General features: G+C 38.6%; 3 protein-coding genes across 3 annotated transcripts in view; 2 read left to right on the top strand and 1 right to left on the bottom strand.

Moving 5' to 3' along the window:
• The window catches only part of VWC2 (von Willebrand factor C domain containing 2), a 47,759-nt gene extending 40,991 nt beyond the window's left edge, over positions 1 to 6,768 (top strand). Inside the window, exon 3 of the mRNA XM_026038371.1 lies at positions 6,277 to 6,768. Coding sequence (XP_025894156.1) covers positions 6,277 to 6,428 — 152 coding nt within the window. The 3' untranslated portion in view covers positions 6,429 to 6,768. The remainder of the gene's footprint in view (positions 1 to 6,276) is intronic.
• Positions 6,769 to 13,384: 6,616 nt separating this feature from the next.
• On the bottom strand, positions 13,385 to 37,889 carry ZPBP (zona pellucida binding protein). The gene is made up of 8 exons (XM_026038379.1): positions 37,772 to 37,889; positions 32,843 to 32,923; positions 30,197 to 30,322; positions 25,438 to 25,587; positions 23,680 to 23,898; positions 21,209 to 21,285; positions 18,646 to 18,823; positions 13,385 to 13,517 (listed from the first exon to the last, which is right to left on the bottom strand). The coding sequence occupies exons 1-8, from the start codon at positions 37,887 to 37,889 to the stop codon at positions 13,417 to 13,419; spliced, it is 1,050 nt and encodes a 349-aa protein (XP_025894164.1). The 3' UTR covers positions 13,385 to 13,416.
• A 752-nt stretch (positions 37,890 to 38,641) lies between these two features.
• Positions 38,642 to 64,513, top strand: SPATA48 (spermatogenesis associated 48). Its single transcript, XM_026038368.1, has 10 exons — positions 38,642 to 38,670; positions 39,045 to 39,559; positions 45,589 to 45,671; positions 46,659 to 46,732; positions 47,385 to 47,523; positions 48,019 to 48,086; positions 49,016 to 49,057; positions 49,468 to 49,575; positions 61,170 to 61,277; positions 64,390 to 64,513. Exons 1-10 carry the CDS (start codon positions 38,642 to 38,644, stop codon positions 64,511 to 64,513), a joined length of 1,290 nt encoding a protein of 429 aa, XP_025894153.1.
• Positions 64,514 to 72,089: the final 7,576 nt, after the last annotated feature.

Here is a 72,089-nt window from a genome sequence, read left to right as displayed (position 1 = left end):
CGGGCAATTACAGGCCGGTCAGCCTCACCTCTGTCCCTGGAAAGGTGATGGAGCGGTTCATCCTAGAGAGAATCTCCGGGCACATGGCGGAGAAGAAGCTGCTGAGGAGCAGTCAGCATGGATTCACCAAGGGGAAGTCATGTCTGACGAACCTCATAGCCTTCTATGATGGGGTGACAGGCTGGCTGGATGAGGGGAGAGCCGTGGATGTTGTCTACCTTGACTTCAGCAAGGCTTTTGACACTGTCTCCCATAACATCCTCATACGGAAGCTCCAGGACAGTGGACTAGACGAATGCACGGTGCGGTGGATCGAGGGCTGGCTGGATGGCAGAGCTCAGAGGGTGGTCATAAATGGGGCCGAGTCCAGCTGGAGGCCTGTGGCCAGTGGTGTCCCCCAGGGGTCAGTACTGGGCCCAGTGCTGTTCAACTTGTTTATCAATGACCTGGACGAGGGCACGGAATGCACCCTGAGCAAGTTTGTGGATGACACCAAGCTGGGTGGAGTGGCCGACACTCCGGAGGGCTGTGCTGCCATCCAGAGGGACCTGGACAGGCTGGAGAGTTGGGCAGAGAGGAACCTCATGAGGTTCAATAAGGACAAGTGCAGGGTCCTGCACCTGGGGAGGAATAACCCCAGGCATCAGTACAGATTAGGGGTGGACCTGCTGGAAAGCACCTCCATGGAGAGGGACCTGGGAGTCCTGGTTGACACTAAGTTAACCATGAGTGAGCAGTGTGCCCTCGTGGCCAAGAAGGCCAATGGGATCCTGGCCTGCATCAGGAGGAGCGTTGCCAGCAGGTCAAGGGAGGTGATTCTGCCCCTCTCCTCAGCTCTGGTGAGGCCGCACCTGGAGTACTGTGTTCAGTTCTGGGCACCCCAGTATAGGAAGGACGTGGAGCTTCTGGAGAGGGTCCAGAGAAGGGCAACCAGGATGATTAAGGGAATGGAACATCTCTCGTATGAAGAGAGGCTGAGTGAGCTGGGCCTCTTTTCTCTGGAGAAGAGAAGGCTCAGAGGGGATATGATTAATATGTATAAGTTCAGGAAGGGAGAATGCAGGGAGGAAGGGGACAGGCTGTTCTCACTGGTGGCCAGCGATAGGACGAGGGGAAATGGCCACAAGCTGAAGCACAAGAAGTTCCGTCTCCAGGTGAGGAGGAACTTCTTTACTGTTAGGGTGACAGAGCAGTGGAACAGGCTGCCCAGGGAGGTTGTGGAGTCTCCTACTCTGGAGGTCTTCAAAACCCGCCTGGATGCCGCCCTGTGCCACATGCTGTAGGTGTGCCTGCTTGAGCAGGAAGGTTGGACTAGATGATCTCTAGAGGTCCCTCCCAACCTTAAATATTCTGAAATATTCTGAAATATATGGCATGCCAGGCTAGTCTTCAGACCCTAAAAAGGATTTGGGAGAAAAGGAAGGCATGTGAAGAGGACAGCAAGGATAAAGGTACACACCTGGACTCTTCAGGCTGCAGAAAAAGTGATGAGAGGGAGGGTTGCTATGATAAACATCTAGAAATTAGCCTGTTATTGCCTCTTCCAGGACAGCAGTTTGAAGAAAGCAAATATAATTAACCATTAGAAGGAGCCAGGCAAACAAAAGCAAACTATTGTACACTGTGCTTGAGCTGTGGTCCTCCTTACCACTGCATCTAGTAGAAATTTGCCTGGGTTCAGGAACCTGTTGGAGAGTTTAATGAAGAAGAAATCATTTAAAGAGCCACTTCTGAATTCCCTGGTTCAGAAAACACTGGAAGCTGGGTGTGCATTTTAGGAACCAATGCTTGTGGCCATGCACTTCCCTGTGCATCTCCTTTTGTGGCCATGCACTTCCCTGTGCATCTCCTTCCCTGTGCATCTCCTCAGATGCCGCTGCACCTCTGGTCTGACCTAGCGTGGTTATTTCTTATATAACATCATGACCTCAGGATGAAGTCTAGGATTCATTTTTTTTATGTGCAAGGACTGGAAATTTCTCCATTGAATTAGGAGCGAGTATAAAGGGGATAAGCTAAACGTTGAGGTTCTGTCATTTGCAAATACCGTAGCGATGACTATAGCACAAGTACGCAGCAGATAGGTGTGCTGTCAGTGACTGTAAGAGTTATCTGCTTGACTGTTGCAAAGAGCTATTAGAAGGGCAGCCATTAGGAAGTTTAATTTAAAGCCAAAGCCCAAAGAAGCCTTGCATAAAAGCACTGTATCACAGGGCTTGTCCCTCTGGTTCTAACTGGCAAAAATCTGCCCTGACCTACTCTCCGGGCAAGCATGTTGACTCGCAGTTGAGCAGCTTGTCCATAACGTGGTTCCATGCCTGACAAAAACAGCCAGCTGGCGTGTGGTTTATCGAGTTGCTTGTGTGCACCTTGTGTATGGGAGCTGCTGGCAGCACGTGCCCGGGCAGACACAGGGCCCCCGGAGCCGGTGAGGGCTGCACGGGCGGCCGCGGCTCCGCGCCAGGAGAGGCCTGGGTGCTCCCGGGCCCACCGGCAGGGTTGCCAAGGTTACCGGTGCTCTCCTGCCTCCGGAGGTGAGCAGCTTGGGCATTCGCTGTTGATAATTGGGATCGGCTGTTTTCTTGGGAGATAGCAGAATTTGCATTTTAATTAAATTGTTGCATTTATCAATGCTGAAGCATAAAATGTAACTCACTGGGTGCTTTTCACGCTACCAGCATGAGGACTTGGGAGGAAAAAGAAGGCGGCAAAAAGCCATGGTGACATTTCCCCCAATAACGGTGTTAACTTCTTAAGCTTTTTAAGTCTTTAAGCATTTAAGGAGGGAGAACCCAGTTATGAAGTCTGAATGAATCAACCACCAAATATGCTCTGCTGATTGCTGAGGTGCCAATATCGCTGCTGTTTTGGAAGCTAGAACTCATTAGTTCAGTCATGGGAAAACCCAGTCCTTTGCTCAGGGTGGGAAATGAGGATGTTCACAGATCTCTGTGTTGACACCAGTGTGACTGGGCTCAAGCAGAGTCTGACAGTGCCAGGGGAAACTTTGGGAAAAGCAAATGCTGTCATGGTGAGCTTCACACTGCACTTGGAATTGGTACAATATGTCATATTGAATTTTCTGCCAGGTTTAAGAGTGAGATGGTGACATCTTCATCTGTGTGAAGATGCACAGCACCGCTACCTTCTTCCAAGACCAGACGCGGATCAAATGGGGTCAAACTGAATCAGTAGCAGATGCTGAAGTCAAGCAGAACAGTGATGATAACAGCAAGCTCAAAAATGACGACAACCTGCTTTGCAAACCAGGGATCTGAGTTTCACTTTCCTGTGTTCCCTACTATTGGTGTTCAATACTCTTGCATCCAAAATATTTACTGGGAGAATCAAGCAGCACTTTGGATTAGAAGAGCCCTGGTTTATCTTGAGATGCTTGTCATGTCCTAAGGCAGATAATTTGCAAACTTTTTTAAAACTTGGGAAATACCTTGCCTTTTGAGACAAGAAGTTGCAAAACTTACTGCATCCATATGAATGGCCTGGGTTAAAGTAAGGCTGCAGGTTCGGCAAATGCCATCAGGACACCTTATGCAGGCTGATTCTGGAGGAGAGCGCTCTCTCTCTCTCCCCCTCTGAGGAGAGTGGGAAAAATGACCGTGTTGAGTTCAAAGTGGCCTATGGAGAACTTGCTCTTCTTCTTCTTGCAGGGTCTGCTTCACATCCTTTCATTACCAGGCTCCCTCCTGGAGGGAGGTAGCATGGGGCTTTGTTAGGTGGTTCACCAGCATCGTCTGCCCAAGTGGCAGCTTTCACTGGGTCCTGCTGCCCTCTCTTAGGCAGGTCTGTGAGGTGGCTGCTGGAGTCCCATAGGTGTCTGAGAGCCACCTGCAGTCTGGGCTCTCCTTTGGCACCTGCAACTGGGTAAGGCCAATTTTTGTGGGGGAAAAGGGAGTGGTAAGCAGCAGCTTGGGCTGCAGAGGAACCCCAAGCCCAAAGCTGGTGAGGTTCAAAACTCAGGCTTGAGGCTGAACGTCAGGTTTCTCCCTAAAAAAAGATGTCTTAGGAATCAGAGAAATGATGAAAGGAAGGCTGAAGAACTGTTTTCTGTGTTCAGGCACAGAACACTGTATTTTATGGGCATTTATGGGCCTTTATGTGCATGGAAGCATTGCTGTAATATAGCTAGCCCAGCCTTTTCATTGATGACCTTTTCTGTAACATTAACCACAATACTAAATTCACAAAACTTCCTTAAATTTAGCTTCTAAGAGCACAAAGGAAAATATAAGGTAAGGATGCCTTGCATTCAAATAATAACTTGACTACTGCCATCCTGAATAATATCTAGGATGTGCAGTTACAATAATGATGCGTGTAAATGTAGATCCCCAAAAAGGTAATTTTCTGCAGAACAGCCATATACAAAAAAAAAATCTAGCTTGCTCAATACCTGATCATGTTGTTGCTGCTTATTTTTGTAGCGTTCCCTTTCTAGTTATTTTCTTTCTGTACCTTTTTAACAACACTATTATTTTACCTATATTAAAATGGTTTAAGAATTTAGAGCTAACTTGCACTGTCTTTGCATTAAATACTTTTCTGATTTAAGAAAGAAAGTTACACTTGGCATTAAAATACTTCTAAGTGAGAGTAGAGCATTTAGGGTTAGAATCCCAAGAAATTACATTTGCTGCACTAACTTTGCTTCATTCTTTGTGTTTTATTTCTTATACCAAAAACATCATTTATGTTGCTCTTCTGCCTTTTAAATAGTGTTTTATATAAATCTCAAGTGTTCTTTAGGTCTGAAATCATCCATGGAAAACAAATTCCACTTTTAATACTTTGTTAACATTTCTTATCACAGCTTTTTAAACCAAGTGGCTATTACAGGCCAGTATGCAAAATATCAGGGCCTCTCTTTCTTCTGAGGGGATCAACCCATCTTGGTGTGATGGAAAAATGTATATTGGTATAGAGTGTATATTGTACATTGGAAAAATGTATATACAGAATACTGTATTTAACTGAAAAATATCGAGAACTCTATAAATTGAAATAGAAATCTTTCAAAGTGCTAATGAGATGAGCGGAGTTAGGGAGTCTACAGTATTGCTGCTGGAAGATGGTGAACCAAGTATGAGAGAAGTAACGTGGTGACCCAACTTCTGCAAGTCCTGTGGGTGCTTTCAAGAGGGATGACTCTCCAGTGGAAAGGACCTTTGTCACTGTCAGCATGGCATGTACTTCTCAGGCTGCTGTGTCAGTGCAGAAAATGCATGATCTGAGAACTGTTAAAATTGATTTCTGAGCCATTTGGTTTGTACTTTTTTACAAAGTGCAGCTTGTGTCTGCCTTTGGCTTTCAGGGAGGGCACTTTAAAAAAAAAAATTAAATTGCTTTAGAAGAAGAAGCCATAACGTTTGCCTTAGTTCTTACACTTGATGACTGGCAGTGGGAGATTGAGCCTCGTCTGTGATTTATTTCTCTGCTTGGCAAAGGGGTTGATAAGCTTTTGTGCACCGCTCTTCTGTCACGAGTTTCAGCTTTCTCTGTTCAATGCCTGCTAGTCGGTGCCGTGTGTCCTGCTCTGAGAGATGCTCGGTGCTGTTAAATAGACAAGCTCCACTGGAGGAGCTGATCTCTGTTTTTCCTCAAGGCAAGTGCCATGTTCCTGGGAGGAGATGGCAATATATACATCTGGAAGGTATAGGGCTTAGTGCTGTTGGTGCCTGTGTATTTTAAAGGTATTTTGTTGGCTTTTCAAGGATTTTCTTTAACATGGAGCTAGAGCTGATACAGCACTTGCAGCCTTCTGCTGCAGAAAGATGTGAGGCTGTCATCTTCAGAAAGGATCGCGTTTGTCTTGTGATTGTGCTGCTGTGGGTTTGTTCTGCCTGATCCTTGGAAATGAATTTGTTACGGTGTGCTGTGAAAGAAAGAGTTTGTATGTCTGCTAACTTATATAAAATGGAGTATTTCATTTTGTATATGAAAAGTGTTATCATACAGACAAGGCTGTAGATATTCAGTTCTAATGGAAGCAGAATATTTTCTCATAAAATGGAAAATAAACTACTCTGATACTTTGAATATTACACAGAATATGACACTTCCAAAATGAGGGAAAGTAATAACCTTTATAGCCACCTCTTCAACAGCCTACAGTGCTTGCAGGTGCGATGCTCGCGTTCGTTTCACATGCCCAGTGTTGCTTACTTTGCATTAGCTTTTCCATGCTTGAGACTACAGCTGGACTACACGGGGTGCGAGTATGCGATAGGCGTCACATAATAAAATCTTTCCTTTTTTTAGGCCCGAACTGCTTTGCAGAAACCCTTGTCATTCCAGCAGGCCGAGAGGTGAAAACTGATGAATGCACTATATGTCACTGCACTTATGAAGAAGGCACGTGGAGAATTGAGCGGCAAGCTATGTGCACTAGACATGAATGCAAACAAATATAAGCAATCTACAAATCAAAGTACTTTGGGATTCTTTTTATAAAGTATTTCACAGCGGTGAGCACCCTTGATGGCCCAGGGAAATCTGAACATGAAGATTTTGGTGAGGAGCAGAGAATAATATATTGGTATTTTGCTTTTCATAGTAACATAATACTGCAAAGCAAAGACATGCATATATTTAAAAAAGTTTGGACATAAAGAATACCTGTCTTAATAAATGTGTTTTATTTTCACAGTGAGTACACTAAATGCACTCTATCAAATATTCTATGTATTTCTATAATACCATTATAGAGCTTAAAAATAAATGTTTTATATGGACAATACAGATTAAATTATGGTTGCCTGTCCTGTTATAAACATGTACCATAACTAAAACATTACATTTTTGTTCTAGTTTCATCATATGAGGGTTTTTGGGTTTGTTTGCTTATTTTTGGTTTAGGGGTCCATGAAAGGAACAGCATATGACAAAACTTTGAAGCTCTCTCTCACAAACATGCAGGATATGCTCTCAGAGAGTATCTGCTCATTTATTAATATTGCTGTAATGTAAAAGTGGGTCAGCTGCTTTTCTGAGTTCTACTGGTGCATATCTCCTGATCCCAGCTGAGATAACTCGAAGCAATGGGTAATGTGAAGGTGATCTCGTGTAATCATTGTGATATAAATGTAATTTGACCAAATCAATTCCTGATACAGAGTTCGGATGTAACACATTGCAGTGGGACAAATTCCTTATGATGTGACCAAAACAGTGCTGCATGGCTGGTTGAAATGACGGTAAGTAACCAAACAGCATCATTAATGTAACATGCAATGGATGTGAAGAAGTGAAACTCAGAAGGGCTGAAGTGGCCAAACAAGCATCCGCAGATGTGGTTCCTATATACAACCCTTTGGCAGCAAAGCTGGTTCATAGCTGCACAGCTGTTGAAAGGTTTTCTCTTTGGATCCACCAAAGGACTTGAAGCATGCAAGTTGACCCTGAAGACACCTAAGGTAAAGCTACTTTGTTGGCCTTTATCAAGTTTTGTTTTAATTTTGCCACCAACTCCTAAAATGCTTTGAATTCACATTGAAGAAAACATTTAAACGTAAGCTTCCCTGTAAGCTTTCACTACAGATAAGATTTAAAGAATCAAGGCCTGAAACAAGAATAGTGTTACCTGTGTTCTCATTTTCCTTTTGCTGCATACTTCCATGATGTGACCTGATTTCTAGGTTTCCATCCATAGCAAGTGTGAAATTCCGGACTGCTGAAGACCATTGGAATTTTGTCACCGACTTGAATGGATCCCGGTTTTCACCTCAAGTCTGCATTTGGAGTATGTTTGTACCTGCTGATGGGCATAGTTTTCCACACTAGTGGAAAACATGTGGGTAATTTGGGAGGGAAAACGGGGCAACAGAATCACAGATCAAGAAACTGTAACATGTGCAGACACATCTGTGGCAAAGACAGTCCGTCCTTAGTAAGGAGAAAGGGAGAGGAGTAGATATTTGATTTCAGTTAGCTTTAAACCATAAAAAAAAAAATCAGGTAATTTTCCTTAGGTTCTTGTGTAGGGAATTAAATATTGTACTGAAAAAGCAATTCTCCAGCAACTGCAATTGCTAGCAGTGAGAGAGGAAATATTTTCACCCTGGAGTCACTCAGCTGGCAGCAGAGAATGGAGATGCAGAATGCAGATTTTATTTTCTTGGAAGTAGAGAGAAAGAAGCATTTCATACCTTACTTGTATCTAGACCATAAGTATACCTGCAGGTATAAGCATAAATGCTTAATTTTGCCATTTTGTAACTTATTCTTTCAATTCCTTTCACTCATTCAAAGAGTGAGATTCTACGTAGTGAGAGTAATGGAGGAAGGATTTGGCTAACAAAAAAATGCATTATTTTAAGTCTATCTGTTCATTGATGTACTTGGATAGGTTTCATTGCTCATATAACATAAGTAGAAAGCTTGTTTCTAAATCAGCAGTACCATGCTTCAAAGATATGTAGGTCCTTACTTGGTGAAACGAAATGTCTCCACAGCCCTCAGAAGTGCCAATATCCTTCCATGAATATCATCCTGAAGGAAGTGGAAGTACCAATGTCAGAAGGGCTGCACGATGCAAGAGCAGCAAACTCGCTTGCAACTTGGAATGAGATTGGTGTTGCCAGTGTGTTGGTTAGTGCCTCTTTAGGACACTGTTTTCAGTGCAAATATATGACTTGCAGAATTGTCAGTCTTTAAATATATGGCCATGTTTATCTGGGAAATGTTCGTTGGTTACATTTTGTTTCTCCTTCACTGAATGCTCTTGGTTAGCTTATGCTGCTTCCCTGGGCTTGAATGTTTGTTCTTTTAGCATGATTTGTCTTTACCAAAGTATTGAGTATTTAAGTTATTGAAGTATTTAGGTTAAATTGAGACTAAATGCTATTTTTTGTATGTGTTTTTTAAGTGCAGCTTTTATAAACACTCCATATTGCACATTTTTCTAGTGTTTTTTTGCCCCTTTCTCTCCTGGTACCAATGTATTCTTGTCATCATTCTGTAGTAATAGGTTGGTCCATTCTAATTTTATCTGGAATTTCCTGGACCAATTCCTGTAGACCATTTTATGGTCACCCAACCTTGAAGGGGGTTTCTTGAAGACAACATATTTTGCTAGTCTTTTTAGTTGCAGATTTTTTTTCAGATGTAATGTTGCCTAACTAGAGAAGTCATGATGAACTATGAACCTTCTTTGTGTGAAGGTCACTGGACCACATCTGGCCTTGGCCTGTAGCATTTTCATGTGAGAGCTCTTTGGCCATCCCTAAGATGTGGGTATAGGCTGATTCAGCTTTCTTGGAGAGATTTCACCAGCCTTTCCCATCCACCACAACTGGTGCATGGTAATGCTGCCAGCAGCCCCAGCCCAAAGGCAAAGTGCTATTGTATAACCTTAAAAAAATAGAAAATCTATCTGCGTCATTTGTAATGAACCAAACTCCAGGGTATAATGACTGTCATATGACAGTCATTGTTTATGACATGATATGACATGAAAGTCAATATTTATTTGAGAGCAGAACAAAGTTAAAAAAATAAAAATGAAAATAAGCTCTTAATGTGTCTCTAACAGCCAATTTACCTGTTTTATGGTTAGTTGGTTGTTGGACATTATTTCCTTTTTTTCATTTTAAATAAAAACGTAGTTATACATAAATAATTGATATAAAATAATGCTGCGTAATAGTGGTTTTTGGCTGTTGGGTATATTTTCCAAAAGGGGACATACTTGATGCCTAGATACTCAGCTGGTTCCATGCAGACAGCATCATGTATCGTGTATGTGAGAAATTCAACTTTGCATGTATGTAGTCTCTATAAAATCTCAATTTCAAGGAATGCTGATAGCTCACAAATAATTTTGGAAAATGAATATTCTTCTCAAATGTTCTTGTGTAGCTTCATTGGCATGAATATATTTCTGCTTTGACTTCACTTGTTTCTGCTTATTTCCCATCTGAAATCACAGCAAGGTTAACTGTTGGTGTGGTCTTCTCCATTTTTGAAGGATTACACGATACATGAGTTTGGCTTTGAATGTGTAATTAGGAGCTTCAGGAGATCATATTCTAGATGGTTTCAGATAATTAGAAAATTGCTCCATAACTGTTTGATAGGAACATTTAATCCCTAACACAAGCACATTTAAAGCACGAAAATGGAGCTGCCAATATTTTCTGTAATATTTGTGTAAAATACCAAAACAGATTATGATATTCAAGGCCTTTAATACCTTAGTAATAGTAAGAAAGAAAATGATATGAAAAAAAGGTTTCCTGAGTTTGGAAAACTCTCTTCTGTTCTCATACAGTGCAATAATAAGAAGATATATTGTGCAATAAGATATATTGTCATGATTGTAAGCCAGGATGCCCCTACAATATGTTGGATGCTTTGAGAAATATGTATTTTTTAATAATCCAACATAATCTACATAAATACTCTATTTATTTCCTATACCTGATAATTTTCTTCTCAGTTTGTATTACCATGAGTCTTTTGTCTACAAAAATATATGCTCTGCCATGTTGTGTTTAAAAACAGAAGGAAACACAAGGTGGGGAGACAGCACTGGTCTGCTATTCAGTACTGGTCTTACTATTCAGGTAAGAAATTTATAATTCATTTCAGTTCTTGGAACATAGCCACTTTTTCCCAGAGTCCCTTTTCCTCTCAAAAATTATTCTTTTCCATAGGAAAAACATATTTTTTTTGTCCTTTGAAACAACACTTATAGCAGAGAAAAATAAATACAGTCTACATTATCTTTCCAATTAATCATTTATGTCTTTTTAAAAATAAATATTGCTAAAGTCCAAACTTATATGCCAATTATCAGTTGCAGATGAGTCAAACATTTTTTACTGTTTATCTAATAGGAGATGCATTGACATAATTAGCTACATGAACACTGATTGAAATACTGATGAATACTTTAAAAACTCTGAACTTAGCAGAAATTACTTGTTACATTGTTTGTATTACATTTGTTTGGGGCCACTAGTTAATAGCAATGTCATTTCTGTTATTCTTAACAGTTTCCTGTCTTAAAAAAAAAAAAATCAGTTTTTAGGAAGTAGCATAGAAGAGCCAGTGTTGCTAAGAACAGACAATATAGTAATGGAATAGCAGGTTAGTCTTGCTGATTTATAATATTTCTATACTTAATTATGAGTTTGCCACTCAATCGGTCAATAATCTTGATTTCACTACTTCAGTTAAAGTCAAGAATTTAGCCCACCTCATTTTTATTCGGGAGAAAAAAAAAGGAAAAATATCATATAGAAACATTAAGCATCCCAGTTCCAGAGGCCTATGTCAAATTCAAGTTCAATATCAATGTCTCTTGTACAAATATTTAGGAACACAAATACATTGATAATTTTTTTTTTCATAAACCAGCATAAATCAAGAGTAAATTAGAAACTTGGTTTAACACTGATAACCAGAGGTGAGAATTTCTTTCAAGAATTCCTATGAAATAAAATACTTGTATTTGACTGCAGTCAATGAACAGCAGAGAAAACACAAATATTTAACTTAAGTGCTGTTTTTGTTTACAGTAGGCAGAACTGAACACAAACCTCTATAACTACTCACTTGACTTTTTCTCCTAAGGCTTAAAAGCGTGCAAAGACTGTGAATTAAAGTACATTTCAACTATTAGGAACAACAGAAAGCTTCACATTTATTTATTCTGCTTATATGTGTACATGTATGCACACAGAAGCAAGTCAATATTTGTTTAATATTTTGTGTAATACCTCAGTGAAACCAAAATCAATTTGATTTTCTCCTTCAAAGTATAGATACTATTTCAGAAGTGCTTTTAAGTGTTGGACTGATTTGCTAACTAGAACTTTCTGTTTCTGAAGTGCAACAGAAAGGTAAATGCATTAATCTATATTTCTTACCTAATCTATATTTCTACTGCCTTAAAATGCATTAATATCAGAGGATAATTCTGAAATTAATTTGCCATCTATACTGTAGGAAGCTCTATGTGATTATTGGTATATTTTTACCATTACAAAGCCTATATTTTCTCAAAGACAATACTGTGTCTAGTGTGGGGGAATAGTCATTACTAAATCAAACTAATAATAACAAATTTAGTGCTATTGTGACTGGCAAATTATGGAGATACCATATACTTGTGCAGTGCTTCAAAGAAATATGACAACCTTTCACATTCATGTGTAGTTCTAATTACACATGAAAACAGGGAATAGGTAGCGTTTGTCATTGTATGGATTCCAGTTAAGCAGAGATGAATTTTTCTTATCTAGCTGCTAAACTTTTGTGTCACAACATGTTCTTTACCAGCTATTTATTTTTAAATGTCATTTGATAAAAATAGCTATCCCTCCCAGGAAGCCTGCAGGCTCGATTACTTCCCTGAAATGCCTGTATAGCAATGCACACAGCATGGGGAATGAGCAGGAGGAACTGGAGATCTGTGTGGAGTCCCAGCATCATGATCTCATTGCAGTTACAGAGACATGGTGGGATAGCGCACACGACTGGAGTGCTGTCATGGAAGGCTATGTGCTTTTTAGGAAGGACAGGCTGGGAAGGTGAGGTGGTGGAGTCGCTCTTTATGTCGGAGAGCAACTGGAATGCATGGAGCTCACTGGGAGTGGATGATGAGCAGGTGGAGAGTTTGTGGGTAAGGGTTAAAGGGCAGGCCAACGGGGGAGACACTGTGGTGGGTGTCTGCTACAGGCCACCTGGTCAGCATGAGGAGGTTGATGAGGCCTTCTACAGACAGCTGAAAGCTGCCTCACAGTCACAGGCCCTGGTTCTTATCAGAGGCTTCAACTACCCTGATATCAGCTGGAAAGATTGCGCAGGAAGGCGCAAAACAGTCCTGGAAGTTTCTGTAGTGTGTTGGTGACAACTTTGTGACACAGGTTGTGTGGGAGCCAATGAGGAGAGGTGGACTACTGGACCTTATACTAACAAGCAGAGAGGGACTTGTTGGAGATGTGAAGGTCTGCAAATTTGAGAATTCTCAGTGCCAGATGCAGACCCTGAGCTGTTCTTTGTAACGGTCTAAGACAGAGTGGACAGGCAATTGAAAATGACAGCACAGAGTCATTAAAACAGTCCATATAGAAAATAGCTGTGGCCTATAAGCCACTAACTGACTAAGAAGGTGAGTACATATGTAAAATACCTATACTTGATTTTCTGCTTTTTATTTAAATAGTTCTTTGTCTCTACTACTATTAACGTAGCATATAATATAAATGCATCGAAAATAAAGTAGTCCTAAGTGTCATGCAAGTATGACCAAGCATCTTTTAAAATAGAAAAAAACAAGTGTCTTAAAAACAAGTCTATGCTATTCATGTAAACAAAATGAACTCTAGACATTTTAAAATGTTTATTAATGTTATCATATTAAAATACATTCGAGCTCCTGCAAGAGTGCAAATATTACAACTGTGGACACTTTTTTGCTCCGTATATGAAACTGTTGTTGCATGGAAGACAGTGAGTTCCGTCACTGGGATTGTATGATCCAGGGCCGCAGACAACTTAGGACAAAAAATAAATAAATAAAAATTAAATGATATTGATAAAAGCATTTATTGAAGAATTGCAAAGAATTAAAAGAATTACACTTTAAATGCTTAGAATGCACCTTTATCTATTTGGAAACAAAAAACAAACATTTTTTTCCATCATTCGGTTAGCTGTTGATGAAAGAGATTTATATATTTTATACAGCTACATTTATTTACATTTATTTTATTATACTGCATTTTTGTCTTCAGCACTTACCACTGCATCTACTTTTTCCACCGATGAAGTCTTGAAATGGTTCATACATGATAATGTTTTATTGAAAGCTACTGTAGCTGCTTTTCTAAATAATAGAAGATAAAGCTGAAATTTAAGGTCTGGTCATTATTAGATAGTAGTGGACAAACAATCCATCAAGCAAGCAGCAATTAGTGTTTGTGTAGAAAGTATCTCTAATCAAATGGTTTTTCTAGTTGTTTCATGTTATACCCTTTGATGAAGTCCTAGGCTCTTTGAGCTATTTGACTGTGTGTTTCCTGAGCCCGACTTCATTTTGGCAGTTGTAGCCTTTCTTTAGGATAGATTTCATTTTTAATCAGAATCAGTAGTCAGCATGCAAATGTATTTGAAATTTTGCTTCCCTTTACAGAACAGATGCCTACCTGTTTTGAGGGTTTTGCCTAGCTTAGTGGTGACTATCACTAGTGACTCATCACTACATCAGATATTTTCAGCAGGATTTACAGTATTTTGTGTGCTTTGCCATAGGTGATCCTCCGGGGCTGTCACAACCTTGTCTAGCATTATTTGTCATTGCTATCGATTGCAGAGGGTTTTAGAGACTTAGAAAATTTCAGAGAGGAGTCTCATATATGACATTAAGATCTTGTATTTTTAGTATATTAGCACAGACAGATCAAGATGTCTTTACAGGAAGCATAAAGCATTGCATGTAAAGCAGAGGCATTTCCCAGCCTCTGCATCAATCTGCTTGTGCACTAGAGGACTATTTATAATTTTTGTTGAAAATTATAGGCACACTTCTAGTAAATCAGACTTCTCCTACAATGGCATTTTAAGTTGATTGTAAGTTTATTTTGTAGTAGTATGATCTATTTGTTATCCAGGGGAAAGCATGAAAAGGAGAAAGGAATGTGAAGTGGGTGATCTGTAGCTACTTGGACAGCTCCTCAAAAAATGTCTTTAACCAGTGAAAATAACTTGTCTTGATCTTTGTCACTGAAGGTAACTCCTATGCGAATAGCATCACTTGGAAAGTATCGAGACATCTAAGAAACATCGCAGAAAAGTCATCTATCTTTACAGCATATTTTATGGATTAGCCATTTCACACCTCACCAGTTTAAATGCATGTAACATTCCAATTTGGTTTGTATCCTACGAGCTAACAATGTTTTTGATTCTCTCCTGATTTTTAGGACTGCTTCAATATTGTTTCAATAATAAATTTCCTAGGGAAGTTTCAACATACTACATTTTCAAAATATAATCACAGTGTTAAAGAACTGAAGAAACTAAAATTAGAACTATTACATTATCTGGCGTATTAAAAATCACCTAAGAACATGAAGCTATGCAGAATAATAAAGCAAGACCAAAAAATAATTTCATAAGGACGATGTGGGTTATGCTACCAAGTTGTCTCTCCAGACAAGTCCTACAAAACATAAGAAATTTTGTACCGTATTAACATCATGGCTGCATCTGACCAAAAAATAAAATAATATAAACTTGCAATTAAAAGATATTTTTAAAAGCAGGAGAAAAGCTATATTTAAAGATGTTGTTCATGTATGCTTCCATCAGTCATGTTAAGGAAACTTTACAGGTGGATCGTAATAAATGTAGCAATTACCTAAACGTTTTAGACATTTTAGTTGACTTATTCATTTAATAGAAAACAGGGCTTTAGAACACCAAAGTTATGAGAAGTCATATGAAATAATTTCTAAGACATTTGGACTCATCCATTCTGAAAACAGCTTTAAAAAGCCAAGAGATTAAATGGAATTACTACCCTGTAGCAGCTCCTCCTCTGGAAGCAGCGGCCTCTACAAAACCGCTTAGGAGAGGACGGTTCTGCCTGCTGGTACCTGATGGTCAAGGCTGTGGTGTGTTGCACCGCTGGACTGTGCTTTGTGCCAAACAGATTTTTCTAATGTTATGTACGTCAGGTCACACAGCGACTAATGGGTTAACAGGGCTGCCTGACTAATTCAGAAAAGAGACCCTAGGATGGGTAGCTCAATCTTTAGCATCATTATAATATAAAAGCAGAAGGGAGGAGAGAAAAAAAGAAAAAGAAAAAAAAAAAAAGAAAGAAAAAAAGGACAAAAAAAAAAAAAAAAAAAAAAAAAAAAAAAAAAAGGGGAGAAAAAAAAAAAAAAAAAAAAAAAAAAAAAGAAAGAAAAAAAGGACACAGTACAATATGAAAGAATGTGAGACCAGATTATGGGGACCAAATTAAAGCAAATTTCAATACAGGAGATTTAGACTGGCAAATAGTGATATGATATGGTAAGTGAAATGGTTATCTTAAGAGCACAGAGTGTATAACAGCAGTATGAAAGAAATGATGTGTTGAGAGCACAGCACTGGATAGCAGCATGGAGGAACCAAAACTACTGTACTGTGACAGAAGACATTATAGATATAGATATTATAAAAAGTAGTAGATGGAACAGGAAAGAACAGGAGGAACTGAACCTGTTTTGCTGTTTGAGAAGTAAAAATAGAGCAGGTGTGTGTGTGAATCCTGCAGGAGATATCCATGCTTTATTTCATCTTTTCTCCTTATTATTCATAGTTTACCTTCTAGCTTTTCCAGTTCTGCCTTTTGCTTATTGAGACCAGGAGCCTAGAAATACGCTATTCAGAGTTTAATGTACTTAAATTAGAAAGCCTGAATATGTCTTTTTCAGTGTTCCAAAACAGCAGTGGCACGTGAAAGACTGTCACCTGAGGTCTGCAGTAAAACTGTGGTGCTCCCCCAGGCTTAGTGCTAACCTACAGCTGGTGAGTAAGAAACATGTTATACAATTTTTCAGAAAAGAAAAAAAAAGGAAACTACAGATCATCTCATCAGACTCCAAGGATATGTAAACTTTCATGAATGAACATTTAAACAGATAGAGGTAAGCTGAAAATGATTAAGTTCTGTGTGGTTTTATAATAGAGATAAATATCTAATTAATTTGAAACTAATTAGGCAGCACATGCAAACATAATACATTAGAATAAAAATCAGGAAAGGAAAAGACAAGACAGCAAATGAAGATTAAAAAGAGAATTAAGGGTTGGAGTGAGAATTGTTAAAGGGATTACTCTTGAGCTTGCTCTTAGGTAGATTTACTAAATATTTTCACAAACAAGGTTATCAGAAGAAGTCCCCATGAAATATGCTGATGATATAAAACTGGAAGATGCCGTCAGGAAGGACAAGATCTACATCAGCAGGAAGACATAAAGAATGAGAAAGGCCAGAATATTTGTTTAGAGAGATCTGTGAGTCAGTAAGTCAGTACTAAGATCTGTTGATGAACTGAAATAAATGCTATTTGTCATAGCACTTTGAGTTGATACTAGTGTGAATTTATAACTTCCATCCAATGTTGCAGGCAAAGGAGCGTGGCAGATGGAAAAAAAAAAAAGTATTAATGCCTCCTATTAGAGCTAAGATATTTATACTGAAAAGGAGTACAGATTAGTTTGCAATGGAGTAAGACTTCAGGTGGAGGTCAGGAGCAGAGCTATGACTTGTGTGAAAGAGAGGAAAATGCACCCCTGGATATCTTGTTTATGTTCGGGTCAGCATAGGTTTCTTAATTAAGGAAATTAAGCTAAAGAAGATCAAATACTGGTAACTATGTTAACTGCATGTTCTCAAACTTTTCTTTTTTGAAAAATACTGCCTAGGTGAGCTATAAAGTTATTTTAAAACATAAGCATTACTTTTTAAATTATTAAAATACAGTCATCTTGTAACATGCACATATGGATTGCTAAAGGGTATTGTATTAATGGGAACGAGCCTTTGCCAAGGGGAAGAAGAAAAGGAGGAAAGCCCGTGACAGAACTAGTCTGTGCATAACGAAACTTGCAAAAGGAAGGCAGCTTTTCCGAAAGATATTTTAATGTCCCTTTTCTTGAGATAATGTACAACAATAACCTACAGTAAATCTAACAATTTCTACGTGTATTTAGCCTTTCCAACGATTTGTTACATTGTGCTGCAAGGCATCCATCAGCAAATGTCAGTTTCTTCTTGTAATGAGAAATAATTGGAAAAACACAATCACATGTGGAAACATTGCCTATGTCTTGCAATTTTACAGTTGTCTCACTGTTTTCTATTTCCTTGTATATTCTTAACTTTTCTTTTTAATGTGTATTTCATTCTCCAAGACGTCTTTGAAATTTAATCTAGTACTTTCTTTCACCATCAAAAGCTTGACTACGGTTTTATCCTATATGCGTCTGTCCTCTGTTCTTCCTTTGGAACTAAAGTCTTACAATTTGGACAGATATTTTTTAAAATAATGATCCAATTAGTATCTACAGAGAGTGGTCTTACTTGTTTTAATATGCAGACCGATATGAGTAAAATTACCCAGATTTGATCTACCCTTCTCACCCTTTTCATTTTATCCCAGATGGATCACAAATACTTAGAATTTTAACTTCCTTTTACAAAATTGTTATTTCATATGTGACTGTCACTTAATTCAAGACTGAAATGTAAATTTAATTTAATTTAAATTTGTTAAGTTTGTAAGAAAGCACTGCATTAGTAGCCCTGCTTTTAAAAATATTAAATCAAGGACAATTCAGCCTTGTTTGTCAAAGGAAAAAGACATAATCTGACTGATTTTCACTTAAACTGTCCCTAGAAACTAGGGCTTTGGCTTCTCAATCAACAAGATCTTAGAAAAGATCCTCTCAAGGAGGAACCACCTCGGTAACAAGCACGGGTTACCTGGACAGACCCGGCCAAACCAAGCCCAGGTGGCCCAGCGGCTGCGGCCGAACACTCTCGTGAGGCTGAAGCACAAGTATTTGCTCGGCACAAAAGACATCTTAGCAATATTAAAAACTTAGTATGATAAATTTGCCACGTACCGCAACAATCTGGGCAGTCTGGATGACTTACAGGATTCATTCCATATCCTGGATAGCAGCGGTCAATCCATACCATTTGCAGAGTGCCTTCAATGTAATATATTTCAGGCAGCGGTTCAGAACTTTTCCTTGTAATTTGTGCTTGATGCATAAAAAAATTCTCTATGAGAATTCTTGCCTATATTGGAAGAATTTTTTTTGTCAAAATCTTTGTAACAAAGAGGTAAAAAGACACAAAAACACCCAAGAATGTGCTTGTGAGCTAGGTCTGGCATAAGATTTAAATGAAGCGCTACTAAAGCTTTTGATTGTAGTTGACAGCTGGAATAGAAATGGCAGGACAGTGTTCTTGGATACATTATTTCTGATTTAGATAAACTCTGGACAATTAGTACAATGTCTTGAAAGTGGTCAAGGTTGTATAAATGCAATTTGAAATACAATCAATGGCAATTTTTCCTGCATTATACATCTGTAGCCAAAAATCAATAGCCTTATGGCTTTCCCACCTACATAAGTACTATTATTTAGGCCTATTTTTATTTCAAAAAATACTTTCCATCTATGTTAGCTGTCTCCATTCAATGAAAAGAAAATGGTAAGAGTTTCTTAGGACCAAGTAAACTAACAAGATTATTATATCAATCAAATGTAATAACAGTAGACTATTTATCTTACTAAATAAGAATTGCAAAAATACAGTCTGAGGACGCAGAAACATTATTTTCAAACAGTACAGAACTAGCAGCATAAAATTACTGAAAATGTAGGATTCAAGGCTTAACAACAAGCTTAACAACACCTGTTCAATCTCCCTGCCAAAGGCAACATATGCTTTTTAGAAGTGGCTTGTTTTATCTGGATTTTTGTTAGCATTTTACAAAATGCCTCTCACTGGAATATTAAAGATACTAAGTCATAGTTTAATTAAAAAGACAAATTATAAACTGCAAGACAGATAAAATATGTTACAAAGAATAGACTCATTAGCCACCGGACAAAGTCTGTCAGTAAGAACTATAAGTTCTGTATGATGAGGTTATTCTTCATTTATTCAGAGGATTTTTTTTATATTTTAAAGACTAAATTGAAAAAGAGGGGAAAAAAAGTTTGTAAAGTCCAGATCATACAAAAATTACAAAAATGGCAAAACCAAATCTGTTTTGGCCTTATTAATTTGACTCTCTTGTCTGTATGAGAAAGAGGAGCTTTGATCATGAGCTTTTCCCACAAATTTGTGATTTTTTCTGTGAGCAAGATGGAAGTTGCTTAATGAGTACCAAATATTTTAGACTTCCTAGCCCCTCCAGGAGAATCCCAAATAATGAGTTAGGTACCTGCTATTTTTTGACAATGTAGGGGAAGAGACAGATCATTCAAAATGGTGTTCAAAGCAAATACAATACTGAACAGAGAGCGCACCTAAAATTCCTGTAATATGAAGGAATTGTTTAGAGGAAATCCCCAGAAACACTAAGCTCATGATTGCTCTCATTTCTACTTCCCTCTAGTGCCTTAATGCAGGACAATATATGCCAGATTCACAGAATCTTCTCCTGAATGTGGGCACCATAAAAAAAAAAAAAAAAAAAAAAAAAAAAAAAAAACTTGTAACTTTCTTTAATTCTTCTCTAATCTTTCCATGATTTCTTCTCTAATCTTTATCATCTCTATGAAAATATGACACAAAGAGAATCAAGCCCTAAACCTTCTATACAGCAGCACATAGAGGATTTCTTCAGCATGTTTGTGACATGACACAGGTGTCAACATCCTTATGCGCTCCATTATGGAGCAGCTAAATGTATGCAGGATGACGCAGGAAGACAACTGCCAGTGCAAAGATGCACTTGGCTAAATAGTACCAGAAGGCTGTGACAGCAGTAGTATCCATGTATCAATATCTTCTTTCCAGTAGCTCCTTAATTCCATCTTTCCCCCCTACAAGATATTTTCTGTGAAATTCCACCCGTTAGACCCTTCCTTCCTCCTTTTCTTTACTTCCTCTCTTTTGCGAGCAAAGACATATCCTCCTGTTATTTCCTGCTGCTGTTTTCCTTCCCCCTCTAAGAATATCCCTGTTAATTCTTCTGAATTAACAGCTAGGACGTTCACCTAGAAAGGGAGAGTTTGGTTTCTGCTTCTCCACAGTATGAACCAAAAGTCTGCAGGCAGATAAAATTTTAATCAGATCAACTATAAGATCACTTGCAAACTCTCCATTGCAGAAGAGCATGCTTAATGTGTGTAAGTTAGCACATATTCAAAGCTTTCTCGTTGTCCTGCTGCTTTTCATACTCGGTATTTGCCTTCAGTATAATTAGCTCCCCACCTATTATGAACAATTGCAACACTATTCTCAGTACAGAAGGATAGTATGATCTGCCTTATCCATAAAATTAATGGAACAATAATTTTAACTGACAAAAATTTTATATCCAATAGTTCATTTCTAAACTCACTAAATACAGTGTGTTTTATGTTTTATGATGCTATTATACTCTAATTGTATTAGAGTTGCTTATTCTTATCAGTTTCCTTTTTATTCCTCTATCTACTGTACCTTGCTTAATCTTTCCGATGTGTCGCAAGTGCTTTGTTGACATGGTGTGCTGCTTTTTCCCTTGTCTAAGGAAGCAACTGTAACAACATACAGTCTATTTACAGAGGAACAAAGTTAATGAAGTCAACACCAAGCTTTTCATTTTGTTTGGATTTACTGCTTAAAGATTCTGGTCATCTCTGATGCAAGTTTGTTGGAATTTCTTCCACATTTCAGATTTCTAATATTTTTTTAAAAACATTTTTCTTTTAAACTTCTGTGTCTACTTTTCAGTATACTTAAATATTTCATGGAAGCTGACGTTTAATTGTAAATTCAGATGACAAGGAAATGTATGATCTTGAAAGCTTCCCAAATTTGTAAATACTTGAATCTTTTAAACAGAAATGTGTTGCACTCTCTATAAATTCCTGCATGTCACTTTGTTTTTATACTTGTATTCAGCAAGCCAGGAATTTCAAGGTTCAGGCTATTTCTGCATGAAACCTGTATTTTCTCTCAAGAACAATCAAGACAATGTCCAGTGCTCTGAGAGATACCACCCTCTCATCCCACCCTATTCCAGCAAGGCAGGGGGAATGGTACAGATTGATAAAACAAACAAAAAATACTTCAGCTACTGTAGGTTTTCAGCCTGATTGGATTCAGTATGGTTTCACCATGGATATGTCTACTGGAGCTTTCTTCCTGTCACATCTCAGTTCCTCTTATCCACCCTCTCAACCCTTCTGTTCTCATAGGAATTACTGAACTGAAGAAAGATTGGAAGTATGGATTGAGGAAAGACACATGGTTAGATTTTATTAATTCATTTGCATGGGTCCATGTTTCTAATCAATTAACAACTACAAACACATTATGGCAAGGGCATGAGGAATAGCAACAGGATGAAGGTCTTTAGAATTGGTATTAGATTTAGGAACCATATATTAAAAGCAGAAATATCTGTTAATGTGTGAATTTAACTCCTTACAAGCTTTAAATGCCCCTGCAACACAAATATTCTGAAACACCTAATGCTGTTATAGCTCCAGAAGTATTTTCTAAGGCATCAAACTACTAAAGAATCTCTGGTTTATCACTGGTATGAATCAGCCTTTAAATCCATTTGAAACTCTGACTGGAGAATTCTCCTCCTAATGCTCAAACACTGTGGGACTATTGGCTGAATCTCATGTATTTCAATAACCCTAGAATTAACCTAACTATCCCGTTAGTGCTGAGACTCTGCATGTATGTCAGCTCTATCTATTACAAATGCAGTCTTCAGTTTCAAGAGATGGGGGAAACAAAGTGTAGGTGGTATTGTTTAGAAAGACTCTATTCAAATTGCATATCTTGCTACATAGTGACTAATATAAAATGTATAAATGTACATGTGAAATGTGTAAAAAACAGTGGCCTTTTGAGAGCTGAAAGAATGAGAAACTATGTTCAGGAAATTATTAAAGATGTCCATAGGTACATTCAGCCTGTCAATTATAACATTTTACTGCCTCTCTTTGGGATTTAGATCTTTTAATAACGTAAAGTACTTTGAATGAACTACCCATTGATTGGGAGTGTTTTATGGTTGCTTTCAGACCTCATTCACAGCAAAAAGGAGCGGAGTCTTTCCTATGGTTTCAGTGTTCAGAGGAATACTCTGAAAGAGTCTCAAAAAGAGCAAAATATCTCCTGAGACTCACTGAGATTTCTAACTTTCACAGTTCTTGCATTTAGTGAAAATCTGGTTAATAGAAACATTTTAAGAAAACAAATGAAAATGTTTTTTAAACGACTGAGCACAGTTGGAGGAAGGTGAGTACTTAAGACACTGTGAGCTCTTCACAGCCATTTAAGTATAAACTGACCCAGATATCAGGTATCCTAAAATTTTATACTTACTCCAATACACATTATTATTCTTTCTAAAGCTCAGAAAGTATCCTTAAATATCCCATAACTTAGTAACATGTGCCTAAATAAGGTGCTTGTTTGCTTTTAAACGTTATGGAAGAAAACACTTAAAATATTGTAGCCAACCCAATATTTTTAACAACTCAGTTTTATTCATGTCTCCTTTAGATTTCTTTTGCTTTTTCTGAAGACAATGTGAAAAAAAATAAAAATACAAAATTTTCGTCTTCTCTTATTGCTACTTATAGAAGTAAAGGTACTGAGATTCATCTCATTTAATTTTAATTGTTTAATATTTAGACATTGAATAATTAAACACCCAGTCTTAGCCCATTATTTAGGAACTGTAACTCTGAAATAATGTAAAATGACTGCTTTTGAGTCGCTCAACTTATGTTTTTGCTATTGACATGAATTTTGAATATATTTTGCACACTTATTGCCTAGAATCTTTGTTATTAAACAAAACATGCACAATATTTTTTAGACATAAGTAGTAAGCATATTCCCCTAAAAAAATTTTCATTAAGTATGAAATCTTAAGCATTCTATGAAACCAAGGTAAATTTTACCTGAAAATGTAAAGAAGATTTCATTCTGTAGACCTGCTCTCTGCATTTTCACATGATGGCAGTCTGACTTAATTAAGGTCACCTCACAAGAAAGTTCAGCCACAAGCTTGCTTAGCAACTGAAGCAATGTTTTCTCAAAAGAAATATTGTAAATACTGTTGCAAGGGGCTGCATGATACTGAACTGAAAACTCATAATAATAATTTGGATCAGAATAAGCTGCAGGAAAAAAATGTAGATGATGAGACTCATATATAATGCAAAAAGTAGAAGGTAATTTCTGTATTTGAAAATAAAATACCAATTTAAATTTTAATTTATAAACAGTATCTTTTTTTTGCACCCCCACAGAATTATTGACAGACTATTGTATGCTGGGCCAGTTGGAAACACTTAGAGATATTTACAAGTGAACAGTCTTACTTATATCCACAGGTAAGTCTTACTCTTTATTAGTGAGATTTTTTTTTAAAGTAAGAGTACCAAAACAAGTTATTGTATAGTATAACATTTACTTTTAAGGTAGATGAGCTATTTCACCTCTACCATGAAGCTAACTGCACACCTGGATATCTATTACAAGTATACTAGCATATCATAAAATATATTTTCCTACTTATGTCATAATAATCACTCTATAAACCTAAAACTATAGATCAATAGAGTAGCAGGTTAAAGGGCAGTTAGGAAAACAGGGGTAGCAGAAGGAAGAATGGAGGTCATGGGGCGAGGAGAATCATAGAAAGGAGAACATGGCGCAGGGGGGATGTGTGAAAGAATAAAGGAGAAGAAACTCTCTCTCTGAAACAGCTGAAAGAGAAAAAGAAACATAAAGCAGGAGAACACCCAAAATATGGTACCCAATTAAGACAGCTCATTAGGTCTTCTGCCTTACTCCTTCCTCTCCCAGTTCCTTTCCCTTTTTGCCGCGTTTTCTGATTTTTTTTTTGTATATTTGTATCAAACTTGATTTTTGTGTGCTAATTTTTAGACTGGATCTTGACTGAAGAATATAAGAATGCATTACTCTGTTATTTTCTTCTGTATTTTTTTTCCATCAGAAAGAACTGTGTTTCAGAGGAACTTCTTTTTTGATTCCGTCCAACAGGCTAATTGCTAGAAGTCAGGGTTTTTCTTTATTAGAGATTCAATGTCAAAGTCAAATTAATTTATGTCAGTGGTTAACTTAGGTCATTGTGCTCTACTCCAAGTTTTTAAATGAGCACTAGTTTGCATTTCCAATTTAAGTTCATAGTTCCTTCTGAAGGCAAGCAGTAGCTTTTGCCTGGGTCTTCTACAAAAATAATGTCCCATTTTTGATCACTTCAAAGAGAAGCTAGAAGTGAATAAATAATGCTGCAATCTTTCATTTTATCACGGATGTTTTACCTCTTCGCTAAAGGAAATGTAACCAGAATATAGAAATATTACATGAATTTGAACTCAGTAAAGAAGAACAGGTAAAAAAAAATAATGCATTAACCTGTTACGAAACAAATCCACGTGGCTGTGTTACAATTAGCTTCCTAAAAGAATAACCCAGATTAATATGATAGTGTTTTTATGTTTTGAGGATGACTGTCCACCCAAGACTGTCCACCTAGACTGCCACCAGTTGCCTGGTAGCAACTACTGTTAGAAACAATTTATCCCGAGAAACAGAATTACTTTATTTCTCTGTGGTATAGTGAGCCTACGCATGCAGTTGTTGAATAAATTTTCAAGGCAACAACACACTTACCAAATGTGATAACTTACCATAAATAAAGTATTTCATTGTGAGTTTTTTAGCAGGTTCCTCTGCTGTTAGCTTATAAACGAGGGAACAGGTGTAAACTCCACTCTGGTCAGCTGTGAAATGTCTCAATATTAATGTTCCTGTTGGTGATATTTTCACACTGCTATTTTCTAGAAAGCACAATAATGAAATAAATTAAGCTGTCGTTATGAGAAAATAGAGAGAGAAGGGTCCAAACAGTTATTTACTCTTACCCTGTGCACAGAATAGTAATTATGGATTCAGCTGAAGGCATAAAACTTCTTAGAAACATAGAAAACTCCTTAGAAAATATTTAGCATTATGAAAATTTGTCTTACTGCTGCTGAGCTTTTAAATATCAGGTCATTATATTCTTTATTTGCTCTCAGCTGCTTATAGCCTTCTAGAATACCTCACTATTTCCAAGAGGAGAAACCTGTGAAACACGGGGCAACATGGGCATATACTTTGTATAATTTAGTCACACTGACTAGTAACCTTTCAGTCTTCAGCAACTGCCTCTACCAATTTGCAGCCTGCTGGCGTTTAACAAGCAGTAAACTTCAAATTAGGAAAGACTGGAAGTTCCTTTTAAACAAGGACTCTCAGACAGACATTCCAAAATGTATTTCCCTATGTATTAAAATGATTCGCTTGTTGTAGACAAATAATCTTTCTGTCACAAAAGCTATGTGCTGTTATGGAGACAAAGCAGAGAGGAAGTGAAATCTTATTTAAAATGACAAATTATAGTTAGTAACTTACAATTTATAATAACTTATAATTAGCTTTTTAAAGAGAAAGAAAAGCACTGCTTGGGGTCAGCCTTCGGGTGCTGCCGCTGAGCTGTACAGTGGCCCCATGTACCTCCACGTGGGTTACGTGATGTCACTTGATCAGCCCCTTCCTGAGTTGAGGAGTCCTCAGGCAGTGACAGTACAGATCAGGGTTTCTCAAATAGGCAGCCAGTCGTGCTGGCAGCTGTCAAAGGAAACCTTGGGAACCCCTGGACTAGCATCAATTATAATAGATTTCAAGGTAAATCTCTTTGGTTAATGGTTTTCTGATGAAAATGTGAATGGTTTTCTGACAATAAAATAAAAAATCCCCTTAACTTCCTAAGTAATTTAGACCTTTTAACATCTTTGCTTTTGCAGATGCACCCTATTTGTGAGTGCATTTAGACATAGATTTTAAGAAAGGTACTGGCAAAACAATAGCCTAATTGAAGCTCATCATATACTTGACAGGACAGTATAGGACAGCTTTGTTCCTCATGAACCTGTTTAAGGTTTAATTAACTTAGTTTTATCATGGATGCAACTGTGGCTAAAAATAAAAAAGAAGGAATCAAGTGTTTTTTCTAGTCTCAGGCAAAATCAAGAGCACTATTAACGAGAGTGAAAGTGCAAATTCTTTTGATAAGCATGGGATTTCGTGTTAATCTAGCCTCTAAAATCAATGGTACACTATCATTTTCTTTATAGGTGATGAAGAGGTTTTTAATCTGATTGTGAACTACTGAAAATGCTAAGTCTATGAACTAGGATGTCATTTGTTCCTTTATGGTGAAATAGCTAAATCTTGACCAAAAACCAGCATGGATTTAAGAACCGTAGTTCAGATCTTTGGCATGTTCAACTGTCCTTCATTAGCTAGAAAAACAAATCAACACTGTGAACTGATTGGATGGCAGAAGTACCTTTAAGAGTCATCACAAATTAAAAATTTGCTCATGAGCTATCATCCCTTCACAAGAAATATTCTTTCTAGCATTTATTAGGTGACAATGTGTATAAAAAGCAGCAGCTTTCCTGCAAATTCAAGTTCCTTGATTCTTTCTTATCAAACTAGAACAAGCCGATTCCAATGTTAGCATTAGCAAATATTTTAAGATTGAAATGTTTTCTGTTCTTTTTCTCCTCTACTTCAGTGTTCAGACACCATCAAAAATGCTCTTTTATGCAGTGAAACCTTAAGATGCTAGACATTAGAAGTAATTATTTTAAAGTTTTTTTTTCTGGTTAGTGTGCATCTTGAAAAACTCATTCTCAACTAATGAAATAGCTAATATTTTAAAAACTTCAAAGTACAATTGCCAGATTTTAGTACAAAGGAGTTGCTAAGCTAACTCTGAAGAAAAACGACTTGCTACTATTAAAGTTATAATGATTTAAAACTACATTTTGTGCAGTATTTAATTTTTCATTACTCTTTCCAGTTCATATAAGTTTACGTGGGATGGTCTTTGAACAAAGCTGCTTATTCAAAAAAATAACTTTTTTATGGCTTCAGGAGAAGAAGTTTTACTGATCTTTAGTTACATAGTCATGATATTCTAAATATATAACTAGACAAAACTTTTGGTCAACAAAACACCTTCTTCAGGTGTTCAAGGCAAGGGTTCAAGGGCAATACAATGAATGTCCTCCCCAACTACACATCTTACACTGAAATAATTGCCTTTTTTCTATAGTATTTCAAGAAGCAGTATATTTGTTAGCTTTTCCTAAAACTGGATCCACAGTTCTGCCTTCTCACTGGATTCTTTCCAACAAACCCACTGACAAAGTATGAAATAATACATCATGTAAGCTTTGAGAACTTTAATTTCCTACTAATACACGATTCAGATAGATATTGGAATAGATAGATACTGGAAGACTGACTCGTCATTCTGAAATCTAGACACTTTTTGGCACTCGAGGTGGATTAGAACCTTGCCAAATAGAGGCCAAGTGATCATAACTTCTACAAAGCAAATTCTTCGTAAGCTGGAATTTTAGATTGCTTTTTGTCTGTTTATGCTTTTGATTTTCCCTGTTGTGGTGGCTGAAGCTGACATCCTGTCAGTGCTGTGTTGTTTTAAATAAGTTACTTTATAAAACCTCTCTCATCTCTATAGAAAGTTATGCCAGAAAAGTACAACCTTTCTTCTTTATCGAAACATTTTTGTCCTCCTGCTGCTGATTCTAGTATATCTAAAGCTTCCACAGAGCCCAGAACCCCTGCTGCCCTAGGTTTTGTGCTAAGGTTGGCATAGCAACTTGGGATGTTACTGAAGCATCTGCAGGAATAAATTTAAACCTGTCACATGGAAGTCTGAGATCTCTATGATTCTGTTCTATGTAGTTAGCACTGTCCAAACTGCAGTCCAGGTAAGCAGTGGCCAGAAGAGTGAAAAGAGCAACTTCCTGTTAATTGTGAATCTGAAGGCTGTGTTCTGTCTGACCAGATTAAGCTTGGTACTAACTAATATACATGACAATATCCCTGGTCACGTACCTGTCACATGTCACAGACCGGGTATCAAAATTTCTCAGTTACCGTACAGGGGACAAAGCTAACCATGAGGTCTCAGTGCCGAGGTGGATGGACAAGATGACACAACCCACAGTCTGAAGTATAAGCAAAAATGCTTATACATCTTTGTGGCAAAAATACTGAAAATACTTTTTGAGGGCTAAACCTGTTATAAGATTCAGAGCAAAAACACAGTATAATATTAGATGTTACAGAAAGGGGAAATACTCTATTATGATGAATGGCATGCAGAGGATTAAGAACTAAGAATCTCTGTGGTGAATATGGCAGCAGATTGTGTGACAGGAAAAATTTACTTGAAAATGTAAGAGAAGCAAGGATAGAGCTCCAATAGGCACTAGCATATACTGAGAGGAAAGCAAATAGGTTTTGAAAACACTGCTGTTGTAAGAGAATGGATGATTCATAACCTAGACTGTGAAGTAAAAGATTGAAAAGGTATAAATTTCAGCATCACCATGTTGAAAAGACATTTGTAGCCATATGTCCCCAGTGACTGGAGAGGCAAATAATGTATCTTTCCTCAAAGCCATAAGAGGATGATCCAGGGAATCATGTCTCAGTCAGGCTCTCCTCAGTTCCTGCCAACACGGTGAAGCAAGTCCTCCTGCAAAGCATTTTCAGGCACACACATAACAAGGTGGTGACTGGGACCAGGCAGCAGCATCCATCTGTCATGGGCAAATCATGCCTGACCAGTATGGGCATATGGACTGGTGAGGGCAAAATGGGCCGTATGATCATTTAGAATAGAAGACAATGATTGAAGCTGAAAACATGAATCACAAGCACAATTTGCAGGAATTAAGGCCAAATGTATAGCAGGCTGCTTAGCAAGAATATAGCCTGCACATCAAAACGGTTTATTCCCATCTTGTTCAGCACTCTGGAACATTATGTCCAATTTTGACCCACCAGTACTAGACACACACTAACAAACTAAAGTGCAGAGGCAGAAAGCCTCTGAGATGATTAGGAGGCTGGAACATATGACAAGACACTAAGGAAACATTTTTTAGCCTGGAGATATCTAAGGAGGGAATTGCAATCTTACACTACCTACAGGGAGCCTGTGGAGCCTGGCAGTTCTTAAGATGCACACAGCAAAAGGACAAGAAGTGATGATAAGTTGCAACAAGGGAAATTTGAAATTATGAAATTATTGCTTGCCACATGTCCTGCTCTGTCTGGTCTCTTTAAAGATGGCACCATTCTCTACAGAGATCTGAAAATGCATTTCATTCTAGTTACACCATTTCTATGTATAGCTCTGTATTTTCTTATATTGAAAATTAATATGACATATACATTCACAAAGTATCCTCAGTTAGTTCTTCTCCTTTTACATTCCCACCTTTAAAACCATCATGCCTCTTTCTGGGGGGAGGAATGGAGGGAGAGCAGGGTTCAGAGAGTAAGAAAATAAGGTCTTACCTGAAAGAATATTGCCACTTGGTCCACGCCACTGGGATACTGGATCAATCAGTTCCGAGTTTCGCAGACGATTTGTAACACATAAAATACGTGGACTGTTTTGATTCAACTTGACATAAACTCTGACTGAAAATGATTTTTTTCATCATTAGTAACATTCATCAGTGATATTCCAACAGTAAGCTATCTAACTTTCAAGATAGTCATTCAAGGATAGTATTGATGGAGTTGTAATTTGGGGACTAGTCCTGTTACCCCTTCACAAAAATGAAGTATTAAATTCAGAGCAGTTTTGTTTTCTCCGGGAAATCCAATTAAAAAAAAAATTTTTTTGGTTCCATGTTTATCTGGTTGTGTAGAGCAGAACCACAATGCACTGCAATGTCCTCCTAAATGGAGTATGACACCTAATCTGAGCCTCTGTACAGTGCACTTGGTATTTGCTTGAAGAGAGGTCAGTGTTGCACTAAATGCTAAGTTACCTATTATTTAATTCAAAAATAATGAGATGGAAGGCAAACTGAATAAAGTAAATATTACTCAGCTGTTTCTCATAGCAATAGAGGGGTGTCTCATGTCTTGCATGAGATCTGTAGTGTACAGGTACTTCTGGCTCTAGAGTTGCTTCAAAAAAACACATGATTTTTATGGTCATAATCACTCATATTATCTAGGATTTCAGTATCTACAGTTTACTTTATTTCCCTCCCATGATACTCAGAAAAGCATTTGCACAAACAAGTGATGCTAGATATACATACTCCAGTAAAGGTTAGACTTAAATGTGATGCCAGGCTACCCTAATGCTATTGAAAAGCTACAACTAGTTTAAAATACTAGTTAGTAAAACTTCTTCTTTGGAGAAACTGAATCAAATCAGCAAACTACAAAAATGTTAATTTACCACTGGTTGCTTCAGATTCTCTACAAGTGGACAGCAGTACATCTCTCTGCAGCAGGAAGGGATTAATGCATGGAAAAATAGTTTGTCGCTTGCCATTACAGCAACTAGTGTGAATGACAACACTTACTCTTCTCTCCCCTTCAAATATGACTGTTCATTTTTATTAACAAATGAAAAGCTACTTGTGCTGCTTAGTAAGTCATACTAAGTTGCTTAAGCAGCGCACTGGCCCAGATTTAGCATTTAAGTTATAGATAATGTAATTATTGTTGATACCAGTTTTAATAACTTCAGAATTTTGAACAGGTGATATATTCATCTTATCTCATAATCAGCTGTCTATAGTAGCATATATTGCAGAAAACAGATCATAAATCTTTTCAGTTGCACAGCAATATGCCATGGAAGTGAAGTGATTTAAGGGGTGCTTCATTTTTTTTCCTGAAGCATAAAGTCTACATATTAATGCAATTGTATTCATGTGATCTGTATTCTTCTATTGTAAATCTTTCATATTTTTCCTCAAATTTACTAACCTACTGACTTTAATAATAGTCTACTGTGGCAAAATTCTATACATTGCCTATCTCTTCCATAATATAAACTACCAAGAGAAAGCTTTAAAAAAATTCTTTCCCAGAATTGTTTCATCTGTAGACAAGATTCAACAGATCTAAGAATCTGTTCCAAAGTAAGTCAAGATAGGTGTTTTCTTTTTCTCACTCTCCAAACAGCAGAAACTCTCTGCAAACAGCAGAAGTTTGAGAGGTAATTTGTGCATGTTCACCCTGCTGAACGAGTTAACAAAAAGAGCAGTACTGCACACGTTGCTAGTGTGCAGTGTATCTGTACACTAGCAGGCTACAGTGCAAAGCCACTATTTCAGGTGAGACTGACTCTTCCGTGTTGTGCTGCCCAACCTCAGTAGAGCACCTCATGGACACTTTTACATTATCTTTGGTTCTGGTGTTAATTCAAACAGAAGGAAATTGACTCTTTCTTCATTGCAATGTAAAAAATCTAAAAGCAATAATGCTTTTAAAAATAAAAAAGAAAAAGTGGGGGGTGCTTTGCAACCTTTTATTCTATATACTTTGAAAATGCCTTGCCCTTAAGGGCAGACAAGTACATTTCATTCTGTTTAGCTTTCAAAGAAGTACTTCCATTTCTTTTTGACATGTTTGTACTTTGGCAGAGAGAAGGGAAGAGAAATGATGTTTCCTATTTGCCAGCAACATAGTGCATGGGATAAATGGGAAACGAAAGGACTACGTGTTTTGTAAATAGAGCTCCTGGCCAGGGGAAAAATATCATGTAGGTTTTTGAGTTCATTTTATGAAACCAAGAGTTTAAAAAAAATTAACCCCCCGTTTGAAACCACATCTCCCACTTCAATAAAATGGAGCAGTATAAAAAAGAGCAGATTTGGGTAAAGATTCTTCATTGATAAATTCTCAGCAGTATGTTTGGCCACTCTGGCTGACAAATGTTATTCTGTGTTTGTAAACTACTTTTATGCATGGATCAGTCTGAAAAAATTACTTGTGTTGATTTTTTATATGATAGTCAATTTTGAAGACATGTGCAACAAAGAACTGTGTGCCTTTCTGGAAGAAGACTTTGTTTTGGTCCGCGGTTTGTTCTGCGTTCACAGATTCTGCATGCACAGATAGCCCTCATGAAACCTGCATATCATTGTTCTCACACTCATAGAGAAAAATTAAAATGTTGACGAACAATACCTGGAAATAGGATAGATCCCACTATTTTTAAGCTACTGCTGTCTGGCCCTGCACTTCGTAAAAATCTCTCTGAGGACTCAACTGTTCAAAAATAAAACAATTACATTAATACAATAGTTACATTTACCTGGAAAAGGAAGCATATTTTAGGTTACTCTTTACCATTAATGGACTTGTTTTTCAACTGATATTAAGTTAATCTGACTCACATTTTACACAATGTATGATTCCCATTAAGGTGACAAAATATAATGACCTAATACAGAAGAGCATTGGTACTGTGAACATCACTTAAGTTTAGCTTTAAACATATTCATAAACTTTACAAGAGAACATTAAATTGAGCCTAATTGGTAAGCACTGTCTAAAATTGGAAAAAAAATTAATTGCATTGTTGCCATGCTGTCAATCAGCATGCTAATTTGTATACTGACCTTTAATGAATTAATGAGCTTATTTTTGTTATTACTGTGATTTTTTTAATAAATGGATACAATTTTATACATATGACTTTTACATAAAAAATTTATATTAAAGACCAGCTCATCTGATACAAATTCTCATCTGCTTGTGATTTCTACACAGAGTAATGTTGGTGAATAAACTGCACTCATGCTGGTATAAAACACACATTTATACACACACATACTGTGTGGTAGCACAGTAATGAAGTGAAACTGACTGTTAAATAAGCAGCTGATTTATTGGTTAGAAGGAAGTCTTTACAAGACCCGCTCTATATGAAAAGCAGTTAAATGATTTCCCATATTTCTGCTTCAAAGACTAAGCCTTCATATTCTCTAGCAGGTTAGTAGGAATTTCCTAGAAAGTTTTACAAATGACAACAGCAATACTGGCATATAGCCTTACAATAGTAAAAAGAGTATCTGTTAAATCAAAAACTCTTAGAACAAAACAATCATCAACTACAAAAAAATGTTATGGCTATTTTATGTTTCTTTTATTTTAAATGTAGATTATTTTTTCTTCGCAAAGCTTTGTAAGACATAAAACATAAAACACTTCTGAAATAAACCTGAAGAATCTTTCAGCTAGGCTTTCTAGTTCAATTAGATGCAGGTCTGTTTTACAGGTGGTACAGAACTGAAGCCAGCAGAAAGCCGACTGCTCAGCATTCTGCATTCTTTGTCTCCACCTCCTGTTTGGAAAGAACATGTGTTACCATGAGGTAAGGCATGTTTGTGATTTCTCCTTTTGGGGAATCTGGAAAAGAAAGCTATTAATACAGGAATAGAAAGCCCTTACTAGAAAGAGTAGGGAAAAAAATCATATTAGTAGCAATTGTTTTCAGAAAATAGTCTAAATAATTATGTGACACCAGATCAATGCTTGTTCTTTACCACAGTAAATACTGTGGTAAACTGATTTGAGAGTAAGAGATCTGGGTTAAAGTCCCAGCTTTGCTTGAATTTTTCTTGATTTGAGCAATGATGGGAAACTTCAGTTCACCTGATCTAATATACAACTGGCAGTCATACTTCTCTACTTTTCAGTGTTGCTACGAACAAGAGAAGCAAGGCAGATCGTGCAGCGTTGAGGACAAGATAATCAAGGTAGGATAAAAAGAGCTGTCTATGCTTGTCATTTCAGAATGCAAGCAGAACGCTCTATTCAAAATATTTAGGCAGGAGGAAAAAATAACACCTCACTGGGGAACAAAATCTGAGAGAAGATAATCGCAGAAGCAGTCTCATGTATGATGGATTTAAATGATTAGCAGTTTAATTTACTTTGCAGTGCTTGCTTTACTGTGTGCCACTGCTGCAACTTTGTTTGAAGAGTACAGTTTTTCAAGATCATTTTTGTTTTCCCTCAAGACCTTCCACATGCTTTGGAGGCTGTTTTGGGGTGTGTTTAATGCTTATTTTTAATTAGCATGGATGAAAATTTTAATTTTCTCACCATAATATCCATGCTGTCTTTTAGATTTATGCTGCCCTAATAAAAACAAAAGTATGTTTTCACTTAAATTTAAGACCCAAAAGAACACAGAATCAGATAGTCCTTTGACAAAAATCTGCATATCTGTTTAAGTATGCTAATTTATATGACATTATAAATCCTACCTGAGAAATCCTACCCTTCTAAATCCCTTTTGCCACTATTATCCATCCACATGGTCAGTAAATATTTTATGGACTTTTAGGTTGACTTATGTATCTTAATTGGAAATGAAAAACAGAACCACCAAAAAAGAGTAAGTTAAAATCAGGGGGAAAACGAAAACATAAACTTCAAACAGATAGGGAAGTCTTCAAAGTTTATGAAAAGGGACAAATGCTTCTAGAAAAGGGATATATGTGAGTGCAAACCAACATATGTGAGAGGAGGTATGAACTGTTTACGGGATGTTTATGGGGTATTTAATCAGTGCAAACAGGAAACATTCTTTTTTTACAATAATAATTTAAACCTAAAGATGGAGCTCTTGAACTATTAATATACAAAGAACTAGAGAAGTGGAATGATATAGTTAGTGAAGATGTATAAAGCTTTTGGATTATTCTTTGATATTTTCAGTGACTGTGCAAGTTTGATTTTGAGAAAGCTTAAATGCTGTTCTTTCATTTGTATGCAATCTGAATAAGTAGATGTTTCTGGCCATATATGGCCCAGTCTTCATGTACTAGTTCTTTGCTCTGTTTTTATACTGACTTTCCAAGTATTTTCAAGTCTTTTTCCACGTTTTGTACTTGAATTCTTTTCCCATCCTCCTAATCACCTTGAATTTAAATGGCATTTCCTGCATCAGACTGTAGGGCAAATTATCTTCCCATTCTCATCTATTTTAGGAGCTTGTATGATGAGGTTAAATAGACCCACATTAAACATATCATAAAAGAAAATAAGAAGGAAAAAATGGAGATCATGGAGAATCACAAAAAGCAACAAAGACAATAGACAAAAGACAGCAAAAGTGTTAAAAATCCATTTTTAACTCATTAAATAATAACCCATCTCTTTCTCTTCAACTTGCAGTTTGCACAGGTAGTGGGAAAATGAAGCTTCATTCCTTTTCAAGAAAAAAGAAATCAGATTTCTGAGTTAATTCCTCAAATAAGTTTTCAAAGCAGCCCAATGCACTAGAACTATATTGGGCCTGCTTTCTCATTGCTTTGTACTCGGTACGCTCATAAGCAAGGTGCAAGCAGCAGATCCTTCTGCAGAAGAAAACAGATGAAGAAAGATAGTCATATGCTGCGAGCAGCCTTAGGGAAGTCTGCAGTACTTCAAAGTAGGCCCGACTGAAATTTCACAGTTGCCAGAAGAGACGTTCAAGACGACTTGTTCTTACTAGAATTCAAGGGTATGCTTGCAGTGTAAAGTATCTATGTGACTTGAGGATTCATTGGGTGACTGTAAAAAGTTCTGGAATAAATAGAAAAGCTTTGCTATTAATTTATGCCACTAAAGGTGGCCAAAGGTGTGTATTTCTCAGGTGTTCTACCATGAGGGGAAAAATTACCAGTCTGGATGAGGAGCAGCAGATGGACTGTACCTGCACATACAGTCAACCCCCTCTTCTTCTTCCTGGCCTCAGGTCTACAACAGTACCAGGTCAATAGGAGGTACCTTCCCAGATCCTGCCCCAAGTCAGAATCTCCTTTAGGCTACTGTAAACTTAATCAGCATCAATTCATATGCACAATGAATTTAAGATTCACATAAAATTTTTCTGCCATTTTATAAACTATCTTACTATGAAAATCTTTGTCTTCAAAGGATTCAGAGGACCACTACAGTAGCAAAATCAATCATCTTTGAAATAATTCATCAGAAAATTATATTTGGCTTGAAAGTGGCACTGGCAGGAAATATTTTAAAGAGAGCTTTAAATAATTAAACAATCAATTTATTAATTAATAAAAGAGTATGTTACTTGAATGTTCAACTGTCATAGTTTAACTTCATTTATTTAGAGACAAGAATTCTGTGAAGTGATAGGAAAAGATTGAAGCTATGATAATTGCTATAAGTTTTTTTTAAATGTAATTATGTTTTGCAGTAATTTTTGCAGAGAGATTTCTGCACTAAAAGAATATATAAATAGCAGTGCTACTTACTTAAAGCAGTTATTTCTGCTTAATCATGCTAATAGTCAAGTGTTTTCCTATATCAAAGTATTTTAATTACAGCTGGCATTTACAAGCTGACTGATGGAAGTGCAGTGCAGAAATATTTCCATTTCTATTACTAGTCTTCTAAAAGTAGTATAGGAGAAAGTAAACTTCAGCTTCTTATCTGTCTCAGTTAGGTTTAACTATTGGAGAAAGTTCTGCAATATCTGAGCAGGGTTTTGCTTTCCCTGCTTGACACTCAGCAGGGTTTTGCTTTCCCAGAAGTCTTGACACTTCTGGGCTGGCAGCTGCAGTGGTGCTCATTTTATAAATGAAGTTTAAAAGGGACAATCTTACTACTAATGATGCTATTTTAAAGCTACTTTAAAACTGTATGATGATCCTGTATGATGCCTACTCCCTTCAGGACGCTCAGGAAAGACAAGTGTAATTAACACATTTTAAGTCCAAACTGGGAGCAAGGAGCACAGAAAAACATGTGAACCTAAACTGTCACCGCTAGCAAAGAGCAAACAAAACTAACAAAAAAATTTTAAATAAAAGGCAAAAAAAAAAAAAGGTTCACATGCTTTCCTTCAGTCTCCACTCAGGCCATGCGAAGGACTCATAAAATGCAATAAATGCCATACTTGGAGATGGCAATGCCTATTAAATATAGCCTAAGAAAAAGGAAATACTGAGACAGGCATGTTTTAGTGAACACATGCCGAAAACCTGCTCCTGGCTTTCATAACCCCGTGGCTTCCGCACGCACAGGTAGCTCCCGGGGCACCGTGTGGGTGATGAACGAGGGCCGGGGCGCGGGCCCGGCGGGGGGCAGCCCGGGTACCTGCGGCGGGTGCCTGCAGCAGGACAGGGACGAGGATGACGACGAGGACGAGGACGAGGTCGAGGTCGAGGACGGGCAGGCGGCCGGCGGCGACCGTTGCCCGGCGGCGGCGCCACATCCCCGCCGGCGGAGCCGCCCGCTGCGGCGCGCGCCGCCCCGCGACGTCCGTTAACGGCCGCAACGGTCGCCGTGGCGACGAGCGCGGGGCCGGGCGCGGCGCGGCCGCCTCCGGGATGCCCTGGCGCGGCGGGGCTTTCCCAGGGCCCGGCTTTCACATCCTCAACCCCCGGGGAAACATCTGTGGCCGCCCCGGCCCTCCCTGCGAGTGCACACTGAGTCCCGACACCCCATCTCGCAGCAGGTTCTTTCCCAGGAAAGAATTTCAGTCGACAAAATCCAGGGGAGCACTTTAATTACATTTCATGGGCAAAAATCAGTGCAGAAAAAACACGAATAAATCCTTGGGGGCACTTCCATCTTGTGCCTTAGCTCTGTCTCCTGGCATAGCCTCTCCTGCCCACCCTTTCTAAAGCTGTCCAGGAGGAAGTAAACAGTGGGAGAAAATGTTGGTTTGCAGTGCTGGATGTTATTTCTAATGTATAAACCTACTTGGTTTATACATTACCTCTACTTGGTACCTTCCTTACTGAGCATAGGTAGATAGAGACTCCAGTGTGGCATTTTGAAGGCTCGTTACACACAAAAGTCAAATCAGTTTGGTACATATCTTTTCACCAACTCAAATCTGATACATTTGATATGTGTGTTAAATATACATGCATCAGTGCAATTCATATTTGTTGTCCAAATGTGAATAGACCAGCTTATTTTAAAATACTTCAACAAAGAGACAGTGTCGTTCTTGGGAAAATGGAAAGCTCCGCCTCTCGGGGATGTAGGTAGATGTAGTGTCGCTTCAGGAAAGTAGATGTTTCAGGTGACTAGCTGTGTGCCCTTGAAGGACCAGGTCAGCGTGGTACCGTCACACCACGGAGCGTCACCTTGTGAGGTGGTTCCCCACGTTACCAAGCAACAGGGGGTTCTGCTCACTTGACAGCTTTGTGCTTTGTTCATGCCCTACCTGATAAATCTCTTCTCAGGAGAGAAGTCAGGCTTTAAATGGACTTGTCCTTTATGGTTTCTTTGCACTGGTCTTCTGGAGGGTTTTACTTGGGTTTGTTAGGAAAGACCTCGGAAGAGTGAAGAAGTGGGAGTCTTTTAGGGAATTTTGGTGTCTTGTGGGGTCTGCTGCCATTTAAGAATGATGGAGGAGATTGACCCTGATTTCCTGTGGAGCTGAAAGGCAGCAAGGTGCCTTTTACGAAGTCCTGGTGGCAGCTGGACCACTTTGCAAGATGGACCACCAGCAGTATCGAAGGCTGTTGAAGAAGATGCGCATGCCTTTTGTGAGAGGGCCTGAGGACAGACACGACTATGCCAGCTTTGAAGAGAGAGACAGTAAATCTTTCCTCAAATTCAACCCATACACCTGCGCAGGAGAGCCGAATTACCCTTTATTCCCACACCGGGATGACGTGTCTTTAGTAGATCCTTGCTCGGGTTTTGTGAGTCCAGGAGCTGATGCTGAGCTGCAGCCCTGCGTTGGAAATGCTATCGAGTCCCTGGTGGACTACAGCGATGTGAAACCTCAGCAGCGGGTCCCCGTGTCAGGAGGGAGAGGCCAGGCTGCCCACAGGAGGCGGCTGATCCTCCTGGAGGAAACCAGCCAGGACAGAAGGTGGAACTCCAGGGCCGTGCCAGCCGCTTCCATCAGGGCACGACTTGGAGGTAAAGCGAGGCGTTAATCATAACCCTGCAAAAAAATAAAATAAAATAAACCAGCCCAAAAACAGTGCTTGATAAATGAATACAACCAGTTTCTGAACACCATCCACCAAGTTTCTGAAAGAAGAACCTTGTAAGATATGTTCACACTGGACATTCAAACTGAAAGTAGCAACTGCACTAGAGCGTTTGTATGATTCATTGGCCCTGCTGTAACAAGAGGGACCAGACAGCACAATCTCATGAGCATTTCCAGAAATCCAAATCTTTGAAACTAAGTAATATTTTAAAAACCTATTTATGTAGATCAAGAAGTTACATGTAGAAACCATAATGAACATCTGCTTTAGTACGTACTGAAATAATCTGTTATTCCAAAGAGGAATTTTGAATTTTTCTGTGTCTTTTGGTGTTTCCTGACAAATTGTAATGCAGTTTGCAGACTTAAGACCTCTTCCAATGTCTGATGAGACAGCAGGAATCCTTTAGGGCTGCCATCATAATCTGCTCAAAGTTCACCTAGAATTGTGTCTGATTGATTCATATTAGTTGCAACATCAGAATGGAAACTCTCCCCATTTTCAATCCAAAGCAAATTCACGTTTGGGGTTAATATTTAAAGCCAGAGTCCCACAAAAGTTCTGGAAAGTAAAGCTGTCCATGCAGAGCTTGTAAAGGCAGACATTATTAGTAGTGAGCAGCGCGTTTCTAAAGGCATAGCAGATTCAACCAATTTACAACAAGAAATGCTGTTTACAGCTAGAACAAAATTGTATGGGAACCCAGGCAACATTCTAAGGTCCCAGAGATAGGTTTGTTTTTACTTAGTTTATTTATAAAGAAATATAAATAAGCTCCTCACTCCATTTTACTATATAAAAAACCTAAGAAACCATAAAGGATAAAAAATAAAAGTTCTACCCACTTCCCCCTTTCTTCATGTTCATCCCACATAATTTGTGCTTTTCTCTGCCAGTTACTGTGATTGCCATTTACATATGAAATCAGGTCTCAGGAATGAAGCAGAGATGGTCAGCTGCTTTCTTGCAAGTCTCTGGAAAAGTGAAGGGCAAGCAAGGTCTGAGGTATGCAAGTCTGTCTAATCCAGCATCAGTTTTCTAAGAGAAGCTCTGCAAATATTTTTCCAAGCCCAGTTTTCATTTACACATTTTGCTGGGTGCACAGGTATTCAATTACCAGTGTGTGCACACAGATAAAGAAGGAGTTTTGAGTTTAAAGATGCTTTTTTTTTTTTTTCCCCCCAACAAGACTGCCTAAACAATTTCCAGACTTCAGCAGTGCAGTGCAGAACCCAGCTACCAACCCACAGACACATGATGCAAAGGAAGTTGCTAATCTCTCTAGATATCAGTCCTGAAACATTCCACAGCTAAGCTGTTTGGGGAAGTTTGCTGAAAGAGATCAGTCATGCATTGTGCAGGCAAATTCTGCAGTCACTTTCTGCACTCTGTCAAGAATGAAATAAAAAAATAAATAAATAAACCCAGAAAAACAGGAACAGAGGTGTATAAAACATCTGCACCATATAGGAGAGCTTCTGCATGTGTTAAAATGCAGTGCTTTGGCTTTGGCTTTGGCTTGTCAACACAGTTCCTGCATCAGACTGCATCGACAGCCTTTTATATCTGCTGGTCAGAACAAATTTATGGAACTGTCAGGCCCTAAGTGAAGTTAAACTGGCAGAGAAAGGCTTTCTAAGACCCCAAAGTCAGAGCCTACAGAGAAGGGATATAGATTAAGAGTTCCTCTCCATGTATTCCTCTCCCTCAGTACAGGAAAAGTGCTTAGTGCTAGAAGACAAGGTCTTGAAAAGAGCTGACAGGGTTTGCCTGTAGAGTCCCCTTCTGTCATTCACATGACTACAGGATTCTGTCCCCATTTCCACGTGCTTTCAAGTTTCTTTGCCTTGCTTAGGAGGCCATGCGGGATTTGTGCCTGGAAACCTGCCAGTGATGCCCTCGTATCCAGTTTCTTAATAGTACTCAATTTTTCATGGCTTAGCACAGAGTTGGAAGTGGGGATTGCAGGAAGAATCAGAATCAAGACGTGGTAAGTCAAGAAAAGAGCAGAAATTACTTCTTATTCCCATTAGAAGACTAGGCACCTGCAGATAGAGTTTTCTTCAAAAACTAGGAAATGGAAAAAAATAGTGTTCACCCCTTGGCTTGATATTAACCTTTATTCTAAGAAATGAAAAGTTATTTCATGCCATTGTAAGAGTGACCGTGTTTAGACCTGTCATTTCATCCTATGCAGTGGATAATTAGCAAAGGGCATCAGAACAGAGCAGGTATCATGTCATCACACTTACCCAGAGTCATTTCCTATCCTGCCATGATCTGCAGACCAGTCATTTCCAGAGCTGGAGCTGGTGTCTTTGTAGTAGTCATAGATTCATAGATTTTTCTTCATGAATATCCAATTGTTTCTTGAACCTATCACCTAACTTTCAACACCTCCCCCTTTCCAGAGAGTATGTGAATATGTTAAACAACAGTGTCTTAAACACAGGTGGGTTATCTCTGCATCTCTTACCAGTGATCTCCATCTGCCTTGAAAACTCATCATTTATCCCTTCCTTCTCTGGTTTTCTAACCAGTTAAATATCCACATGAAGATCTTTCCTTCATTTCATACCTGCTCCATACAAGGCTTTCCACAGAATCACAGAATGGCTGAGGTTGGAAGAGACCTCTAGAGATCATCTAGTCCAACCGCCCTGCTCAAGCAAGGACACCTAGAGCACCTACAGAAGCATTTATTCACCAGCATTTATTCTTCTCTGAGAGAAGAAGCCAGAGCCTGTCTTGCTGACTTGTTGAGGAAATTTTGGGCACACAGCATTTCCTCTTTAACTCCCTGGTCCTCACTAGGAAGAATTCTCTTCCCTAGGGTTTCTCCTCTGAAGCAAGAAGCATTTTCTCTAGTCTAATGATCATACAGGATTATGTTGTACATTGAATGTGAGACATCAAGGTAGGATTCTAGCCTTTCAAACTATGTTTCAAACTAATTGAAGCCAATACTGGTGCCTCTCAGCTTGTAATACAGATACTTAGGGGAGTAAAAGATTTTTATCTGCCCTCAGAAAGAAAACAAAAAAGAAGAAAAAAAGAAAAACAAGAACAAAAGAAAAAGAAAAAAGAAAGGTAAATCAGAAGCAACAACATGTAAAGCAAAGAGAAAAAAAGTGCAACTTAACCATAAAAATAATAATTCAGGGATAATCATAATATGTATTGCTTATAACCATCGGAGCATATAAACCAAGTTAACTAACAATGAAAAAATGCCCTACAGTAGAATAAGCATACCTGTCAGTGGTAAAAAGTGCTATTAAATAATTATCCATCACACACTGAAATGTTTATAGCATACTGCCTAATGAGCCAGTAGCTCATCCAGAAAATAATGCATAAAACCCCCAGGTAATCTCTTGTGGGCTGAGTACCATTACATAAAACACAAATATGGTTTCAGTAAGGATTTGATTGCTTAAGGTCTATACAATCATGTATTTCATTCTGCATTCATTTTTCACTAGCAGAGAGGTCTTTGCTTTTTTAAAAGCTTTGTTTTTTCTGCGTTACTTCTTTTGTCATGCATGTCTTTCCAATATATTGGAAAGTATTTCAAAACTGTTCTTTTCATGCTTATGTAAAATTGTTTTTCGGTGGGTGGTTTGTAGCTTTAATTCCTTTAAAAGGAGTAAAAGAAAACTGAAAGAAGTAGTAATGTCAGTGGGTTATGTTTGTTTTCTTATATAAAGAGAAGTAGAATAATTTACCCAAGAACTAAAGCACATGAATCTGGAAGAGTTTCCTGTGAACTCTTTAGATTGTATTCCCATATTCTGATGAACCTAGTATTCCAACTGATTTAAAAAAAAAAAAAAAGATACAATGTCAAATGCAGTGCAGAATTTTCAGGTGAGAATGAGGTGCAGAGAAGCTCAGGAGACTTTGTTTTGTCAATCCTCTTTGCATAGGTCCTTGTGCTGTGGCACTGAGAATCTCAGTTTTCACTTTAAAAACAAAACAAAAAGTTGTTCAGGCTTTCGTGGTTTCTGGGAAACAGCTCTAAAGTCTGAATGAAAACACCCTCAGCCTCTGGCTCGGAATGCAAAAGGAAAAAGGATGACTAGCTAAAATAATAAAACGGATCTGAGGATATCATTAAGCTTTTGGTGGCTAAAAGTGGCAGAGCCACTGAGTTCCCAACTCGGGCCAGAACAGACCATGCTGTTTTCAAGCCTGTGTACTGAGCAGTAGTGTCATTGAAGTCTGTAAAACGTTGACTTAAAATAAAGAATTATTATCATTATGATGCTGAATTTCTCCACTGAAGGTAAAAGAAGAAATAAAATATAGAAGATTAATCATCCCAGCAGGAGGACAGTAGTGTCAAGATAGCAAATTACAACACACAGAGGAAGAGCAAAGGTCTCTAGAATGTGCACAATCACCAGGCCAAACCTAAAATTATATCATGTCCTTCTATGGACAGTAGAGCTGACATGAGTGTTTTACATATACAACACAAGTAATAATGGTTGCAACCTTTGCCCTTTTAATAAATAAACCAGAGTAACAATATTTTATTGCAACTCCTGGGACATATGGACATATTTGACCATATCTACCTCTTTACTGTAGAAGGCACTAGTCTATATCCATATTAAGCAATTACAACATTTCAGAAATAAAACTGCTTAGAAACATTCCCACAAAAGTTTTATGTATTTCCAGAGAGAAGTTTACATTGGCCTAAGACAATGAAGATGCAGCCACCATGTCTCCTGAAGGTCATTGCCTACTTAGGAGACATTTTCTAAAGGAAAATGTTTTAATTAGACAGTAAATCAGCTTGCAAAGTCTTCATGGTACAAATTTCCTTATATTCCTGCTAAGTTTCTGAAAAGCATCAACGTAATTATATCACACTGCACATTAAGCTCTTTTATAAACAGCTCATACTATTTCCATATCTATATATAGCATTAGGATATTAGCAATCTTAGCATTTGTCAAAAACTGTGATTTTATTTTAAACCTTGAGCAATTAGTTCTTTGACACAGGAACTAACTTTGCCTCCTACAACATGGTTTTCAAGTTTTAGTCTTTGAATTTTTTTTTCCCCAAAATATATAAAAAATTTCTACAATTAACTGGCAATAGAGTGTTATTATTGTTATTATGAGTTAGCTCAAAGTTGCTAAATAGAGATTTTCATCTGAAATGGATTTTTTTTAGAGAGCTTGGAAATAAAAAGAAGGTTGAAAACTACTTGAGTAGTACATTCTGGATACTAATACATCCTGATGTCCACAGAAAGTGGTCTTATGGGTATATGTCTGGATACCCTTTCTTTACCATATCGACAATATATAACAATGCTGTTTAGAAGTGCGCCTTTTCCAAAGTCATCAAAGCATTATGCCGCTTAGTGGTACAGCTCTTTAAATGATGCTCTTATATATATCTCTTAGCTTGCTTACAGGATTACTATGTTTCTTACCCTGCTTCCCTAAAGGAACAACTTGTTTTCACTTATTCTATACATCTATCTATTGATCTCCCAATAATCTTTGCCCTCACTGGAATTTTTTTGCCAAATTAGGCAGGGACATATATGTCTCTATATTTATTTTATTTATTTATATCTCTATTCTTATTAGTGTTCTTTACGACAGAGATGAAGCTCAGGCGTTTTACCATCCTTCTGTCTGGCAGCAGCTGGCTTGGTTATCAGCATGTGTATACAGGCAGACATGACAAATGGGAAGTTGGCCAAATCATAGCAATATATGCTGTGGCTTTATTTAGCACTTAATGTCATCTTCATTGTGAAAATTCTTAATTCCTTTCAAAATGGTGACAATAAATAAATGAACTTCAGCATTCAAGTGAACTTGGGATTTTTATGGGAAGCCATGGATTATTTTCATTTAATTTAAAACAGTAAAGATTGCTGAAAATTGATTAAGATGATAAGAAATCCATTCTTTCAGGTTGGAGGACTCCAGTTAAAGCTGCTTCTGCTTTACCCAACCAAAACCAGATCTTTGCATTTCATGTGAACCCCAGTCTCAAGGTAAGAGGTCTAATAGTCTTGTAATGATGCAAAACATTTAAATTATGTCACTTCTAGTTTGTCTTCCATTTAACTTATTTTTGCCAGTGATTACTATTTCACATCTTCAATCAGATATAGTGAAATAAGCACTGTGTTTCACTAAGCTGTATGGTAACTGTTGACGCTAATCAGTTTTCAGCTGTGACCAATTTTTATTTTTTTCTATTTTTCTACTGGCTATTTAGACTGTAATGTAGGACTGATACTACTGATATCATTTGTATGTAACTGCAGACAGAATTAAAGAAAAATACAAATAGAAATATGCAAAAATTCCAAAAGTATAATTGACATTATATTAATATTTAGGGAAGCCCCTATTGAATGTACTTCCATATTTAATGCTTAGTTACTGCTGTGTCTGGGGCAAGTCCTAAAAAATTAGTAAATAAAAAGACGTCCATACTTCCACAGCACAAGTCTGATTAAGTCTTTTGCATAGTGAGAATGTAATGATATAATGCGTCCTTCAACGCAAAGCATATTATTCTTAGTACTTAAAATGTTGCACATATTTAGAGTTCTTTAACTCGGACCACGTGAACAGCAGCAAACACACAATCCATCAGGTATTTCTGGGGGACTGCAAAGTGCATGTGTGCTATGCCATTTTGTAAGTAGCATAGCAGATGAGAACCTACATTGCAGAAGAGCAGAGAGACAAAGATATTGTACTACAGTATTTAAACCTGTATCCACTGTATTCATATTACCTGTATTTTAAACCTGTATTCATACTACATTTTACTTCCTAACTAAATTTCCAGAAATTGCTCTGCTCTGGCACTCCAATACTGGTTAGTGAAGAACGTGAAATTGCATTTCACATTTGGATGCAAAATTAGATTCTAAACTAAGAAAACACAGATATGTACTCTTTGAACAAGCAATCATAGCATGTTGATTGGCAATATATTCAGCTCTCTATTTGACCATTTCTTTTAGAAATCAAATGATCCTCCTGCTAGCTTGAGAGAAGAAAAAGCAAGAAACTATTTCTATAGTTCAAGTACTCAAAGGTGAGAGACTATTTCTTTTAAGAACAGTTTAAGAACAGTTTTTGTCTGTGTTTTACCTTATCTTTTATCACTGTTTGCTGTTGTGCATCTCTAGGGAGCTAGGCTTATAAGAATGCAATGGAATTTTCTACCTTGCTGAACTTCTGGTATTGTAACAATTATTTAGCATGGGATTCATCTCACTAACTTTAGTTACCTGAAAGTTTGTGTTCAGTCTGTGCAAAACTTCTCTACTTCCTCTATGGGCAGTGGAGAGAGACTGGAGTTTCTAGAAGGGGATCGGGGACATCTGTCTTCCGTGCCTGTCATGAGCTGGTGTGACTGGTGTCTAATCGCCACTTAGAGGAGCCCATTCTCATTTAACTGACTGTTCAAGCCTGGACAAAATACATCCCGTCAGCACAAGGCACTTGTTGCAAGATAAGCTTCTACTTCCAATTAGGGAGTGATGTCTTACATGAGAAACACTGAACCATAGCTGCTTGTTCCCCAGTAAGTAATATACAATTCCGGGATTTTCACTCTCCTTTAGACTAGAAAGACATTTACTTCTTCCACAACTGTATTTGTCGTAGAATTTTGTATTGTCTAGCTGCAGGTGGCATTCAGTAATGATTGTATTGGAAACTTTTGTGTCTTATTGTTGCTCTAGAGGTTATGAAGAAGTTCCTTGGGATAATATTTTACCTTCCAAAATCCAGCCACCGGAATCAACAGTGGAAGTGATGGCTGATCCTGTTTCCCAGTATTTCACAAGAAAGAGATACAATTCTGAATCTGAATTAAGCCAAGTCAGTGAAAAACTTCTTTAAACTGTTTATAGATTTTGCTAATGAAGTGTAGCCTAAATTTTGTCAATCATAGATATAAATCCACAGTAGTGATTTCAAATAAAAAGTCCCTAGTGAGCAATTAAAGTCAACAGAACACTCCAGTAATTGCCTCAAATGGCTCAATATTTTTTCCCTTTTTCCCTGTAAACTGGGAATTTATGCAGAAGAATATGGCAGACACAGTAATAGAAAAGAAGACAAGAATATCAGTGAAAAAAATGATTCATGTGAATGATGCTGTAGCATAACAAATATCATGTTGAATTAGTTTATTTGTGATAATTATTTGTAATAATTATTTTTACTAAGCTAAAATTTGGTCCTGCAATTGGATCTGCATGGATCATCCTTCCCATGTGAGTTTATCTCACTGGAGGTAGCCACATGAAAATCTTTTGAGCCACATTAATTAGCTGATATTGCCTTACAAGAAGCATCTGATTATGGTCTTAGGTTGTTGGAGGCCTATGGGACCGATTTCAGACAAGATCTTTTACCTCTCCAGAGAGACCTGTTGTTTTGTAAGTACCATTTCTCGTGAACATAAGAGTCTTCTAAGTGCTTCCTTCATGAAGTCTGTATGCAGACTGATCTCATGAGCATTCTGTAATGCAGAAGTTAAGATATTCAGTCAATGGGTATATGGAAATTATACTCCAACGTGCTTTTCCTGAGAGAGAGGAAATGGAAGGAATCTGTAAGGTTAATCATTATGTCATGACTGCACACATTTAAGTTTTCACCGAGGCAGTGTGTTTACAAAGACACCGCAAAGACACATTTACAAATACCAGGATTTCTCCCTTGCTCTGTACACTCCAAAACGCTAGACTCAGAATGTGTCTGGTTCGGTAAAGGGTGACAGAGGAAGGTCAGAGCACTCAGCTAGTGAGCCAAGTAGAGATGTGGTCAAAGCAAAGTAGGAGAACTAGGACTTCCAGACCTGGTTTCCTTGGGCAAACTCAGTAAGTGGGTGCGCTACTGGACAAAAGTGGCAATCAATGAGAGAGGCAAGTGTCTGTGCAGGGTGGCAGGAAGAGAGAACATACTGTCCTTACCATTTCTGGGATGTTGCTCTTTTGGACAGAGCAAGAAGAAAATTCAAGCCCAATAGTAAATTTTCCAGTAATTTCCCCAAACTGAACATGGGAAGTGCTACTGGAGGAGAAGTGCCTTTTCAAGGGAAACTTTCTTACGCAGCACTAAGAAACTGAAGGCCATACCTGGGAGGGGGTTTAAGAGGTGAGACTGCCTGCTGAATTGGGTCATCTAGCATATATGCCAACCTAACCATTTATCACGGTCTTTTACCACAATTCAAATGAGCATTCATCATTCCAAGAAAAAAATGTGGCTTTTTCACCACCTCTCTTTTGGGACCTCATAAATATTCTAGTAGACTATTCTGTCTGGCAAAAAAAAGGTGATTGATATATTTTGTCTTCAACAGTGTAAGCCCAAGCTCTCGAACCTGTCATATCCCATCCTACACGTAAGTACAATCTCCTTGGGCCCTTTCCACGTTCTACATTTTTGATTTAGCCCACGCAACCCATCTGTCCCATTTTCTATAGCATGACTTGTACATGGACTGTGGGATCTATTCTTAAGGTCTCTTCTGGTGCCAAGGGAGGAGATGTGTTGAGTCTTCTCTGCTTGTGGGTAACTCCTTTCTGCTCATATGTATTAGAGCTGTCATTTGCGGTGTGCTGCAAGTTCAGCAGGTGTTTGTTTTCATCTTGGGACACACTGGGCTAGCAGGGCAGTTCATCTCCATGCTTCTTCTCGTGGACCATTTTAATAAATAACTAGAATTTTGGAGCATGCAGTATGTGGTTCAGCTGCCTTTACCAGCTGTGCTATGAATAATGTACATATTTGATTTCCTTTCTATCCAAACAGTGGCTGTGTTGGTGCAGTAAATTTTGAAGACGTTGACAATGCCAACGTGGACCTAATCACACTTGCTCATGTGCGAACTTCAAAGCCTCGCTACACAAACTCTGCACAGTATGTTCTCCTTACTAGCATGATTTTTGTATCACTTCTTGAATTATAGTTTTGAAATCAGAAAAAAATCCTGTCTGGTCTTGTGCAGGAGGAATTCACCTTGCTCTATTGAGTAACTTGAATGAGATTCTGTTAACTCAAGAAGCCCAATGGGCTTTCAGGTACTCTAAAGGTTGATCATGAAGAGTCCTTTTCAATAACTGAGTCAGCAACAGGTGGCTTACAGTCATCACTGCAGGGGTCAATGTGGATATATATGGATCTAAGGTACCATTCTGTTTAGATGTACAGAATTAGTCGAGTCAGCTGATAATACAAGATGAACAGAGAGATCTGCATTAAGGTGATACTATAGATTTTATCCATTTATTGTGTTAGGGTAAACGAACATGCAGCCTGTCTTGACTAAGTATGAATTCTTCATAGAACACAGATGTGTTAGAGAGAATTACACTCCTAACACCATGCACTAAGCTTCTCAATTAAAAATGCTGATTATTTTTTTTCATTATTTTTAGAAATTCAAAACATTTTCAGATTTTTTCTCTTTCTCCCTCACTTTTAAGTCACAGCATTTACCTAAAATTTTGCAAAATGGCTCTCAAGGAAATATCTTTGTCAGAGGAACATGCTTGCAGCAATGTAAATGAAGCCAACGCATTCATATAAATTTCTCCAAGCACCATGTTGCTGATATGGAGGGTGGAGTTTCAAGATCCTAGAGTTTCACTGTGACTCAATTGACCCAGACCTCTAGCTAGTACTGAATGATTTAAACAGACCAACCGGCCAGAGCAGAAGCTACCCCGAGTGTCCTGGGAGGTCGAGTTTCTCTGTGATTAGGCCAGTGCAATAGACCTTTGTCTAATGAACTCTTCATGTTCATCAGGCTCTGACAAAAATGAGAGTATATTCTCCTTTCTGCTGTTAACTTTTCTGGTTTATTTGTACCAGCAAGGTTTAAAGCAGGCACTTTGCCCCTTCTCTGCTAAAAAAGGGCTGCATCTGTAGCTAGTCTGTGCACATCTGCTAGTTAGGCCTTGCCCCAAAACACCTGGCTTGTGTTTCCTAGTGTGGTTAAACCGCCTAACACAGGCATTTCTATAAATGCCCAGCGGCAGGAATAGAAGATTTACCTCTGGATGTCAATGGTGCAGGCTAAGGGGAAGTTCTGTGGATGACAGCTGCACTTAAATTCTTTACTGATGTTCCTAGGGACAATTAAGATCATTGCTTTTGAAAGCAGTGCCTGTTAAAAGTACCCAATTGCACATGCCCTTGATTAAATTTAATTTTGGACAAGGATGTGCATAAGACCCAGAAAATTCAAAGCAATACTAAATCTGAATATCTATTTTTGTTATTACTTTTGTATAGTAAACTGCTAAGATAAGTTTGCTAATTAAAAAAAAAACATAATTTCCATAAGCATAGTGGGACAAAATTAAGGTACAATAGTTCGAACTATTTATTGCAATAAAGTTTATTGCAATAAAATTTATTACAATAAAACGCAATAGTTTGAAAGGATAGTTTATCGACTTGTGTAGTGCATCATTCTGCAAAAGCAAGACACAAGGTTGAGTATCAGCATTATTATGTGATATGCATAAAGCACCATTAATGATGTCATCAAGCTGTGTCTAACTCTTTTAAAAAATACCATCTCTTTACAAATTCCTTACCAAATTCAGAACAAATAGCGTTTCAGCTTTTCTAATTACCAATGATTCACAGCTTTTTCTTACTGAAATACCAGCTTCTGTCTTTTGATGTGCAATTGCCTTAAAAAAGGATCAAATCGTAAATTAGCCTATACCCTTCAATTACTGTATTACCTTCAAGGCTTAGAGCAGGACCCAGGAATTTCTGCTAACTCCATTCTGGAGAGTCCTCGCCCCCAGAAGACCGTGCTTGTTTGCAAGACAGGGCTTACTCTCAAGTTGAAGCATCCCTGGTGCTTTAGTATTAAAGCACAGGAGTGCTGGGTGGAAAAGCAAGCGTCATTCCTCGGTGCGGTGGTGTGGCTTCAATACTGGAATGCTGAAAAATGTGATTTTCAACTTTAGCCACTAGATGTCCTTTGAGTTTGCAAAAGTCCCCTGAATGCCTTTAAAATGCCTCCGTGCTCTGGCTTAGATCGTAAACTTTCAAATTCTAAGGTTAACATTTTAAGTCTTTAAAGCTTTCTAGAGTTGTCTTCAGCAGGTTGAGATGGTAAGAAGCAATTTTTCTTAAAGCTTTGGAGAGCATGTCTGAAAGGAACGTGTTTTATTTCTCTTATCAGATTATTCTCTTTGCTTAGGTCTTTCCATTTTGTGTTTCCAGTGCTCCTATGTAGCCCAAATTTGCGAGGAAACTACAGGAGAGAAGTTCTGCTGGGGGAAGCAGAAGGGAAAAAGCTGTAAAAATATTTCCCTCTCTGTTGTGAACAAAGTGCAGGGTGCTGGGCCTGGCTTCACGTATGGCACAGTAAGCGCTCAACATTCCCTGTTGGTGGAGGGAAGCCTATGGCTTGGAGGTGGCTAGAATTTCGGAGCTCCCACTCAGCTCCGTTCATTTCTGCTTTTCCCATCAGTTCTGGGGAGACTGCAGCTCCTGTTTGGAGATGCTGCCATCCTTGTGGGCATCAGCACATCACTCTTCTAAGCCATTAATGCGAGTTGTTCACAGGCAAAGGTGCTGCCCTGTAAGATGGCTGAGTTTTACCCATATTTCTGTAATTAAACCCGTTAATAGTAAGCTTTTATGTATGTTGTGCCCTATTCTGTTTGATTGCATATGCTGCATAACATAGGTCATGGGAGGTCTCTCAGCCTTCATTTAACCAAGTTAGATGCTGCTTGATTTAGAGCATAAATACTAGAAAGAGGTTTTTGACAAATGTTGTTTTAAAAAATATAGAGTCCATGGATTTCTCCTCTGTGTGTACAGCATACAGCAGAGATTTCAGAGCTAGTAGGGAAGTTAATGGGGCTGTTAAGCCTTGCTTCTGCCATGTCTTATTGCTGGTGCTGTGGAACTTCGAGGGGTCGGAGCTACTGGGCGTGCTGTGCTGCAAACAGGGCACGGCTGCTCTGGAGCTCGTTGCTCTGCTTGGTGTCCATGTGGCTTCACGTGCCTGAGCCCCAGGGTCCGTAGCACCCTCTCCAGCATTTGCTGTGTCCTCTTCCTGGCTATCAGTGAGTGGAGCTATGGGTTTTACTGGTTTCTGGCCACCTGGAAAGCAAGTCCTCTGAGACCTAAAATGTTCTGGCATCTTGGAAACTCATAACTTCTCAGAAAACAAACAAACAAACAAACAAACAAAAACCCTAACTATTAAACCCTTCTTAGAGTATATCTGTCACACATCAAGCTTGCTATGATTTTGAGTAGAAGAAAGAAAAACATTACAAAGCAACATAAAAGTCATTCCTCCTCTTTTTTTTTTTTTTCTTCTTTTTCTTCCCCCCCACCCCCTGTTTGCCTGTAGTTCTGGACACATTCACAAAGGTATTAAGGCTCCTAAACTCCCACCACTATCCTTGAGAAGCAAGAGATTTCCCTGGGATTTAGAAGCCTTTGCAAATCTGTAAAATGAAAAAGTCTCGCTGCAGACAGGCACTTTCACTGCTTCATGGGGTATCAGCAGTTGCACTTCCTGCCCCTAGCACTCGGGCAACAACATCAGCCTTCAGGCATCAGCTCTCTGGAGGGAGACACTGTTTTTCCCCAGGCTGTGCAAGAAAGTCAAATTAGGTGGAAAGCTGAAACTAGCTGAAGAGTCATCTGTCATGTAGCTTTGCAGAGACAAACAGGAAGAGTGGTGAACCTGGGCATATTTTCTATGTTCCTTTTGTGCCCACCCTCTCTTCCTTTTGGCAGAACAGAAAACCATCCTTTTTTTTTTTTTTTTTTTTTTTTTTTTTTTTTTTAAATTTTCTTTTTCTCAGGGAGTTAGGAAAGGAGATAAAGGTCATGTTGTGCACTGCAGTGGAGCCTAAAACCCCCTAATGCAAGATGAGCCTAGTGAACAAGGCGCTGGATATTTACACAGCACACCAGAGCCTACCCTGAGGTGCTGGCTGTGCAGCTTGGAAGGTTTACAGATGGGAATCCAGATGCAGTGGGATTAAACAGCCTGCCAAATACCCTTGGGAATCTATAGGAGCTAGGCGTGAAACTCCATATACCCTGAGTCTCAGCCTGTGGGTTTGGTATTTTTTTAATAGACTCTAATTTGCCAAATTCTGAACTTTAAACTATTGAGGCTGTGCTTTTTTTAATCATGGAATCCCAGAATGGTGGAGATTGGAAAGGATCCCTCGAGATCATCTAGTCCAACCACCCTGCTCCAGCAGGGACACCCAGAGCATGGGGCACAGGGTTTGGAAGATCTCCAGAGAAAGAGATTCCACAACCTGCCTGGGCAGCCTGTGCCAGGGCTCGGTCACTCCCACAGGGAAGAAGTTTCTTCCTCACATGGAGATGGAACTGCCTGGGTTTCAATTTGTACCCATTGCCCCTTGTTCTGTCACTGGTCACCACTGAGAAGAGCTTGGCCCCTTCCTCCCTACATTTTCCCCTCAGGTATTTGTACATGTTGATAAGATCTCCTCTCAGTTTTCTGTAGGTTAAACTTGATTAAAAAAGACAGATGCTTTTTAAAAGTAAAATTAGCACGAATTGTTGGCTATAGTTCTAAGAGTTTGTGTGAGATAGAAAGGAAAACATATGGACATGAACTACTGTGAAGGCTTTCTGTCTTTCCTCTGAGACTCACAGAGAATGATTGTGGGAAAGCCATGCCACAAATGCTCTGGCTCAGCTACAGGTGATTTATGAGACTTAACTTATTATTAATTAAAATTATGTTTACGATCTGGTGAATCAAAGTTATCTTTGTGATCTGGTAGTAGCCTAATGTGGCCAGTGTACATTTTCATGAGGGAGCTGTGGAAGTCCTTGTTGTTCGTTGTTGTGAAAGAGCACGCTGGACATATATTTTAAGGCAGTTCTAGTCTATTATTGTCTTTTTTTTTTTTTTTTTTTTTTTTTTTTGGACTATGTTTTATAAAGCTCAGGACTCCATCCACTGGAGTAAGTTGTCTCAGTGCAGGATTGCAGGCCTGACTCTGCATTTTATGCCACAAACTAACAGACTTCCAAATTGAATACTTTGTTGCTTTTTTATATGTTCAGTGAGTGTTGTTGCTTGTGCAATTTTGTTAGATAGATTGGCCAACATGTGTCCAGCCACACACTGCTTTTGTTGTTCCATATATTTAATTCATCATTTTTGTCTTGGATACTTTTCCCAGTTTGTTTTTGTTGTACTTTCTCCCCACAGTTGTCTCCTTTTGTCTGCCTGCTTTAAACTCTGTTCCTGTATTTGATTTCTCTTTTTCTTGTCACTCATGAAGTGTAAAACCTTTGGAATCAGTGAGCTGAAAACATTTGCTTACAAGGTTTCCTGAAGAGGGGTGGAATTGAGGATGTGTTCATGCACTTTGCAGAACTGAGACCTTTTCAGTTTGTTTTAGAAGATTCTTTAGAGTCTGAAAAGATTACTGCTTTCCTTGCTTATGAATTTGCTTGTTTCTTATTGATTAGGTTATTAAATGTTTCATTATAATACCTATTTAGCTGTGCAAGGTGAGTTGACTTTATATGTCATATAGCTGACCATATACCAGGTATGGAAGCAGCTGAAGAGTTTGTCACGAGCAATGGGCCGTGTTTTCAAAATAGCTCAGCAACCACGCGTGAGCACCAGAGTTTTCAAAGAGCTCGCGTTCCGGGTGCAGCGCGGATTGCTGAGCTCCTGCAAAAGCTCTGGCAAGCATCGCACCAAAACTTTTAGATACTGAGAAGTTTAAGAAAGTCCTTGTAAAAGGGCTGCTTCTTCCACCCAGGTGTGTATCAAGGAAGAGGAGGAAGGTCTGAATTTAGAGGTAATGTTCAGCTCCCTTGGGTGAGGTGGAAACTTTGCAGCAGAGCTGCACTGGCTCCCAGGAAGGCTCAGGCTGCTGAAATTTGTGGGCACTTTTCAGAGATGCTGTATTTTTTGTCAGTGAAAATAAGTAGTGACCCAATTCATTTGTTCTTGATATTAACAACTATTCTTAAAAACTTCTCTGTTATTCCAAAATGCATTTTGAACCCAATAATTATGGAAACTATACAGAAACTGTTTTTTTTTATTATTATTATTTTAATTATTTCTTCATCATGTGGGTTCCAGACATAATCACTGGCTACCCTCCTATTTTTAAACCTCTTTATTGGTATGTAAGTTTGTGTAATAGTTCTCTTGCACCTCACAGCTATGAGCTTTTTCCTTTAGCTGACCTCTTCCCCAGGCTGCTGCTGAGACGAGGCTGTGCTCTGTGCGGTATTTAGTTCTGCAGGTGTTTTAAGGGTCAATGGAAAAAAAAGCCTCCCACGCGGGTGGTGGGGATTTCCTCTGCAGCAGTCATGGGCAGGGCTCTGGTAAATGCTTGGTTTGACAGACACAAATAATTCTCTTTCCTTCTTGGCATTGCTGGACTCCCTTACACTCTTAGGGTATGCACCAGGTACAGTAATAGCATAGGACATTTAGTGCAGTGCAGCATACACGGCGATGGTACCTACTGATCAAGTTACGCAGATCTCACATTCCTCACTTCTGTGTCTCTTGTACTATAGCACAGCAACTTCCTGATTTCTCACTCTTTTGTGTATTGCAACCTCTTGAAATTTAACAGGAACAGTTAGGACAGAGTTTATGTGCTTGTTGCTCTTTATGGGAGCTTGTGTGCCTTTTGTCCAGCACTCACTAACACAGACTTTCTACTCAGAATTCATAAACTCTCTTAATATTCAGTAGATGGCAGTGGAACACAAATCCCTGTGCACTCTAACTTCAAGTGCTGTTTTACCTAGCGGCACTTCTGAAGCCCTAGTTCTTTGCCACAACACTGTGGTGAAGTAGATTATGGCATTACTTTTCCAGAAGTGGAGATTGAGGAGGCCTAAGTGTGTCCCGAGGTGTAAAAGAGAATAGGACCTGACCAAAATCCATTTCTGCGAGCAGCAGATTGAAATGGGAACTTTATACATACGGTTTCCAGGAAGAAAACAACTCAAGTCTTTCAAATCCCGCAGCCTTGCACCAAGCCGTTTGCTGAAACTGTCCTTTACTCTCGGTTTCCCAAGTGCACCAAGCAAAACTCTGCTATCACACCCGTGCATCTGTAGTGACTTCAGTCATGTTGCAGCAGTCAGCCTGCAGCTAACGGAGTGCACATCCCTTCGCTGCTGCAGGTTACCGCAGAAATCTGCCAGGCTGCAGTTATTAGCTGGAGGCCAGACCCTCTCCCGCCTTGCGCCTTGCAGAGTCATTTACATGGGCTGCCCAAGAGCTTTCCCACAATGTTTCTTTTCTTCAGAACCTGACAGCTCGTCCACTGGGTATCCGTTTTTACTAATTTCCCGGGTTGAGTCACTGGGGCGGGAAGGGCGCTCAAATAGCCCACTTTGACATTTCTCAAATCAAGATTTTATCGCTTGAATTGGTTTTTGTTTCTGAAAGATTCACCTATATTAAAGAAAGCAGTGAAAAAGTAGGAACAAAATAAAGCTGCTGAAAAACGTGGAAACAAAGTGTTCCAGTTGAACCTGACCCAAAATATTTCTGGGAAATTACATTTTGATGTTTTTGTCCTTTTAGAAATTCCACATCCTTTTGGGAATACCCATTCCCTCCCTTGCTCTGATACTTGAGAGAGAAGAGTATGAAATACAACCCAAGCCACTTTTTGTTCAAAAATCCTGCTTTTTCACATTGTTCCTTGTTTGGACTTCATGATGGACTTCAAGTACATTTTTTCCCAGCACAAGAGACTATGGGTTGTGTTTCCTGACAGGCAATTCTGAGGGATCTGAACTTAATTGTTATTCTGCTTGGCACATAGGATCATGGTGTAAAAAAGGAGACACAAATGTGTGACACATAGGTCCAACTGGGAGGGAATTTGAAGTGAAAACCAGCTGAGTCTTCTGTACTGTGAATGAGACCCGAGAGGCCTGTTTTGTAGTTGCACAAACAAGAATTAGTAGATGGCCTAGTGGATGCAGATGGCTGGTAGACTCAGGATTGCATTCACTGGGAGGAATTTTTGTACAAAGAGCTTATGTTCTGCAGTCCACCCAGCATAATTCGAGGTACAAGGTTTTCCAGAAGTATAAATGATCTGCAGGATCTTGAATCTGTCCCATGAAGGGACAGGATGTAAGGATCTTACAGCCTTTCTGATCCATGAAGGCATAGGAGGGATCGTAGAGTGTCGCTCCCAGCGTCTCCTTCCGAACACCGTGGTTCTCCAGTGGGTTCTGTGTAGTAGGTGGATGGCTTGGGTGGGTTAAGAGTCTCCTATGACTCTATAAATCTCCTATATAGGTCTCCTATGACCCTATAGAGTCTCCTATGACTCTAAATGTCCACGTGGATGGTCAGCTAACTTAAGTTCACACTGTTTCTCCTGAACACTACCAGGGAATAAAAATCTTGAAAAAGACATCCCAAAGTGGACAGAGGAACACCAAAACAGAACTGCACAGAATCACTACGTTCCACCTGAAATCCTAGAGCTCGCATCGATCCAGCTATTAACGCTTTATGTGTTTCTTATGGTTGTGCTTAAGAGCTGTTCACATGATAACAGGGAAGTAGATGCCATGGCTGCAGAAGGAGAGCTTGATGACGACAGCCATGACCACAGAAGGGCTTTGTGTGCTGCTCGGTGGCAGCCTGGCACTTGTTTTCTTCAGCAGCAAAACTCTGGTTTAGCAGCTCATCAGCGAAAACACACGAGAGCTAGACAGCATGATCCAAAAACAAAAAACCAAAGGGGTATTTTTTTAACCTCAGTTTCTTCTGCTTTATCACATACATAACCGCAGCGCGTTTTTGCATCTTCTCTGCAGGTTCCCAGGAGAGCAGCTGCCTTAGTGTAGTGTAAGCTGAGTGACTATCCTGGTACTTTCGGCTCCTCTCCTCACATCTCTCTTCTCTTTTAGGGCAACATCCTTTCTGCATGTTATGAAGTTACCAACTTCTGTGAATACTTTTCAGCAGACAGTTTAGGACAGATCTGCCTCTTGGGTCATCTCTTAAGTTTGATTTTGTTTTCCTAGCTCCAGTTTTGGTGATTTCTGGTGCTTTTCTCTTCAGGAAAAATATGCTAACAAAAGGGAATTATTACTTGGAGTGCCAGTTTGCTATTTTGCAGGCTTTAAAGATCATATTTTATCCATCACAGTGCATTTGGATATCTCCACAGTTCTAGAGTTACATTAGATAACTCCAAATATATGTACAAATTGTTGCATTTTGGACTTTATTTTTGTGATCTCCTTATTTTACTTGTGACACTCATACAATTCCAAGGAAGTGAATCTCTCTTTCTAATAGGAAAGATGTCGCTAGTATGTAGGGCAGTAAAACTCTGTTCATAGTTTGAAAAATTCCTTCAAATCACAGCGTATTTTCCGATTTGGCTGAATGCCCCCAAACTCATGTGTCTGTGTGTCTCAGTTGGGTCCCTGTGTGTGCACAGGGCAGTTTTTATAGAGCGTCACCTCATCTGTAGCTAAACTGACAATTGTCTGTGTTTGCATGAAAAGTCAATTTTGCCTGCGGGCCGTTTTGAACAACTGTGAAAATATGTCCCTTTGCTGTACGAGCCCCTCAGGCCACCTTGTCACCGCTACATGGCTGCTGTTGAGACACAGAGAGTTGATTTAGTCCCTGCTCCATCAACTGCTTGGGGATTCCCTATGAGTAGCAGCTTCGCAAGTGCCAGAAATCTGTTTTACTGACCCTACAGAGCAAGTGAATATAGCAGTGTATGAAAATGTGTGTATATATTGAATAATCAGTAAATATAGGGGTGCAAGTGCAAGGTTACTCCAAAAAAAGGCAAAGACCTAGACAAGCCTGCAACCAACTATGAATGTATGGACAGCACGCACTGCTCGTGTTTCTGGGGCAAGTTTAGTTCACCTGCAATCCTTTGTGTTTAGAACTGTGGATTACATGCAAGAGAGGCAGGCACAGGATTGTGCCATTACCTCTGCTACTCCGGGGAGGAATTTCTGGGCCAGCTTTCCTAGGACATATTAGAATTCTCTAATAAACTCTAATTCTCTAGTAAACTCTACCTCTCACATGTGTCCAGTTGTGCAACCCCTGCTGAATTTAGTTTGGAGAAACAGTTCGTCAGCTGCACCTAAATTCTATATGACTATTCTATATGACTCCTTGTAACTAAAGGAAATGGTTTTTTTTTTTTTTTTTTTTTGCCCAAAGTATATGGGAACCAAAAAATACCTCGGATATACGTTGTTTTAAGGGGGGCACTGCTCTCATCCATTCGCGCCGTCTCGACAGGAGAGTGGTGCAGTCCAGGCTTATGGTCGCAGCTCTCCACCTGATTCAGGGGCTGCAGCAGCTTGGCACGAGCGCCTGCCCCAGGTGTATGGGCAGCCTGGGCATATGCATAATTCAGTGGTGTCCTATTTTGAGCTGTCAGTGTAGAGCAGAATGAGGCTCTCTGAATGAGTTGGTGCTGAAAAAAAGCTGCCATATTGGGGTTTTAGTTTGTTTTATTTTTATTCTTCATGGATTCTCTCTTTGAATTGGTTCTAGAATATTTTCTCTTGATCTGCCCTTTTAATTTTTTAAACTTTGGTCCATCTCTGCCTTATCTTCCAGTAAATCCTAGTAAAATCTTCAGTTGTGTTACCTCACATAAGTTCTGCTCCATGTCTTTGAGGAAGTTTCTTTTTGAGTTTCACATTCAACTTTAGCTTTGCAATTAAAAGCAGGGTTAAATAAGCACACCAAAAGACATATACTGTCTCAGTCCAATGCTGCAAGCTAGTATTTAAGTTGATGTGTCTAAGTGGTGTTGAGAGTATTACACATACATCTAGATTTATTCCTAAAAAAATCTAGGTGAAACTTGGAGAATTTTAGAATCATTTGGGAACACACACTTATGTTTAGGCCACAAGAAATTTCACAACTTAACCTAAAGTCTGTTACCTTAATTCCATCCAGGTTTCAATATGGAACCCAAATGCCAATTAAATCTGCATCGCATTTTTTAAGAATATTTCTTTGGATGGTTTTTGTGACTCCTTTTTCTTTCTTTGAAATGAAATATCAGTCTCAATCATGAATAACATACAGATATTCCCAGAGTTCATACTATTTGGGGAAAAAAAAGAAAAGAAAAAGAAAAGAAGGGGGGGAAAAAAAGAAAAAAAAAAAAAAAAAAAAGGCCACTAAAGAGCTCACTTTTGCCATATCTATCCAAGGATTTTGGGTTGGATCATTAGCTAGATCATCATAAAGTTGCCTCACTGACACCTAAGAAGCCTATGCCAATTTATACCTTCTAACAGTCATTCATTGCCTTTTGATTTTTTTTTTATTTTCTATTCCGTATTCATCTTGGATATAGAAACACTAACTTTTATAACTTATTTGTAAGTCATATTTCAAGTCTATATTCATTTAATTTATTGTTTCTTGCTCTCCCTGCTTTAACTTTTTCCTTTAGCACTCCAAATATCCCTGGGTACACTGGCAAGGTTCACTGGACAGCAACCCACCCAGCCAATTCTAATCTTCCATCGACAACCCCATCAATAATTGCACGAATGCATGGGTAAGTATGAGGTATAGTTTTCAGCTTCTTCAGAAAGGTTACAGGGAAAATCCTAATTTCATTAATTTAGTTAAAGAACAATTAAATATTAAGCATGATGTTTCCTTTACTTAAAAGATACAGAGCCCTGGGCATTAGGTATCTGCACATGCTAAATCAGCTTGTGGTTTTAGAATTTTTCTGGAACTTTGTCTTAAATTACGATTTATAAAATGTGGATTATTCCTGCATTGATAAAGCTGACCTCTAGTCTTGGTGGCAAAATCATGACTTAAGTGATCGTATTTTTGATTGATCCACATATGTTTTGAGAGAGTCCCATGTATGTCAAAATTAAAATATGCCAGAGGAGAACTGTGGCCTTCCAAAATGGTGTTGGCAAACCCTTGTGAAATGGATATTTGCTGTACAGAAAACACTTGTTAAAATGCGGTGAGTTTACCCCAAATGCAGTTAGGGGGAAAGCATGCCATGCCCCCACACTGATGCAGACCCTCTGAGTAGGAAATCAGAGCCCCTCATCTCTACTATCAGTTCGTCAGGAAGTGTTTTAATGATCATTATTCTTTCTTGCTTTTCCATGCAGGGCTTGCTAAAACTGCAAGCCACATTTTTTAAGTATTTAGGTGTCCTGTTGATTTCTAAGGAGCTGGACACTTTGGGATAGCTGAAAAGACATTTTTCTTTGTTAGTATGTAGAACTTCTGAAATGAGCATAGCTTTAAACTTGAGAGTAACTTAAAACACTGTGTTTCTCCTCTCTTTCGTGTTTTTGTCCTTTCTCTTAGATCCTGATTTCTTATTTTTCAGAGTGATCTAGGGCACTATTTCCACGTATTCCTCAGACATTTATCTTCCATTAAATCACCTAATTGGCTTTAGGATTCTGTTCACAACCCATCCCACTTCTTCTTCAACACTTCCCATGAAGAGTGTCCAGAAATGGCTTAAGAAGTTTTGGGAACTGTCTGGCTTTTACAGTGTTTCAGCACTGAGCAAAATTCACTGACTTCCATATCTGCCATCCACCATCCTTTTGCCTCTGCTCTCTATCTCTTGTGGTTATACTTAGAAAAGAGGCTTTAACCTCTAGTCTGTTTGCTGGTGACACAGAGTGAAAATACAGAGCAGGGTTTTGAGGTTCTCTAGGCTAATGAAGCTGAACCCAGAGAAGCCTCATACAGACTAACTTGCTTCTAAATGTCACAGACAAAGGAAAAAAAAAAAAAACAAATGCATCTTAACAGAGATCGCTGGCAGCCTTCAGACAGATACAAGATCAAGAGCAAAAAGGGGTGATCTAAGAAAAGAAAACACATCTGTTGCTTCCTTTTACTTTCTGCAGGCATTAGTGTGGGTGTAGTTTGTAGTGGATGAATTTTCTCAATTTTGTAGTGGATGTTAAGAATAGGGGTTTTACCATGTGCTAATGGAGCCTTTCTAGAACCATGGCAGAATCCGCTCCCTTTTTCTTTTTTTTTTTTTTGAAGATGGGAGCATAGGAAACAGGTAGAGGGTATAATCACATCAAAAAATTGTACTGACAGTTTTTCTGGGTTGAGGGCTGGGTGCCCCTGAGGGTGGTACCACTGGTTTTCAGATGGTAACGGTCCTGTTTGACTTTCAGTCAGACGGGGTAGGACAGTATTCACGGAGTTAGGATTGAGGGTTGTTGCCCTGAGTGGATCTGTTATGTAAAAATATTGCAGGTACTGAGAGTTTCTCTCATAGCCGTTAGTGATGCCCATGAAGGAGAGGTTCTTAATGCTTGATTTGCCCAATCAATTTGCCCTTTGCCCAGTCACTGATAAACATCCTGCTCATTTCAGCAGTTACAGGTTGAGTTGGATTGAGGTGGGAAGATGAAGAGAGGTGATTCTTTGAATTTGGGGCTCAGACTACTCTAATTCCTCTCCACATGCTTTTCACATGGGAGATTTTTTCATTCTTACTGTTTTTAAAATGATGCCCCATTTTTTTTTTCTCTGCCTTTGATCGTTCTCAAGCTATGATTGTAATAACTTCCCAGGAAGTAGCAAGGGGTTCTGTCTGTCGGATATTTCTGAAGCTGCTTCATCTGACGCGTCTACAAAATATGTCCAGTCCCCTGAAGACAATTATGAATATCAGACGGAACCTCTGCTCTCCTGCTAACATGGGCTAATAAATGTTCCTGTCAAAAGGATCAGCAGCGTTGGATAGACCAGGCAGCACTCAGCCACTTCTGCCCTGTATTTCTATTGCCTGGAGTTTCAGCAGGAGGTGGAGCAAAATCATTTATACCTATTATAAGGTTTCAACAGGATTGTATAGGATACACCAGACATACGGTTTCTTCCTCTTTGACTGTAAATAGAATTTTTATAAGTCAAATTTTATTGGTGCGTTTTTATTTTATTTGCATTTCTAGGTAATCCCAAGTGAGAAAATTAGATTTCACAGTCCTTTAGTGCAATTAAATTGTGGGAGCACTGTCTAGCTTTTACAGAGGACAGAATGTTTTATGTTTTGTTTTATATTTTTTTTAAATGAACTGTCCATTGATACCCTGAAAATACAAATCTGTTTGAGCCACTAGTTGTATAAAAATGTCATGCCCTCACAATGATTAATGTAACACTGAATTTAGTTTGGTTTTAGAGACAAGGAGGGTAAACTTTCAGTAAGTTGCATAGGAGACCTTTAGAGATATGGGAGATCTCCAGAAGGAACATAAGGACAAAAGAAAATTAATGTCTTTTGGAGAGAGAGTGGTGCCTCAGCACCCGTGCTGGCTTCCCACAGACTGCATGCAGGTTAATTGTGAAGCGGTTGCCTGTGTGTCTAAGAAAGGCTTGGGAAAGGGGCGAGGGCAGAACATGCCTTTCTTACAGCCATGGTAGAGGTTTGTCTTTCAGCACATGTTAAAATTATCCAGAGACTGAGATTTAAAGCTTTTATAAAGAATTTCCTGCAACAGTGAATTCCTTACAGTATTCAATACAATTGAATATTGTAAGACTAATGTTTATAAAGAATGAAATGAGGGGAATGAAGAGGTGGATGTTTACCAATATAATAATAATAATGCAATTTAAAAATCTTTTTTTTCCCTCTCTTTTTATAACTGCAGGTATATAGCAAAACATGGACACTCAACTCAATACAATCACCAGGGTCCTTTTTCCCAAATGCTTACGCCAGTTAGTCCTCAGAATTGTTTCAAAAAGATGCAACAACAAACTATTAAAGTTTAAGAAGCATCAGACCTCTCCGCCTGTGTAGCAGGGAGCCTCAGTGTCTGAAAGTGAAGAGGAAAGAGATGTGTGGAGATGTGTGGATATTTTAAATACGCAACAAAAATAAAATAATGCAGACATTCTTGGTCCAGGTAGTCTTTATTACATTGGGCTCATATCTATGGTTTATTGGCACTGATAGTTACAACCTAACAACAAGGGAAACATGGGAAGTCTTAAGTCTAAGGCAGAGCACTTGCTCTCATCTTACTGGATTCCCGTGGTAATCAAGACAGAAAATGATGCGATAGGAATTATATCAATTGGCATATATGTTTGTAATATATATATGCAAACAATTGTTTATTGTTTTTTTCTAAGAAATCATTGCAGAGCAAGAGCACTTCTCACCGGCTGCCCTAAGTGTGGCTTGCAAAGATGGTTAAGTGTCACACGGTGAGATTTTAGAATCTGCCAGTGCTGGCTCTGTGTAGCAGTAAAGAAAGGAGACAGGTAGTCTGTAGTCTGTAGTCTGGGGCTTAGTTGATATTATATGTAACTTGCATCCATGCTTTAACTCTCTCTTGGAAACAGTTAAATATGAAGGACCAAGGGCCAATTCTCAAGTCTGTGCCTTATACCTTAAGTTTTCTGTTGTGTTGTTCGACAGTATAAGGAAGTTGCATTCCTGAGAGAGAAGACCAAATATGTAGTCTGCTGTGTGAGCCAAGTTTGTTCAAATTGTTCATCTGAATTTAGGTTGCCTGAGAACTTGCTCTAGATTTTGAGTCCCGGGGTCTCTGGTATTACTCAAATCATCTGCATTGCTACTCAGCTACAAGAGACTACAGGCTCTTGCCTGTTTGTTTTTTGTTTGCTTGTTTTCCAATACAGGCTCGTGAGGGATGATATAAATGCAGCCTATTTGTAAGAAATAATTGCCCCATAGCCAGTTAAGGGCTGTCTGTGAATGATTATTAAATATACCAATGGTTACAGGCCTTTTCAAGGCCCATTCAAGAGTAGAATGAGACTCATAGGAAATACTGGAATGTAGGGAATATGAACCACAGAGCTGGGAGACAGCAAATCCATGAGAAATCCAGCTCTCATCTTGGAGTCCTGCATCTCTGCCACAAGCTCGCACAGGCTACACCCTCAACAACTGTAAGAAATGCCAAAATTGTTCTCATCTAATGTTTGCTCAGTATTCATGCAATTTGAACACATACAACAGCACATGTACAGATACAGGGACAGGAGGTATGCAGCCTACCTCTTCCTTTCCTGCTTATCCATTTTAGAGCTGCACATGTGCATAAGTTAGTGAATATTCAGATGAAAACACAGTCTCTTGTGTAAAATTGCACTACTATGCTGTACTGAAGTATTATGTACCACATAAAAGTATCTGCAGGTTTGTTAATGGTGACAACGGCCATGGTGTTATATCCTTGAGGAAGATTCAAATTAAATCTTTCAGAACCCCAACTCTGCAGTGCAGACAGAATAATCCAACTTTGGGTAAGAATGTAGGAACTGTCTTAGTGCAATGCAGTTCTGTATCTTGAAGGGAAACCTAAATTCCATTCAAACCAGCAGCTGAAAACGGATTACATTTCATACCAGCAGTGGGCAGAGAACACTAACTGCAAAGAGAGATGCCACTGCTTGAGCAAGTTAAGGTCAGATGCTTAGCTCATCTCTGATTTATATATAAAAACAATTTACACAGGGCACAGTAGCACAGTAATCTAAAGAGATAGAAGCTCTGTTTAAATTGAGACGGGACCTTAGCTGCAAAACTCAGCGTAGTTTCATCTGACTTTTCAGATCAGGTAAGATTCAAGATCTCCACATTTAATATGTGGGAAGTCTCCTAGATGCACGAAAACTGTAAAAAATTTAGAAACTATTTTACACTTCTCTATACTTCTAGATCAAGCTGGGGAAGCATAAAAAATAAATAAACACTGAGGAGGAAAAGTATTTTTAAAAGTCAGCTTCTGGTTACTTTCAGTTTCTTGCAGACTTGAGCACAGAGCAACAAGCTCCTGGGCTTAAACAGCAAAGGAAAGGGAAATACTTGTATATAAAACAGAGAGCTACTCATTTCACTTAAACTAACTAAAATCATAAAAAGTATGCTTGAATTTTTTTTTCTTCTAATGAAGTTTTGATAATTTTAACAATCCAAATTTTGACCATAAAATTACAGGACTATGTTCCTTGAAGCAGGGAAGATTTTCCTGTATTGAACCAGAAGATCTTTCAGAGGTAAGAATTAATAATAATGATGTGACACATTCAATATAAGGCCTATTCCTGTTTATACTGACTGCATTGCTGCTGTTAGTAAAGACTGCAGGGGACTCTTCACATGTCAATTCTAGAAATAGCCCCACTTGATTTAATCTGATCCTTTCTAGATTCTTGTGGCTCGTGGCATTCTGACTCTTCCACGCTACGCTTACAAGAAGGAAAAAAAAGAGAGAAGATGAAAAAAGAAAAACTAACATATCCTTTCCCTCATCACTTTGGCACATGCTATACACTATATGAAAGAGAATTGCTGCTAAGGAATCCTAGTTTTGCCCCAAATTGTAGTTAATGGGACAATTTATGCTTTATCTGTGTTAAAAACTTTACCGAATAAAACATGCTCTTAATCTACGTGACGCTCATTTTTTTCATCAAGCAGTGAAATTTAAAGTCATTAAAAATCATTTTGGATCTTGTAGTTACAACACTGACACCTAGATGAAGAGAAACAGAGCTGGCTTCCGGCGTGTAGTAAAACCACTGAAAAACAATGCTGCTCTGAGAGAAATGGTTTCCTGGCAAGAGTTTAGCTGGTTTTCTTCCTGAAATGATCTTCCGAGGCAGATGATTTAAGCCACACGATATAGTCGCTACCTTTGCAGCTTGTTTCACGGAATTTTCTTTTTAGCAAGCTAGCTTTAGAAGTGAATTGATTTGAATGCATTTTGTATGAAGTAATTGTTAGCGCTGTGGCTGTGCTTTTAGCATTAAGACTTCAATGTACACAGTAAATAAACGTCTTAAATGATTCTGTTTATTTCTAAACATTCCTAAACATTATCTGTAGTTCTCGTATGCATGTAACTGTTAAAAGCTACATTTTTTGCACTATGCTGAATGGATTGTTCATAAGAAATACTTTGTCACGGAAATATACACTATGGTAGAACAATTATCATAACTCTTACTAAAGTTTATATTCTTTTTTAGAATACATTCTCCTCTCTCTTCTTTCAAGTCAAGGATCAGAAATATGCATTTAAAAAATTATTTTCCTTTGGTTTGTTATTTCATTCCTAATGCTTCTCATCTGCCATCTAGTAAAGGTCATAGAAATATTAATGTACGTCCAAAGCAAGAAGACCAAAAAGCTGAGCTTTCAACGTAACTTAGAGTATGGTGATGCAAATTGCAAAAAATCACTGGCCTGTATCTTCTCACAGAATTATTTAGTAATGAATATACCAAGTGAAAGAGAAATGTCTGTTGGGTAAACAGCGCACATACACATGTGCATGGTAGGAAAATAATATGATACAAAAGGCTTGTGTTGATTCTAGCCTGAAATCTTGAAAATGACTGGAGAGAATAAGGTACTGAAAGAGGAGAGAGAAATAAAAAGCATATCATAATTGTAAAATTTATTTGCTTTCACTCGAGCTGGAAGCACTTTTTTATTTAATAAAATGCAATTAAATATCATGATTAAACAGACAATTTGTGTGGCTGTAGAAGTTGTTTGGGAACTCAAATGTCCTTTACTGGGAAAAGCCTGGGAGTGCAGAGGAGAAGAAAGGTCTGAGACTTCCCCCTCAGCGGGTGGCCAAACGCTGCTGGTTTGGGATGTGCCTCAGCTACCACTGTTCTCTCCCCACGGGAATGCCAGGCTCGAGGATCCTCTTGCATACGCCACAAACCGCTGTTTATGCCCTGTCTTTGCTACCATTAAAAAGATAACAATCAGGTTCCATCTTCAAACCAGCGCATTGTGTGGCTCCCCGGTGCCACTCTGCATGAAACAAATATATATGCATAAATACTATGCAAATTCATTAATTTAGGAGTTTGCCTGCAATTTCCTCAGCATTTTCACAACTGTAACGCAAAATGAAGCAGCTAGCACTTTCTAATAAAGATCTATAACACACATGAGTAGCAGTGTGAAGGAATTCAATGAAACTGCTCATATGAAGAAAATGCTGTTTGTGCAGCTCCTCTCATCTTTGATGTGGCCCTTTGATTCAAGAAATTACCCCTATTTAACAAAGTACTTACAGACAAAGCTAAGCACAAGTGCTTTGCTCGCTCTGTTTTAGTACAGTGTACACACAGCTTGCTGGATCCTCTGGTGTAAACCTTCTAATCAATGATGTCTACTGAAAAAAAATAAAGATCGCTTAAACTCGTTTAATGCCACTTAAACTGTTTTACTTAAACTATTTTACATTGCTGACAGGAAATCTCATAATATGCAAATAAGGCAGTTTTTCAGTAAAGCAAGGACGTTTCTATTAAATCCAGCATATCCTTCAACCAGAACCTTTGACTATTCAGTCTGCTATTTATAAGCTTCTTGCCCTTTAAAATTTAAGCTAAACTAGTAGGAACTCCCTGCATTTAAAAAAAAAAGGGGGGGGGGCAAAATATTCTAAATATTCTATGTAGGGTGGAAGTAAATTCTTAGTTGGTAAGATTCTTTGCAGCTTTCCAACATGTTCAGTTTGCCGATGAATGCCCGTCAATTAAGGAGGCAAAGTCTACGACAGCGAAGCAGCCTCGTGCAGCTAAGCAGACACGGATGAGGGAGTTAGAGCTCCCACCTTACACCGAGTCACAGAATCACAGAATGGCTGAGGTTGGAAGGGACCTCACGTGCTCAGTTCTCTTGTGCTCCATTTTCTATGCCTCCATCTCCCTTCCCTTTTAATAGGGGAATAACAGCAGCCTCCTTTGTAAAGGGAGTAGGGAGCTCAAGGAGGAGAAGGGACAAGTTCTAAGTGAAGTTATTATTACTTTTTGCTGAAAATAAAAAGGAAGCTTATTTCTTTTCTTGCAGGCTCCACATACCTCTTGCTATCTCTCGGTCTAAATCCTGCCTTAACCTGAAGAGCCTTTAGTGTGAGATTTCTCAGAACTTCCTAGGCTCATTTCCATATTTTTTTGCTGACAGCTTTGTGCGGGACAATTAAATAATTTGGGTAAGCAGTCACCCCAATCAAAATATTTTCCAGTTAATTAGCAGATCAGATATCAGTGAAAAAAGCATATAATTGTATTAGCCACCATCAGTTTGACATAGTAAATAAGCTAGTATGTACACATCTCAAATGATGACACAGTCAGTAGACTGTAAGTCTTACTAATTTGTACTTAAAATAATTAGAAAAAAGAGCAATGACTGGAGTAACTGAAGATTTCTTAGAAAGCAAGCAGCATCACATATGTAAGTGATTAAAAAAAAAAAAACAAGCTGTAATGTGAGCCTTGATAAGCCTGACTAAATGCAAGGTAACTTGAAGTGAATTGTTTACTTCGTCAGAGAACTGGGCAAGCTCCAAGCAAAGTAATAAGAATAATAAAAGTAAATTAAAAAAAAAAACATAATAAAAATACATAACAAAAAACGTAAACTCATTCACTGATATCAATAGTTGTCAATCAGGCTGCAGCTTTCTAATGGCTATAAGCAGGTCCATGGAGAAGTATAAGTACCTAGAGCAGTGTTCAGATGGGATTTACTTGCTCAAAGGCAAAACTGAAATTATTTCTACTTCCCACAACGCGCTGCAAAAGTGCCACAAAATGCTGAGGTTCCCAGCTGCCTAGAAGGGACTCTTTGACCTGAAAATCCCCTCGACACTGCGGCTGCTTCCATGCTAGAGAATTAAAACATTTTAAGGACCATTTTTCTGGACCCAGAAGCCTTGCAACAAAGCCAATAAAGGTACAGTTACTCAAAACAGCCTGTCCCCTGGAGAATAGGAGAGGGTCTTGAGGAGAAGAGGTGTAGGTGGGATTCATAGTTGCAATGGGAACAATTGCTGTAGGTCAAGAGTCACAGAGTTGTTACAAGCGAAGCAGCTTGGAAAGGAACTCTGCAGGTCATCTCCATCAGCATCGTGCTCAAAAAGAGGCCACTTGTGAAGGCAGAGCAGGATGCTCAGAGGCTTGCCGAGAACAGAGGGCAAGAATAGAGACACACTGTGCGGGTAATATCTTCCAGTGCTACCCAGCTCTCACGGTGAGCTGTTTTTCCTCATATTTTCTTTGTGGCAGCTCATGGCCATCATCACGTGTCATTTTGGTTCGACCTCAGAGAACAGTCTGGCTCCGTCTTTCCAGATCAGCCACTTTGAGTAGTTAGGTAGGACTGCAATAACATCTCCTCTCCTACAGACTCCTATTTTTGCTCAAGTTACCCTATCCCTAAACCAGAATTCAAATGGGATTTAATTATCCGCATTTCTTACATTTGTATAGTCACTCTTGTATTCCCTACTCCAGCCTCTGCAAACCATCTCAGTAGCCCTGCCCTGGACTCCTCCAGTTTTGCAGTATTAGTCTCCCCTCTGTCCAGCTACCTTAAGGCCATATCTGGCCCTGTTGAATCCTTTTAGCCAGGAGACTACTAAACTTCCCTATCCCATAGGGTAGAAGTAGTAAAAAGGGATAAAAGAAAGGAAAGCAACTTCCCCAGGCTGTTTTAAATTAGAAAGTGTGCTATGGATTTCCTTCATATCAGCTATGCCTTGCTTGAATTTTTATTTCAAGTGAGCTAATGAAATGCTGTGCTACAGCTCAGCCTTATTTGAAAAAAAAAATAAAAGAAGAAAAAAAAAGAGGAAAAAAAAAGAAAAAAAAAAGTTCTAGAGAACGGAGTAGCAAACAAAAGATATCTAATGTGACGGAGATGAGCACCCATCGTATTTATAAAACTTTCCCAGGAAGGAAATCCTGTCAACTTTCAGAAGTTCCTCATCTATCCAGACATTTCAGTTAGAGCTGTGTTTTTGTGTATAATAAATTGCTTCTAGTTGGCTGAAAATCATTTTTTAGCTCTTATCTCTGTGATCGGTTACCTCTGCCGTTCTTTAATGGCCTTCACCTCATTATGCAACTAGTCATTAAAAGCTTAGTATCCAGTACAATGGTAGCTTATGTAAAGTGATCTATGAGAGCTTTATATAGGCTTACCAGCCGCAGCCTTAATTTTACTCATTCGTCTTAATTTTTTGTAATCATTTTTTGTAAAGAGGGTATAATGTCAGGCATGCTTCCCTGCTACTGACAGATCCAATCTAGCAGATAATTACCATAAGGAAATTGATGCTTTAGTGTGCAGGGGAGAATTTAATTTACTCAGACATCCTACAGTACAATGCATTCCAAAAGATATGAGGATTTAAGTTTTTAAGAAATTAAATTTCACTATTTAACATGATTACTTATGTTGAACATCATTAACTAGCTTTTTTTTTTTTTTTTAACTGCTTGATATAATTACAAGAAGGGTTATTTGGTCTAAAATCCAAAGTCATCTTTAAATAAGGGT

This window comes from Nothoprocta perdicaria, unplaced genomic scaffold, assembly GCF_003342845.1.
Source record: "Nothoprocta perdicaria isolate Ctin4 unplaced genomic scaffold, notPer1 scaffold_209, whole genome shotgun sequence".
In the NCBI taxonomy this organism is placed as follows: Eukaryota; Metazoa; Chordata; class Aves; order Tinamiformes; family Tinamidae; genus Nothoprocta; species Nothoprocta perdicaria.
Note: the sequence above shows the minus strand (reverse complement) of the source record. Positions and strands in the feature narration are given on the sequence as shown.

Excerpts from the sequence above, each read along its gene's own strand:
- SPATA48 (XM_026038368.1), top strand. The coding sequence starts at position 38,642 with ATGGAAAGCTCCGCCTCTCGGGGATGTAG. Across the intron at positions 47,524-48,018 it reads CTGAATCTGAATTAAGCCAA|GTTGTTGGAGGCCTATGGGA; the intron begins GTCAGTGAAAAA and ends TTATGGTCTTAG. Across the intron at positions 49,576-61,169 it reads CGCTACACAAACTCTGCACA|CACTCCAAATATCCCTGGGT; the intron begins GTATGTTCTCCT and ends TTTTTCCTTTAG.
- ZPBP (XM_026038379.1), bottom strand. The coding sequence starts at position 37,889 with ATGTGGCGCCGCCGCCGGGCAACGGTCGCCGCCGGCCGCCTGCCCGTC. Across the intron at positions 30,323-32,842 it reads GGGATCTATCCTATTTCCAG|TCAGAGTTTATGTCAAGTTG; the intron begins GTATTGTTCGTC and ends AATCATTTTCAG. Across the intron at positions 21,286-23,679 it reads AATCTTCTTTACATTTTCAG|TTGCTTCCTTAGACAAGGGA; the intron begins GTAAAATTTACC and ends ATGTTGTTACAG.